Genomic DNA, 72,089 nt, shown 5'->3' with positions numbered 1-72,089 from the left:
ACTGACTGCCCTGTTTCCAGGGTAACTGACTGCCCTGTTTCCGGGGTAACTGACTGCCCTGTTTCCAGGCTAACTGACTGCCCTGTTTCCAGGATAACTGATCACCCAGTTTCCGGGGTAACTGACTGCCCTTTTTCCGGGGTAACTGACCGCCCTGTTTCCAGGATAACTGATCACCCTGTTTCCGGGGTAACTGACCACCCTGTTTCCAGGGTCACTGACCACCCTGATTCCAGGATAACTGACTGCCCTGTTTCCAGGGTAACTGACTGCCCTGTATCCGGGGTAACTGATGTCCCTGTTTCCCGGGTAACTGACCGCCCTGTTTCCAGGGTAACTGACTGCCCTGTTTCCAGGGTAACTGACTGCCCTGTTTCCAGGGTAACTGATCGCCCTGTTTCAAGGATAACTGACTGCCCTGTTTCCAGGGTAACTGACTGCCCTGTTTCCAGGGTAACTGACTGCGCAGTTTCCAGGGTAACTGATCACCCTGATTCCAGGATAACTGACTGCCCTGTTTCCAGGATAACTGAGCGCCCTGTTTCCTGGGTAACTGACTGCCCACTCTCCAGGGTAACTGATCACCCTGGTTCCAGGATAACTGACTGCCCTGTTTCCAGGGCAACTGACTGCCCTGTTTCCAGGGTAATTGACTGCCCTGTTTCCAGGGGAACTGACTGCCCTGTTTCCGGGGTAACTGATCACCCTGTTTCCGGGGTAACTGACTAAACTGTTTCCGGGGTAACTGACTGCCCTGTTTCCAGGGTAAATGACTGTCCAGTTTCCAGGGTAACTGATCGCCCTGTTTCCGGGATAACTGACTGCCCTGTTTCCGGGATAACTGACTGCCCTGTTTCCAGGGTAACTGACTGCCTGTTTCCAGGGTAACTGATCAAACTGTTTCCGGGATAACTGACAGCCCTGTTTCCAGGTTAACTAACCGCCCTGTTTCCAGGGTAACTGACTGTCCTCTTTCCAGGATAACTGACTGCCCTGTTTCCAGGGTAACTGATCACCCTGTTTCAGGGATAACTGACTGCCCTGTTTCAGGGGTAACTGACCGCCCTGCTTCCACGGTAACTGATCACCCTGTCTCCAGGGTAACTGATCCCCCTGTTTCCGGGATAACTGACTGCCCTGTTTACAGGGTAACTGATCACCCCGTTTCCGGGATAAATGACCGCCCTGTTTCCGGGGTAACTGACTGCCCTGTTTCCGGGGTAACTGACCACCCTGTTTCCGGAGTAACTGACTGCCCTGTTTCCGGGGTAACTGATCTCCCTGTTTCCGGGGTAACTGACCGCCCTGTTTCCAAGATAACTGACCTCCCTATTTCCGGGGTAACTGACCGCCCTGTTTCCAGGATAACTGACTGCCCTGTTTCCAGGGCAACTGACTGCCCTGTTTCCAGGTTAACTGACTGCCCTGTTTCCAGGGTAACTGATTGCCCTGTTTCCAGGGGAACTGACTGCCCTGTTTCCGGGGTAACTGATCACCCTGTTTCCGGGGTAATTGACTCACCTGTTTCCAGGGTGACTGACTGCCTGTTTCCAGGGTAACTGACTGCCCAGTTTCCGGGGTAACTGACTGCCCTGTTTCCAGGGTAACTGATTGCCCTGCTTCCAGGGTAACTGATTGCCCTGCTTCCAGGGTAACTGATCACCCTGTTTCCAGGATAACTGACTGCCCTGTTTCCAGGGTAACTGAGCGCCCTGTTTCCAGGGTAACTGATCACCCTGTTTCCTGGGTAACTGACTGCCCACTCTCCAGGGTAACTGATCACCCTGGTTCCGGGATAACTGACTGCCCGGTTTCGGGGATAACTGACTGCCCTGTTTCCAGGATAACTGATCACCCTGTTTCCGGGGTAACTGACTGCCCTTTTTCCGGGGTAACTGACCGCCCTGTTTCCAGGATAACTGATCACCCTGTTTCCGGGGTAACTGACCACCCTGTTTCCAGGGTCACTGACCGCCCTGATTCCAGGATAACTGACTGCCCTGTTTCCAGGGTAACTGACTGCCCTGTATCCGGGGTAACTGATCTCCCTGTTTCCCGGGTAACTGACCGCCCTGTTTCCAGGATAACTGACTGCCCTGTTTCCAGGGTAACTGACTGCCCTGTTTCCAGGGTAACTGATCACCCTGTTTCAAGGATAACTGACTGCCCTGTTTCCAGGGTAACTGACAGCCCTGTTTCCAGGGTAACTGACTGCCCAGTTTCCAGGGTAACTGATCACCCTGTTTCCAGGATAACTGACTGCCCTGTTTCCTGGGTAACTGACTGCCCACTCTCCAGGGTAACTGATCACCCTGGTTCCGGGATAACTGACTGCCCGGTTTCGGGAATAACTGACTGCCCTGTTTCCAGGGTAACTGACTGCCCTGTTTCCGGGGTAACTGACTAAACTGTTTCCGGGGTAACTGACTAAACTGTTTCCGGGGTAACTGACTGCCCTGTTTCCAGGGTAACTGACTGCCCTGTTTCCAGGGTAACTGATCAAACTGTTTCCAGGATAACTGATCACCCTGTTTCCGGGGTAACTGACCACCCTGTTTCCAGGGTCACTGACCACCCTGATTCCAGGATAACTGACTGCCCTGTTTCCAGGGTAACTGACTGCCCTGTATCCGGGGTAACTGATCTCCCTGTTTCCCGGGTAACTGATCACCCTGTTTCAAGGATAGCTGACTGCCCTGTTTCCAGGGTAACTGACTGCCCTGTTTCCAGGGTAACTGACTGCCCAGTTTCCAGGGTAACTGATCACCCTGTTTCCAGGATAACTGACTGCCCTGTTTCCGGGGTAACTGACTAAACTGTTTCCGGGGTAACTGACTGCCCTGTTTCCAGGGTAACTGACTGCCCTGTTTCCAGGGTAACTGATCAAACTGTTTCCGGGATAACTGACTGCCCTGTTTCCAGGATAACTAACCGCCCTGTTTCCAGGGTAACTGACCGCCCTGTTTCCAGGGTAACTGACTGCCCTGTTTCCAGGGTAACTGATCGCCCTGTTTCCGGGATAACTGACTGCCCTGTTTCAGGGGTAACTGACCGCCCTGCTTCCAGGGTAACTGATCACCCTGTCTCCAGGGTAACTGATCCCCCTGTTTCCAGGGTAACTGACTGCCCTGTATCCGGGGTAACTGATCTCCCTGTTTCCCGGGTAACTGACTGCCCTGTTTCCAGGATAACTGACTGCCCTGTTTCCAGGATAACTGAGCGCCCTGTTTCCAGGGTAACTGACTGCCCACTCTCCAGGGTAACTGATCACCCTGGTTCCAGGATAACTGACTGCCCGGTTTCGGGGATAACTGACTGCCCTGTTTCCAGGGTAACTGACTGCCCTGTTTCCAGGGGAACTGACTGCCCTGTTTCCGGGGTAACTGATCACCCTGTTTCCGGGGTAACTGACTAAACTGTTTCCGGGGTAACTGACTGCCCTGTTTCCAGGGTAAATGACTGTCCAGTTTCCAGGGTAACTGATCGCCCTGTTTCCGGGATAACTGACTACCCTGTTTCCGGGATAACTGACTGCCCTGTTTCCAGGGTAACTGACTGCCTGTTTCCAGGGTAACTGATCAAACTGTTTCCGGGATAACTGACTGCCCTGTTTCCAGGTTAACTAACCGCCCTGTTTCCAGGGTAACTGACTGTCCTCTTTCCAGGATAACTGACTGCCCTGTTTCCAGGGTAACTGATCACCCTGTTTCCGGGATAACTGACTGCCCTGTTTCAGGGGTAACTGACCGCCCTGCTTCCACGGTAACTGATCACCCTGTCTCCAGGGTAACTGATCCCCCTGTTTCCGGGATAACTGACTGCCCTGTTTACAGGGTAACTGATCACCCTGTTTCCGGGATAAATGACCGCCCTGTTTCCGGGGTAACTGACTGCCCTGTTTCCGGGGTAACTGACCACCCTGTTTCTGGAGTAACTGACTGCCCTGTTTCCGGGGTAACTGATCTCCCTGTTTCCGGGGTAACTGACCGACCTGTTTCCAAGATAACTGACCTCCCTATTTCCGGGGTAACTGACCGCCCTGTTTCCAGGATAACTGACTGCCCTGTTTCCAGGGCAACTGACTGCCCTGTTTCCAGGTTAACTGACTGCCCTGTTTCCAGGGTAACTGATTGCCCTGTTTCCAGGGGAACTGACTGCCCTGTTTCCGGGGTAACTGATCACCCTGTTTCCGGGGTAATTGACTCACCTGTTTCCAGGGTGACTGACTGCCTGTTTCCAGGGTAACTGACTGCCCAGTTTCCGGGGTAACTGACTGCCCTGTTTCCAGGGTAACTGATTGCCCTGCTTCCAGGGTAACTGATCACCCTGTTTCCAGGGTAACTGAGCGCCCTGTTTCCAGGGTAACTGATCACCCTGTTTCCAGGGTAACTGATCACCCTGTTTCCTGGGTAACTGACTGCCCACTCTCCAGGGTAACTGATCACCCTGGTTCCGGGATAACTGACTGCCCGGTTTCGGGGATAACTGACTGCCCTGTTTCCAGGATAACTGATCACCCTGTTTCCGGGGTAACTGACTGCCCTTTTTCCGGGGTAACTGACCGCCCTGTTTCCAGGATAACTGATCACCCTGTTTCCGGGGTAACTGACCACCCTGTTTCCAGGGTCACTGACCGCCCTGATTCCAGGATAACTGACTGCCCTGTTTCCAGGGTAACTGACTGCCCTGTATCCGGGGTAACTGATCTCCCTGTTTCCCGGGTAACTGACCGCCCTGTTTCCAGGATAACTGACTGCCCTGTTTCCAGGGTAACTGACTGCCCTGTTTCCAGGGTAACTGATCACCCTGTTTCAAGGATAACTGACTGCCCTGTTTCCAGGGTAACTGACAGCCCTGTTTCCAGGGTAACTGACTGCCCAGTTTCCAGGGTAACTGATCACCCTGTTTCCAGGATAACTGACTGCCCTGTTTCCAGGGTAACTGAGCGCCCTGTTTCCTGGGTAACTGACTGCCCACTCTCCAGGGTAACTGATCACCCTGGTTCCGGGATAACTGACTGCCCGGTTTCGGGAATAACTGACTGCCCTGTTTCCAGGGTAACTGACTGCCCTGTTTCCGGGGTAACTGACTAAACTGTTTCCGGGGTAACTGACTGCCCTGTTTCCAGGGTAACTGACTGCCCTGTTTCCAGGGTAACTGATCAAACTGTTTCCGGGATAACTGACCGCCCTGTTTCCAGGATAACTGATCACCCTGTTTCCGGGGTAACTGACCACCCTGTTTCCAGGGTCACTGACCACCCTGATTCCAGGATAACTGACTGCCCTGTTTCCAGGGTAACTGACTGCCCTGTATCCGGGGTAACTGATCTCCCTGTTTCCCGGGTAACTGACCGCCCTGTTTCCAGGATAACTGACTGCCCTGTTTCCAGGGTAACTGACTGCCCTGTTTCCAGGGTAACTGATCACCCTGTTTCAAGGATAACTGACTGCCCTGTTTCCAGGGTAACTGACTGCCCTGTTTCCAGGGTAACTGACTGCCCAGTTTCCAGGGTAACTGATCACCCTGTTTCCAGGATAACTGACTGCCCTGTTTCCAGGGTAACTGACAGCCCTGTTTCCAGGGTAACTGATCACCCTGTTTCAAGGATAACTGACTGCCCTGTTTCCAGGGTAACTGACTGCCCTGTTTCCAGGGTAACTGACTGCCCAGTTTCCAGGGTAACTGATCACCCTGTTTCAAGGATAACTGACTGCCCTGTTTCCAGGGTAACTGACTGCCCTGTTTCCAGGGTAACTGACTGCCCAGTTTCCAGGGTAACTGATCACCCTGGTTCCGGGATAACTGACTGCCCGGTTTCGGGAATAACTGACTGCCCTATTTCCAGGGTAACTAACTGCCCTGTTTCCGGGGTAACTGACTAAACTGTTTCCGGGGTAACTGACTGCCCTGTTTCCAGGGTAACTGACTGCCCTGTTTCCAGGGTAACTGATCAAACTGTTTCCGGGATAACTGACTGCCCTGTTTCCAGGATAACTAACCGCCCTGTTTCCAGGGTAACTGACCGCCCTGTTTCCAGGGTAACTGACTGCCCTGTTTCCAGGGTAACTGATCGCCCTGTTTCCGGGATAACTGACTGCCCTGTTTCAGGGGTAACTGACCGCCCTGCTTCCAGGGTAACTGATCACCCTGTCTCCAGGGTAACTGATCCCCCTGTTTCCAGGGTAACTGACTGCCCTGTATCCGGTGTAACTGATCTCCCTGTTTCCCGGGTAACTGACTGCCCTGTTTCCAGGATAACTGACTGCCCTGTTTCCAGGATAACTGAGCGCCCTGTTTCCAGGGTAACTGACTGCCCACTCTCCAGGGTAACTGATCACCCTGGTTCCAGGATAACTGACTGCCCGGTTTCGGGGATAACTGACTGCCCTGTTTCCAGGGTAACTGACTGCCCTGTTTCCAGGGGAACTGACTGCCCTGTTTCCGGGGTAACTGATCACCCTGTTTCCGGGGTAACTGACTAAACTGTTTCCGGGGTAACTGACTGCCCTGTTTCCAGGGTAAATGACTGTCCAGTTTCCAGGGTAACTGATCGCCCTGTTTCCGGGATAACTGACTGCCCTGTTTCCGGGATAACTGACTGCCCTGTTTCCAGGGTAACTGACTGCCTGTTTCCAGGGTAACTGATCAAACTGTTTCCGGGATAACTGACTGCCCTGTTTCCAGGTTAACTAACCGCCCTGTTTCCAGGGTAACTGACTGTCCTCTTTCCAGGATAACTGACTGCCCTGTTTCCAGGGTAACTGATCACCCTGTTTCCGGGATAACTGACTGCCCTGTTTCAGGGGTAACTGACCGCCCTGCTTCCACGGTAACTGATCACCCTGTCTCCAGGGTAACTGATCCCCCTGTTTCCGGGATAACTGACTGCCCTGTTTACAGGGTAACTGATCACCCTGTTTCCGGGATAAATGACCGCCCTGTTTCCGGGGTAACTGACTGCCCTGTTTCCGGGGTAACTGACCACCCTGTTTCTGGAGTAACTGACTGCCCTGTTTCCGGGGTAACTGATCTCCCTGTTTCCGGGGTAACTGACTGCCCTGTTTCCAAGATAACTGACCTCCCTATTTCCGGGGTAACTGACCGCCCTGTTTCCAGGATAACTGACTGCCCTGTTTCCAGGGCAACTGACTGCCCTGTTTCCAGGTTAACTGACTGCCCTGTTTCCAGGGTAACTGATTGCCCTGTTTCCAGGGGAACTGACTGCCCTGTTTCCGGGGTAACTGATCACCCTGTTTCCGGGGTAATTGACTCACCTGTTTCCAGGGTGACTGACTGCCTGTTTCCAGGGTAACTGACTGCCCAGTTTCCGGGGTAACTGACTGCCCTGTTTCCAGGGTAACTGATTGCCCTGCTTCCAGGGTAACTGATCACCCTGTTTCCAGGATAACTGACTGCCCTGTTTCCAGGGTAACTGAGCGCCCTGTTTCCAGGGTAACTGATCACCCTGTTTCCTGGGTAACTGACTGCCCACTCTCCAGGGTAACTGATCACCCTGGTTCCGGGATAACTGACTGCCCGGTTTCGGGGATAACTGACTGCCCTGTTTCCAGGATAACTGATCACCCTGTTTCCGGGGTAACTGACTGCGCTTTTTCCGGGGTAACTGACCGCCCTGTTTCCAGGATAACTGATCACCCTGTTTCCGGGGTAACTGACCACCCTGTTTCCAGGGTCACTGACCGCCCTGATTCCAGGATAACTGACTGCCCTGTTTCCAGGGTAACTGACTGCCCTGTATCCGGGGTAACTGATCTCCCTGTTTCCCGGGTAACTGACCGCCCTGTTTCCAGGATAACTGACTGCCCTGTTTCCAGGGTAACTGACTGCCCTGTTTCCAGGGTAACTGATCGCCCTGTTTCAAGGATAACTGACTGCCCTGTTTCCAGGGTAACTGACAGCCCTGTTTCCAGGGTAACTGACTGCCCAGTTTCCAGGGTAACTGATCACCCTGTTTCCAGGATAACTGACTGCCCTGTTTCCAGGGTAACTGAGCGCACTGTTTCCTGGGTAACTGACTGCCCACTCTCCAGGGTAACTGATCACCCTGGTTCCGGGATAACTGACTGCCCGGTTTTGGGAATAACTGACTGCCCTGTTTCCAGGGTAACTGACTGCCCTGTTTCCGGGGTAACTGACTAAACTGTTTCCGGGGTAACTGACTGCCCTGTTTCCAGGGTAACTGACTGCCCTGTTTCCAGGGTAACTGATCAAACTGTTTCCGGGATAACTGACCGCCCTGTTTCCAGGATAACTGATCACCCTGTTTCCGGGGTAACTGACCACCCTGTTTCCAGGGTCACTGACCACCCTGATTCCAGGATAACTGACTGCCCTGTTTCCAGGGTAACTGACTGCCCTGTATCCGGGGTAACTGATCTCCCTGTTTCCCGGGTAACTGACCGCCCTGTTTCCAGGATAACTGACTGCCCTGTTTCCAGGGTAACTGACTGCCCTGTTTCCAGGGTAACTGATCACCCTGTTTCAAGGATAACTGACTGCCCTGTTTCCAGGGTAACTGACTGCCCTGTTTCCAGGGTAACTGACTGCCCAGTTTCCAGGGTAACTGACAGCCCTGTTTCCAGGGTAACTGATCACCCTGTTTCAAGGATAACTGACTGCCCTGTTTCCAGGGTAACTGACTGCCCTGTTTCCAGGGTAACTGACTGCCCTGTTTCCAGGGTAACTGACTGCCCAGTTTCCAGGGTAACTGATCACCCTGTTTCCAGGATAACTGACTGCCCTGTTTCCAGGGTAACTGAGCGCCCTGTTTCCTGGGTAACTGACTGCCCACTCTCCAGGGTAACTGATCACCCTGGTTCCGGGATAACTGACTGCCCGGTTTCGGGAATAACTGACTGCCCTATTTCCAGGGTAACTAACTGCCCTGTTTCCGGGGTAACTGACTAAACTGTTTCCGGGGTAACTGACTGCCCTGTTTCCAGGGTAACTGACTGCCCTGTTTCCAGGGTAACTGATCAAACTGTTTCCGGGATAACTGACTGCCCTGTTTCCAGGATAACTTACCGCCCTGTTTCCAGGGTAACTGACCGCCCTGTTTCCAGGGTAACTGACTGCCCTGTTTCCAGGGTAACTGATCGCCCTGTTTCCGGGATAACTGACTGCCCTGTTTCAGGGGTAACTGACCGCCCTGCTTCCAGGGTAACTGATCACCCTGTCTCCAGGGTAACTGATCCCCCTGTTTCCAGGGTAACTGACTGCCCTGTATCCGGGGTAACTGATCTCCCTGTTTCCCGGGTAACTGACTGCCCTGTTTCCAGGATAACTGAGCGCCCTGTTTCCTGGGTAACTGACTGCCCACTCTCCAGGGTAACTGATCACCCTGGTTCCAGGATAACTGACTGCCCGGTTTCGGGGATAACTGACTGCCCTGTTTCCAGGGTAACTGACTGCCCTGTTTCCAGGGGAACTGACTGCCCTGTTTCCGGGGTAACTGATCACCCTGTTTCCGGGGTAACTGATCACCCTGTTTCCGGGGTAACTGACTGCCCTGTTTCCAGGGTAAATGACTGTCCAGTTTCCAGGGTAACTGATCGCCCTGTTTCCGGGATAACTGACTGCCCTGTTTCCGGGATAACTGACTGCCCTGTTTCCAGGGTAACTGACTGCCTGTTTCCAGGGTAACTGATCAAACTGTTTCCGGGATAACTGACTGCCCTGTTTCCAGGTTAACTAACCGCCCTGTTTCCAGGGTAACTGACTGTCCTCTTTCCAGGATAACTGACTGCCCTGTTTCCAGGGTAACTGATCACCCTGTTTCCGGGATAACTGACTGCCCTGTTTCAGGGGTAACTGACCGCCCTGCTTCCACGGTAACTGATCACCCTGTCTCCAGGGTAACTGATCCCCCTGTTTCCGGGATAACTGACTGCCCTGTTTACAGGGTAACTGATCACCCTGTTTCCGGGATAAATGACCGCCCTGTTTCCGGGGTAACTGACTGCCCTGTTTCCGGGGTAACTGACCACCCTGTTTCCGGAGTAACTGACTGCCCTGTTTCCGGGGTAACTGATCTCCCTGTTTCCGGGGTAACTGACCGCCCTGTTTCCAAGATAACTGACCTCCCTATTTCCGGGGTAACTGACCGCCCTGTTTCCAGGATAACTGACTGCCCTGTTTCCAGGGCAACTGACTGCCCTGTTTCCAGGTTAACTGACTGCCCTGTTTCCAGGGTAACTGATTGCCCTGTTTCCAGGGGAACTGACTGCCCTGTTTCCGGGGTAACTGATCACCCTGTTTCCGGGGTAATTGACTCACCTGTTTCCAGGGTGACTGACTGCCTGTTTCCAGGGTAACTGACTGCCCAGTTTCCGGGGTAACTGACTGCCCTGTTTCCAGGGTAACTGATTGCCCTGCTTCCAGGGTAACTGATCACCCTGTTTCCAGGATAACTGACTGCCCTGTTTCCAGGGTAACTGAGCGCCCTGTTTCCAGGGTAACTGATCACCCTGTTTCCTGGGTAACTGACTGCCCACTCTCCAGGGTAACTGATCACCCTGGTTCCGGGATAACTGACTGCCCGGTTTCGGGGATAACTGACTGCCCTGTTTCCAGGATAACTGATCACCCTGTTTCCGGGGTAACTGACTGCCCTTTTTCCGGGGTAACTGACCGCCCTGTTTCCAGGATAACTGATCACCCTGTTTCCGGGGTAACTGACCACCCTGTTTCCAGGGTCACTGACCACCCTGATTCCAGGATAACTGACTGCCCTGTTTCCAGGGTAACTGACTGCCCTGTATCCGGGGAAACTGATCTCCCTGTTTCCCGGGTAACTGACCGCCCTGTTTCCAGGATAACTGACTGCCCTGTTTCCAGGGTAACTGACTGCCCTGTTTCCAGGGTAACTGATCACCCTGTTTCAAGGATAACTGACTGCCCTGTTTACAGGGTAACTGACTGCCCTGTTTCCAGGGTAACTGACTGCCCAGTTTCCAGGGTAACTGATCACCCTGTTTCCAGGATAACTGACTGCCCTGTTTCCAGGGTAACTGAGCGCCCTGTTTCCTGGGTAACTGACTGCCCACTCTCCAGGGTAACTGATCACCCTGGTTCCGGGATAACTGACTGCCCGGTTTCGGGAATAACTGACTGCCCTGTTTCCAGGGTAACTGACTGCCCTGTTTCCGGGGTAACTGAGTAAACTGTTTCCGGGGTAACTGACTGCCCTGTTTCCAGGGTAACTGACTGCCCTGTTTCCAGGGTAACTGATCAAACTGTTTCCGGGATAACTGACTGCCCTGTTTCCAGGTTAACTAACCGCCCTGTTTCCAGGGTAACTGACCGCCCTGTTTCCAGGGTAACTGACCGCCCTGTTTCCAGGGTAACTGACTGCCCTGTTTCCAGGGTAACTGATCACCCTGTTTCCGGGATAACTGACTGCCCTGTTTCAGGGGTAACTGACCGCCCTGCTTCCAGGGTAACTGATCACCCTGTCTCCAGGGTAACTGATCCCCCTGTTTCCGGGATAACTGACTGCCCTGTTTACAGGGTAACTGATCACCCTGTTTCCGGGATAAATGAGCGCCCTGTTTCCGGGGTAACTGACTGCCCTGTTTCCGGGGTAACTGACCACCCTGTTTCCGGGGTAACTGACTGCCCTGTTTCCGGGGTAACTGATCTCCCTGTTTCCGGGGTAACTGACCGCCCTGTTTCCAGGATAACTGACCTCCCTATTTCCGGGGTAACTGACCGCCCTGTTTCCAGGATAACTGACTGCCCTGTTTCCAGGGGAACTGACTGCCCTGTTTCCGGGGTAACTGATCACCCTGTTTCCGGGGTAATTGATTCACCTGTTTCCAGGGTGACTGACTGCCCTGTTTCCAGGGTAACTGACTGCCCTGCTTCCAGGGTAACTGATCACCCTGTTTCCAGGATAACTAACTGCCCTGTTTCCAGGGTAACTGATCACCCTGTTTCCTGGCTAACTGACTGCCCACTCTCCAGGGTAACTGATCACCCTGGTTCCGGGATAACTGACTGCCCGGTTTCGGGGATAACTGACTGCCCTGTTTCCAGGGTAACTGACTGCCCTGTTTCCAGGGGAACTGACTGCCCTGTTTCCGGGGTAAATGATCACCCTGTTTCCGGGGTAACTGACTAAACTGTTTCCAGGGTGACTGACCGCCCTATTTCCAGGGTAACTGACTGCCCAGTTTCCGGGGTCACTGAACGCCCTGCTTCCAGGGAAACTGACTGCCCTGTTTCCGGGGTAACTGACTGCCCTGTTTCCAGGGTAAATGACTGCCCTGTTTCCAGGGTAACTGATCACCCTGTTTCCGGGATTACTGACTGCCCAGTTTCCAGGGTAACTGACTGCCCTGTTTCCAGGGTAACTGATCAAACAGTTTCTGGGATAACTGACTGCCCTGTTTCCAGGTTAACTAACCGCCCTGTTTCCAGGGTAACTGACCGACCTGTTTCCAGGATAACTGACTGCCCTGTTTCCAGGGTAACTGATCGCCCTGTTTCCGGGGTAACTGACTGCCCTGTTTCCAGGGTAACTGATCACCCTGTTTCCGGGATAACTGACTGCCCTGTTTCCGGGGTAACTGACTGCCCTGTTTCTGGGTTAACTGACCACCCTGTTTCCAGGGTAACTGACTGCCCTGTTTCCGGGGTAACTGATCTCCCTGTTTCCGGGGTAACTGACCGCCCTGTTTCCAGGATAACTGACCTCCCTATTTCTGGGGTAACTGACCGCCCTCTTTCCAGGATAACTGTCTGCCCTGTTTCCAGGATAACTGACTGCCCTGTTTGCAGGGTAACTGACTGCCCAGTTTCCAGGGTAACTGACTGCCCAGTTTCCAGGGTAACCGATCACCCTGTTTCCAGGATAACTGACTGCCCTGTTTCCAGGGTAACTGAGCTCCCTGTTTCCTGGGGAACTGACTGCCCACTCTCCAGGGTAACTGATCACCCTGGTTCCGGGATAACTGACTGCCCGGTTTCGGGGATAACTGACTGCCCTGTTTCCAGGGTAACTGACTGCCCTGTTTCCAGGGGAACTGACTGCCCTGTTTCCAGGGGAACTGACTGCCCTGTTTCCGGGGTAACTGATCACCCTGTTTCCGGGGTAACTGACTAAACTGTTTCCAGGGTGACTGACTGCCCTGTTTCCAGGGTAACTGACTGCCCAGTTTCCGGGGTAACTGACCGCCCTGTTTCCAGGGTAACTGACCGCCCTGTTTCCGGGGTAACTGACTGCCCTGTTTCCAGGGTAAATGACTGCCCAGTTTCCAGGGTAACTGATCACCCTGTTTCCGGGATAACTGATTGCCCTGTTTCCGGGATAACTGACTGCCCTGTTTCCAGGGTAACTAATCACCCTGTTTCCAGGGTAACTGACTGCCCTGTTTCCAGGGTAACTGATCAAACTGTTTCCGGGATAACTGACTGCCCTGTTTCCAGGTTAACTAACCGCCCTGTTTCCAGGGAAACTGACTTTCCTCTTTCCAGGATAACTGACTGCCCTGTTTCCAGGGTAACTGATCACCCTGTTTCCGGGATAACTGACTGCCCTGTTTCAGGGGTAACTGACAGCCCTGCTTCCAGGGTAACTGATCACCCTGTCTCCAGGGTAACTGATCACCCTGTTTCCGGGATAACTGACTGCCCTGTTTACAGGGTAACTGATCACCCTGTTTCCGGGATAAATGACCGCCCTGTTTCCGGGGTAACTGACTGCCCTGTTTCCGGGGTAAATGACCACCCTGTTTCCGGGGTAACTGACAGCCCTGTTTCCGGGGTAACTGATCTCCCTGTTTCCGGGGTAACTGACCTCCCTGTTTCCAGGATAACTGACCTCCCTATTTCCGGGGTAACTGACCGCCCTGTTTCCAGGATAACTGACTGCCCTGTTTCCAGGGCAACTGACTGCCCTGTTTCCAGGTTAACTGGCTGCCCTGTTTCCAGGGTAACTGATTGCCCTGTTTCCAGGGGAACTGACTGCCCTGTTTCCGGGGTAACTGATCACCCTGTTTCCGGGGTAATTGACTCACCTTTTTCCAGGATGACTGACTGCCCTGTTTCCAGGGTAACTGACTGCCCAGTTTCCGGGGTAACTGACTGCCCTGTTTCCAGGGTAACTGACTGCCCTGCTTCCAGGGTAACTGATCACCCTGTTTCCAGGATAACTGACTGCCCTGTTTCCTGGGTAACTGACTGCCCACTCTCCAGGGTAACTGATCACCCTGGTTCCGGGATAACTGACTGCCCGGTTTCGGGGATAACTGACTGCCCTGTTTCCAGGGTAACTGACTGCCCTGTTTCCAGGGGAACTGACTGCCCTGTTTCCGGGATAAATGATCGCCCTGTTTCCGGGGTAACTGACTGCCCTGTTTCCGGGGTAACTGACCACCCTGTTTCCAGGGTAACTGACCACCCTGTTTCCAGGGTAACTGATCTCCCTGTTTCCGGGGTAACTGACCGCTCTGTTTCCAGGATAACTGACCTCCCTATTTCCGGGGTAACGGACCGCCCTGTTTCCAGGATAACTGACTGCCCTGTTTCCAGGACAACTGACTGCCCTGTTTCCAGGTTAACTGACTGCCCTGTTTCCAGGGTAACTGACTGCCCTGTTTCCAGGGTAACTGACTGCCCTGTTTCCGGGGTAACTGATCACCCTGTTTCCGGGGTAACTGATCACCCTGTTTCCGGGGTAACCGACTCACCTGTTTCCAGGGTGACTGACTCACCTGTTTCCAGGGTGACTGACTGCCCTGTTTCCAGGTTAACTGACTGCCCTGTTTCCAGGGTAACTGACTGCCCTGTTTCCGGGATAACTGACTGCCCTGTTTCCGGGGTAACTGATCACCCTGTTTCCGGGGTAACTGACTCAGCTGTTTCCAGGGTGACTGACTCACCTGTTTCCAGGGTGACTGACTGCCCTGTTTCCAGGGTAACTGACTGCCCAGTTTCCGGGATAACTGACTGCCCTGTTTCCAGGGTAACTGACTGCCCTGCTTCCGGGGTAACTGACTGCTCTGTTTCCAGGGTAACTGACTGCCCAGTTTCCATGGTAACTGATCACCCTTTTTGCGGGATAACTGACTGCCCTGTTTCCGGGATAACTGTCTGCCCTGTTTCCAGGATAACTGACTGCCCTGTTTCCAGGGTAACTGACTAACCTGTTTCCAGGGTAACTGACTAACCTGTTTCCAGGGTGACTGACTGCCCTGTTTCCAGGGGAACTGACTGCCCTGTTTCCGGGGTAACTGATCACCCTGTTTCCGGGGTAACTGACTAAACTGTTTCCAGGGTGACTGACTGCCCTGTTTCCAGGGTAACTGACTGCCCAGTTTCCGGGGTAACTGACCGCCCTGTTTCCAGGGTAACTGACTGCCCTGTTTCCGGGGTAACTGACTGCCCTGTTTCCAGGGTAAATGACTGCCCAGTTTCCAGGTTAACTGATCACCCTGTTTCCGGGATAACTGACTGCCCTGTTTCCGGGATAACTGACTGCCCTGTTTCCAGGATAACTAATCACCCGGTTTCCAGGGTAACTGACTGCCCTGTTTCCAGGGTAACTCTTCAAACTGTTTCCGGGATAACTGACTGCCCTTTTTCCAGGTTAACTAACCACCCTGTTTCCAGGGTAACTGACTGTCCTCTTTCCAGGATAACTGACTGCCCTGTTTCCAGGGTAACTGATCACCCTGTTTCCGGGATAACTGACTGCCCTGTTTCAGGGGTAACTGACCGCCCTGCTTCCAGAGTAACTGATCACCCTGTCTCCAGAGTAACTGATCACCCTGTTTCCGGGATAACTGACTGCCCTGTTTCCAGGGTAACTGATCACCCTGTTTCCGGGATAACTGACCGCCCTGTTTCCGGGGTAACTGACTGCCCTGTTTCCGGGGTAACTGACCACCCTGTTTCCAGGGTAACTGACTGCCCTGTTTCCGGGGTAACTGATCTCCCTGTTTCCGGGGTAACTGACCGCCCTGTTTCCAGGATAACTGACCTCCCTATTTCCGGGGTAACTGACCGCCCTGTTTCCAGGATAACTGACTGCCCTGTTTCCAGGGCAACTGACTGCCCTGTTTCCAGGTTAACTGACTGCCCTGTTTCCAGGGTAACTGACTGCCCTGTTTCCAGGGGAACTGACTGCCCTGTTTCCGGGGTAACTGATCACCCTGTTTCCGGGGTAACTGACTCACCTGTTTCCAGGGTGACTGACTGCCCTGTTTCCGGTGTAACTGACTGCCCAGTTTCCGGGGTAACTGACTGCCCTGTTTCCAGGGTAACTGACTGCCCTGCTTCCGGGGTAACTGACTGCTCTGTTTCCAGGGTAACTGACTGCCCAGTTTCCAGGGTAACTGATCACCCTTTTTACGGGATAACTGACTGCCCTGTTTCCAGGATAACTGTCTGCCCTGTTTCCGGGATAACTGACTGCCCTGTTTCCAGGGTAACTGTCTAACCTGTTTCCAGGGTGACTGACTGCCCTGTTTCCAGGGTAACTGACTGCCCTGTTTCCAGGGGAACTGACTGCCCTGTTTCCTTGGTAAATGATCACCCTGTTTCCAGGGTGACTGACTAAACTGTTTCCAGGGTGACTGACTGCCCTGTTTCCAGGGTAACTGACTGCCCAGTTTCCGGGGTAACTGACCGCCCTGTTTCCAGGGTAACTGACCGCCCTGTTTCCGGGGTAACTGACCGCCCTGTTTCCAGGGTAAATGACTGCCCAGTTTCCAGGGTAACTGATCACCCTGTTTCCGGGATAACTGACTGCCCTGTTTCCAGGGTAACTGATCAAACTGTTTCCGGGATAACTGACTGTCCTCTTTCCAGCATAACTGACTGCCCTGTTTCCAAAGTAACTGATCACCCTGTTTCCGGGATAACTGACTGCCCTGTTTCAGGGTTAACTGACCGCCCTGCTTCCAGGGTAACTGATCACCCTGTCTCCAGGGTAACTGATCACCCTGTTTCCGGGATAACTGACTGCCCTGTTTCCAGGGTAACTGATCACCCTGTTTCCGGGATAACTGACCGCCCTGTTTCCGGGGTAACTGACTGCCCTGTTTCCGGGGTAACTGACCACCCTGTTTCCAGGGTAACTGACTGCCCTGTTTCCGGGGTAACTGATCTCCCTGTTTCCGGGGTAACTGACCGCCCTGTTTCCAGGATAACTGACCTCCCTATTTCCGGGGTAACTGACCGCCCTCTTTCCAGGATAACTGTCTGCCCTGTTTCCAGGATAACTGACAGCCCAGTTTCCAGGGTAACTGACTGCTCTGTTTCCAGGGTAACTGACTGCCCAGTTTCCAAGGTAACTGATCACCCTGTTTCCAGGATAACTGACTGCCCTGTGTCCTGGGTAACTGAGCGTCCTGTTTCCGGGGTAACTGAGCGCCCTGTTTCCTGGGTAACTGACTGCCCACTCTCCAGGGTAACTGATCACCCTGGTTCCGGGATAACTGACTGCCCGGTTTCGGGGATAGCTGACTGCCCTGTTTCCAGGGTAACTGACTGCCCTGTTTCCAGGGGAACTGACTGCCCTGTTTCCGGGGTAACTGATCACCCTGTTTCCGGGGTAACTGACTAAACTGTTTCCAGGGTGACTGACTGCCCTGTTTCCAGGGTAACTGACTGCCCAGTTTCCGGGGTAACTGACCGCCCTGTTTCCAGGGTAACTGACTGCCCTGTTTCCAGGACAACTGACCGCCCTATTTCCGGGGTAACTGACCCCCCTATTTCCAGGATAACTGTCTGCCCTATTGCCAGGATAACGGACTGCCCTGTTTCCAGAGTAACTGACTGCCTGTTTCCAGGGTAACTGACTGCCCACTTTCCAGGGTAACTGATCACCCTGTTTCCGGGATAACTGACAGCCCTGTTTCCAGATAACTGACTGCCCTGTTTCCTGGATAACTGACCGCCCTGTTTCCATGTTAACTGACTGCCCTGTTTCCAGGGAAAATGAATGCCCTGTTTCCAGGGTAACTGACTGCCCTGTTTCCGGGGTAACTGATCTCCCTGTTTCCGGGGTAACTGACCGCCCTGTTTCCGGGGTAACTGACCGCCCTGTTTCCAGGACAACTGACCGCCCTATTTCCGGGGTAACTGACCCCCGTATTTCCAGGATAACTGTCTGCCCTGTTGCCAGGATAACTGACTGCCCTGTTTCCAGAGTAACTGACTGCCTGTTTCCAGGGTAACTGACTGCCCACTTTCCAGGGTAACAGATCACCCTGTTTCCAGGATAACTGACTGCCCTGTTTCCGGGATAACTGACTGCCCTGTTTCCAGGGGTACTGACTGCCCTGTTTCCAGGGTAACTGACCGCCCAGTTTCCAGGGTAACTGACCGCCCTGTTTCCGGGATAACTGACCGCCCTGTTTCCGGGATAACTGACTGCCCTGTTTCCAGGGGAACTGACTGCCCTGTTTCCAGGGTAACTGACTGCCCTGTTTCCAGGGTAACTGACTGCCCTGCTTGCGGGGTACCTGACTGCCCTGCTTCCGGGGTAACTGACTGCCCTGTTTCCGGGGTAACTGACTGCCCAGTTTCCAGGGTAACTGATCACCCTTTTTCCGGGATAACTGACTGCCCTGTTTCCGGGATAACTGATCACACTGTTTAGGGGTAACTGACTAACCTGTTTCCAGGGTGACTGACTGCCCTGTTTCCAGGGTAACTGACTGCCCTGCTTCCGGGGTAACTGACTGCCCTGTTTCCAGGGTAACTGACTGCCCAGTTTCCAGGGTAACTGATCACCCTTTTTCCGGGATTACTGACTGCCCTGTTTCCGGGATAACTGATCACACTGTTTCCGGGGTAACTGACTAACCTGTTTCCAGGGTGACTGACTGCCCTGTTTCCAGGGTAACTGACTGCCCTGCTTCCGGGGTAACTGACTGCCCTGTTTCCAGGGTAACTGACTGCCCAGTTTCCAGGGTGACTGATCACCCTTTTTCCGGGATAACTGACTGCCCTGTTTCCGGGATAACTGACTGTCCTGTTTACTGGGTAACTGTTCACCCTGTTTCCGGGAGAACTGACTGCCCTGTTTCCAGGGCAACTGACTGCCCAGTTTTCAGGGTAACTGACTGCCCTGTTTCCGGGGTAACTGTCTGCCCTGTTTCCAGGGTAACTGACTGCCCTGTTTCCGGGGTAACTGACTGCCCTGTTTGCAGGGTAACTGATCACCCTGTTTCCGGGATAACTGATTGCCCTGTTTCCGGGGTAACTGACTGCCCTGTTTCCGGCGTAATGACTGCCCTGTTTCCAGGATAACTGACCTCCCTATTTCCGGGGTAACTGACCGCCCTGTTTCCAGGATAACTGACTGCCCTGTTTCCAGGACAACTGACTGCCCTGTTTCCAGGTTAACTGACTGCCCTGTTTCCAGGGGAACTGACTGCCCTGTTTCCAGGGGAACTGACTGCCCTGTTTCCGGGGTAACTGATCACCCTGTTTCCGGGGTAACTGACTCACCTGTTTCCAGGGTGACTGACTGCCCTGTTCCCGGGGTAACTGACTGCCCAGTTTCCGGGGTAACTGACTGCCCTGCTTCCGGGGTAACTGACTGCTTTTTTTCCAGGGTAACTGATCACCCTTTTTACGGGATAACTGACTGCCCTGTTTACGGGATAACTGACTGTCCTGTTTCCAGGGTAACTGATCACACTGTTTCCGGGATAACTGACTGCCCTGTTTCCAGGGTAAAAAACTGCCCAGTTTCCAGGGTAACTGACTGCCCTGTTTCCGGGGTAACTGACTGCCCTGTTTCCAGGGTAACTGACTGCCCAGTTTCCAGGGTAACTGATCACCCAGTTTCCAGGGTAACTGATCACCCTGTTTCCGGGATAACTGACTGCCCTGTTTCCGGGATAACTGACTGCCCTGTTTCCAGGGTAACTGACAGCCCTGTTTCCGGGGTAACAGACAGCCCTGTTTCCGGGGTAACTGACAGCCCTGTTTCCGGGGTATCTGTCCTCCCTATTTCCGGGCTAACTGACTGCCCTGTTTCCAGGAAAGCTGACTTCCCTGTTTGCAGGATAACTGACTGCCCTGTTTCCAGGTTAACTGACTGCCCTGTTTCCAGGGTAACTGTCTGCCCTGTTTCCAGGGGAACTGACTGTCCTGTTTCTGGGGTAACTGATCACCCTGTTTCCGGGGTAACTGACTAACCCGTTTCCAGGGTGACTGACTAATCTGTTTCCAGTGTAACTGACTGCCCAGTTTCCGGGGTAACTGACTGCCCTGTTTCCAGGGTAACTGACTGCCCTGTTTCCAGGGTAACTGACTGCCTGGATTCCGGGGTCACTGACTGCTCTGTTTCCAGGGTAACTGATCACACTGTTTCCGGGATAACTGAATGCCCTGTTTCCAGGGTAACAGACTGGCCAGTTTCCGGGGTAACTGACTGCCCTGTTTCCAGGGTAACTGACTGCCCAGTTTCCAGGGTAGCTGATCACACTGTTTCCGGGATAACTGACTGCCCTGTTTCCGGGATAACTGACTGCCCTGTTTCCAGGGTAACTGACTGCCCTGTTTCCAGGGGAACTGATCACCCTGTTTCCGGGACAACTGACTGACTTGTTTCCGGGATAACTGAGTGACCTGTTTCAGGGATAACTGACTGCCCTGTTTCCGGGATAACTGACTGCCCTGTTTCCAGGCTAACTGACTGCCCTGTTTCCAGGATAACTGATCACCCTGTTTCCGGGGTAACTGACTGCCCTTTTTCCGGGGTAACTGACTGCCCTGTTTCCAGGATAACTGATCACCCTGTTTCCGGGATAACTGACCACCCTGTTTCCAGGGTCACTGACCACCCTGATTCCAGGATAACTGACTGCCCTGTTTCCAGGGTGACTGACTGCCCTGTATCCGGGGTAACTGATCTCCCTGTTTCCCGGGTAACTGACCGCCCTGATTCCAGGATAACTGACTGCCCTGTTTCGAGGGTGACTGACTGCCCTGTATCCGGGGTAACTGATCTCCCTGTTTCCCGTGTAACTGACCGCCCTGTTTCCAGGATAACTGACTGCCCTGTTTCCAGGGTAACTGACTGCCCTGTTTCCAGGGTAACTGTGCCCAGTTTCCAGGGTAACTGATCACCCTGTTTCCAGGATAACTGACTGCCCTGTTTCCAGGGTAACTGACTGCCCAGTTTCCAGGGTAACTGATCACCCTGTTTCCAGGATAACTGACTGCCCTGTTTCCAGGGTAACTGAGCGCCCTGTTTCCTGGGTAACTGACTGCCCACTCTCCAGGGTAACTGATCACCCTGGTTCCGGGATAACTGACTGTCCGGTTTCGGGGATAACTGACTGCCCTGTTTCCAGGGTAACTGACTGCCTTGTTTCCGGGGTAACTGATCACCCTGTTTCCGGGGTAACTGATCACCCTGTTTCCGGGGTAACTGACTAAACTGTTTCCGGGGTAACTGACTGCCCTGTTTCCAGGGTAAATGACTGCCCAGTTTCCAGGGTAAATGATCACCCTGTTTCCGGGATAACTGACTGCCCTGTTTCCGGGATAACTGACTGCCCTGTTTCCAGGGTAACTAATCACCCTGTTTCCGGGATAACTGACTGCCCTGTTTCCAGGGTAACTGACTGCCCTGTTTCCAGGGGAACTGACTGCCCTGTTTCCGGGGTAACTGATCACCCTGTTTCTGGGGTAACTGACTAAACTGTTTCCAGTGAGACTGACTGCCCTGTTTCCAGGGTAACCGACTGCCCAGTTTCCGGGGAAACTGACCGCCCTTTTTCCAGGGTAACTGACTGCCCTGTGTCCGGGGTAACTGACTGCACTGTTTCCAGGGTAAATGACTGCCCAGTTTCCAGGGTAACTTATCACCCTGTTTCCGGGATAACTGACTGCCCTGTTTCCAGGGTAACTGATCACCCTGTTTCCGCGATAACTGACTGCCCTGTTTCCAGGGTAACTGACTGCCCTGTTTCCAGGGTAACTGATCAAACTGTTTCCGGGATAACTGACTGCCCTGTTTCCAGGGTAACTGACCGCCCTGTTTCCAGGTTAACTAACCGCCCTGTTTCCAGGGTAACTGACCGACCTGTTTCCAGGATAACTGACTGCCCTGTTTCCAGGGTAACTGATCACCCTGTTTCCGGGATAACTGACTGCCCTGTTTCCAGGGTAACTGATCACCCTGTTTCCGGGATAACTTACTGCCCTGTTTCAGGGGTAACTGACCGCCCTGTTTCCAGGGTAACTGATCACCCTGTCTCCAGGGTAACTGATCACCCTGTTTCCGGGGTAACTGACTGCCCTCTTTCCAGGGTAACTGATCACCCTGTTTCCGGGATAACTGACCGCCCTGTTTCCGGGGTAAATGACCGCCCTGTTTCCGGGGTAACTGACCGCCCTGTTTCCAGGGTAACTGACTGCCCTGTTTCCGGGGTAACTGATCTCCCTGTTTCCGGGGTAACTGACCGCCCTGTTTCCAGGATAACTGACCTCCCTGTTTCTGGGGTAACTGACCGCCCTGTTTCCAGGATAACTGACTGCCCTGTTTCCAGGACAACTGACTGCCCTGTTTCCAGGGTAACTGACTGCCCTGTTTCCGGGATAACTGACTGCCCTGTTTCCGGGGTAACTGACTGCCCTTTTTCCGGGGTAACTGACTGCCCTTTTTCCGGGGTAACTGACCGCCCTGTTTCCAGGATAACTGATCACCCTGTTTACGGGGTAACTGACCACCCTGTTTCCATGGTCACTGACCACCCTGATTCCAGGATAACTGACTGCCCTTTTTCCAGGGTGACTGACTGCCCTGTATCCGGGGTAACTGATCTCCCTGTTTCCCGGGTAACTGACCGCCCTGATTCCAGGATAACTGACTGCCCTGTTTCCAGGGTGACTGACTGCCCTGTATCCGGGGTAACTGATCTCCCTGTTTCCAGGGTAACTGACCGCCCTGTTTCCAGGTTAACTGACTGCCCTGTTTCCAGGGTAACTGACTGCCCTGTTTCCAGGGTAACTGACTGCCCAGTTTCCAGGGTAACTGATCACCCTGTTTCCAGGATAACTGACTGCCCTGTTTCCAGGGTAACTGACTGCCCTGTTTCCAGGGTAACTGACTGCCCAGTTTCCAGGCTAACTGATCACCCTGTTTCCAGGATAACTGACTGCCCTGTTTCCAGGGTAACTGAGCGCCCTGTTTCCTGGGTAACTGACTGCCCACTCTCCAGGGTAACTGATCACCCTGGTTCCGGGATAACTGACTGCCCGGTTTCGGGGATAACTGACTGCCCTGTTTCCAGGGTAACTGACTGCCCTGTTTCCAGGGGAACTGACTGCCCAGTTTCCAGGGTAACTGATCACCCTGTTTCCGGGATAACTGACCGCCCTGTTTCCGGGATAACTGACTGCCCTGTTTCCAGGGGAACTAATCACCCTGTTTCCGGGATACCTGACTGCCCTGTTTCCAGGGTAACTGACTGCCCTGTTTCCAGGGGAACTGACTGCCCTGTTTCCAGGGGAACTGACTGCCATGTTTCCGGGGTGACTGATCACCCTGTTTCCGGGGTAACTGACTAAACTATTTCCAGGGTGACTGACTGCCCTGTTTCCAGGGTAACCGACTGCCCAGTTTCCGGGGTAACTGACCGCCCTGTTTCCAGGGTAACTGACTGCCCTGTTTCCGGGGTAACTGACTGCCCTGTTTCCAGGGTAAATGACTGCCCAGTTTCCAGGGTAACTGATCACCCTGTTTCCGGGATAACTGACTGCCCAGTTTCCGGGAGAACTGACTGCCCTGTTTCCAGAGTAAATGATCACCCTGTTTCCGGGATAACTGACTGCCCTGTTTCCAGGGTAACTGACTGCCCTGTTTCCAGGGTAACTGATCAAACTGTTTCCGGGATAACTGACTGCCCTGTTTCCAGGGTAACTGACCGCCCTGTTTCCAGGTTAACTAACCGCCCTGTTTCCGGGGTAACTGACCGACATGTTTCCAGGATAACTGACTGCCCTGTTTCCAGGGTAACTGATCACCCTGTTTCCGGGATAACTGACTGCCCTGTTTCCAGGGTAACTGATCACCCTGTTTCCGGGATAACTGACTGCCCTGTTTCAGGGGTAACTGACCGCCCTGTTTCCAGGGTAACTGATCACCCTGTCTCCAGGGTAACTGATCACCCTGTTTCCGGGGTAACTGACTGCCGTGTTTCCAGGGTAACTGATCACCCTGTTTCCGGGATAACTGACCGCCCTGTTTCCGGGGTAACTGACTGCCCTGTTTCCGGTTAACTGACCTCCCTGTTTCCAGGGTAACTGACTGCCCTGTTTCCGGGGTAACTGATCTCCCTGTTTCCGGGGTAACTGACCGCCCTGTTTCCAGGATAACTGACCTTCCTATTTCCGGGGTAACTGACCGCCCTGTTTCCAGGATAACTGACTGCCCTGTTTCCAGGACAACTGACTGCCCTGTTTCCAAGGTAACTGACTGCCCTGTTTCCAGGGGAACTGACTGCCCTGTTTCCGGGGTAACTGATCACCCTGTTTCCGGGGTAACTGACTAACCTGTTTCCAGGGTGACTGACTGCCCTGTTTCCAGGGTAACTGACTGCCCAGTTTCCGGGGTAACTGACTGCCCTGTTTCCAGGGTAACTGACCGCCCAGTTTCCGGGGTAACTGACCGCCCTGTTTCCAGGATAACTGACCGCCCTGTTTCCAGGGTAACTGACCGCCCTGTTTCCAGGATAACTGACTGCCCTGTTTCCAGGACAACTGACTGCCCTGTTTCCAGGTTAACTGACTGCCCTGTTTCCAGGGTAACTGACTGCCCTGTTTCCGGGATAACTGACTGCCCTGTTTCCGGGGTAACTGATCACCCTGTTTCCGGGGTAACTGACGCAGCTGTTTCCAGGGTGACTGACTCACCTGTTTCCAGGGTGACTGACTCACCTGTTTCCAGGGTGACTGACTGCCCTGTTTCCAGGGTAACTGACTGCCCAGTTTCCGGGATAACTGACTGCCCTGTTTCCAGGGTCACTGACCACCCTGATTCCAGGATAACTGACTGCCCTTTTTCCAGGGTGACTGACTGCCCTGTATCCGGGGTAACTGATCTCCCTGTTTCCCGGGTAACTGACCGCCCTGATTCCAGGATAACTGACTGCCCTGTTTCCAGGGTGACTGACTGCCCTGTATCCGGGGTAACTGATCTCCCTGTTTCCAGGGTAACTGACCGCCCTGTTTCCAGGTTAACTGACTGCCCTGTTTCCAGGGTAACTGACTGCCCTGTTTCCAGGGTAACTGACTGCCCAGTTTCCAGGGTAACTGATCACCCTGTTTCCAGGATAACTGACTGCCCTGTTTCCAGGGTAACTGACTGCCCTGTTTCCAGGGTAACTGACTGCCCAGTTTCCAGGCTAACTGATCACCCTGTTTCCAGGATAACTGACTGCCCTGTTTCCAGGGTAACTGAGCGCCCTGTTTCCTGGGTAACTGACTGCCCACTCTCCAGGGTAACTGATCACCCTGGTTCCGGGATAACTGACTGCCCGGTTTCGGGGATAACTGACTGCCCTGTTTCCAGGGTAACTGACTGCCCTGTTTCCAGGGGAACTGACTGCCCAGTTTCCAGGGTAACTGATCACCCTGTTTCCGGGATAACTGACCGCCCTGTTTCCGGGATAACTGACTGCCCTGTTTCCAGGGGAACTAATCACCCTGTTTCCGGGATACCTGACTGCCCTGTTTCCAGGGTAACTGACTGCCCTGTTTCCAGGGGAACTGACTGCCCTGTTTCCAGGGGAACTGACTGCCATGTTTCCGGGGTGACTGATCACCCTGTTTCCGGGGTAACTGACTAAACTATTTCCAGGGTGACTGACTGCCCTGTTTCCAGGGTAACCGACTGCCCAGTTTCCGGGGTAACTGACCGCCCTGTTTCCAGGGTAACTGACTGCCCTGTTTCCGGGGTAACTGACTGCCCTGTTTCCAGGGTAAATGACTGCCCAGTTTCCAGGGTAACTGATCACCCTGTTTCCGGGATAACTGACTGCCCAGTTTCCGGGAGAACTGACTGCCCTGTTTCCAGAGTAAATGATCACCCTGTTTCCGGGATAACTGACTGCCCTGTTTCCAGGGTAACTGACTGCCCTGTTTCCAGGGTAACTGATCAAACTGTTTCCGGGATAACTGACTGCCCTGTTTCCAGGGTAACTGACCGCCCTGTTTCCAGGTTAACTAACCGCCCTGTTTCCGGGGTAACTGACCGACATGTTTCCAGGATAACTGACTGCCCTGTTTCCAGGGTAACTGATCACCCTGTTTCCGGGATAACTGACTGCCCTGTTTCCAGGGTAACTGATCACCCTGTTTCCGGGATAACTGACTGCCCTGTTTCAGGGGTAACTGACCGCCCTGTTTCCAGGGTAACTGATCACCCTGTCTCCAGGGTAACTGATCACCCTGTTTCCGGGGTAACTGACTGCCGTGTTTCCAGGGTAACTGATCACCCTGTTTCCGGGATAACTGACCGCCCTGTTTCCGGGGAAACTGACTGCCCTGTTTCCGGTTAACTGACCTCCCTGTTTCCAGGGTAACTGACTGCCCTGTTTCCGGGGTAACTGATCTCCCTGTTTCCGGGGTAACTGACCGCCCTGTTTCCAGGATAACTGACCTTCCTATTTCCGGGGTAACTGACCGCCCTGTTTCCAGGATAACTGACTGCCCTGTTTCCAGGACAACTGACTGCCCTGTTTCCAAGGTAACTGACTGCCCTGTTTCCAGGGGAACTGACTGCCCTGTTTCCGGGGTAACTGATCACCCTGTTTCCGGGGTAACTGACTAACCTGTTTCCAGGGTGACTGACTGCCCTGTTTCCAGGGTAACTGACTGCCCAGTTTCCGGGGTAACTGACTGCCCTGTTTCCAGGGTAACTGACCGCCCATTTTCCGGGGTAACTGACCGCCCTGTTTCCAGGATAACTGACCGCCCTGTTTCCAGGATAACTGACCGCCCTGTTTCCAGGGTAACTGACCGCCCTGTTTCCAGGACAACTGACTGCCCTGTTTCCAGGACAACTGACTGCCCTGTTTCCAGGTTAACTGACTGCCCTGTTTCCGGGATAACTGACTGCCCTGTTTCCGGGGTAACTGATCACCCTGTTTCCGGGGTAACTGACGCAGCTGTTTCCAGGGTGACTGACTCACCTGTTTCCAGGGTGACTGACTCACCTGTTTCCAGGGTGACTGACTGCCCTGTTTCCAGGGTAACTGACTGCCCAGTTTCCGGGATAACTGACTGCCCTGTTTCCAGGGTAACTGACTGCCCTGCTTCCGGGGTAACTGACTGCTCTGTTTCCAGGGTAACTGACTGCCCAGTTTCCATGGTAACTGATCACCCTTTTTGCGGGATAACTGACTGCCCTGTTTCCGGGATAACTGTCTGCCCTGTTTCCAGGATAACTGACTGCCCTGTTTCCAGGGTAACTGACTGACCTGTTTCCAGGGTAACTGACTAACCTGTTTCCAGGGTAACTGACTAACCTGTTTCCAGGGTGACTGACTAACCTGTTTCCAGGGTGACTGACTGCCCTGTTTCCAGGGGAACTGACTGCCCTGTTTCCGGGGTAACTGATCACCCTGTTTCCGGGGTAACTGACTAAACTGTTTCCAGGGTGACTGACTGCCCTGTTTCCAGGGTAACTGACTGCCCAGTTTCCGGGGTAACTGACCGCCCTGTTTCCAGGGTAACTGACTGCCCTGTTTCCGGGGTAACTGACTGCCCTGTTTCCAGGGTAAATGACTGCCCAGTTTCCAGGTTAACTGATCACCCTGTTTCCGGGATAACTGACTGCCCTGTTTCCGGTTTAACTGACTGCCCTGTTTCCAGGATAACTAATCACCCGGTTTCCAGGGTAACTGACTGCCCTGTTTCCAGGGTAACTGATCAAACTGTTTCCGGGATAACTGACTGCCCTTTTTCCAGGTTAAGTAACCACCCTGTTTCCAGGGTAACTGACTGTCCTCTTTCCAGGATAACTGACTGCCCTGTTTCCAGGGTAACTGATCACCCTGTTTCCGGGATAACTGACTGCCCTGTTTCAGGGGTAACTGACCGCCCTGCTTCCAGTGTAACTGATCACCCTGTCTCCAGAGTAACTGATCACCCTGTTTCCGGGATAACTGACTGCCCTGTTTCCAGGGTAACTGATCACCCTGTTTCCGGGATAACTGACCACCCTGTTTCCGGGGTAACTGACTGCCCTGTTTCCGGGGTAACTGACCACCCTGTTTCCAGGGTAACTGACTGCCCTGTTTCCGGGGTAACTGATCTCCCTGTTTCCGGGGTAACTGACCGCCCTGTTTCCAGGATAACTGACCTCCCTATTTCCGGGGTAACTGACCGCCCTGTTTCCAGGATAACTGACTGCCCTGTTTCCAGGGCAACTGACTGCCCTGTTTCCAGGTTAACTGACTGCCCTGTTTCCAGGGTAACTGACTGCCCTGTTTCCAGGGGAACTGACTGCCCTCTTTCCAGGGGAACTGACTGCCCTGTTTCCGGGGTAACTGATCACCCTGTTTCCGGGGTAACTGACTCACCTGTTTCCAGGGTGACTGACTGCCCTGTTTCCAGGGTAACTGACTGCCCAGTTTCCGGGGTAACTGACTGCCCTGTTACCAGGGTAACTGACTGCCCTGCTTCCGGGGTAACTGACTGCTCTGTTTCCAGGGTAACTGACTGCCCAGTTTCCAGGGTAACTGATCACCCTTTTTACGGGATAACTGACTGCCCTGTTTCCGGGATAACTGTCTGCCCTGTTTCCGGGATAACTGACTGCCCTGTTTCCAGGGTAACTGACTAACCTGTTTCCAGGGTGTCTGACTGCCCTGTTTCCAGGGTAACTGACTGCCCTGTTTCCAGGGGAACTGACTGCCCTGTTTCCTTGGTAAATGATCACCCTGTTTCCAGGGTGACTGACTAAACTGTTTCCAGGGTGACTGACTGCCCTGTTTCCAGGGTAACTGACTGCCCAGTTTCCGGGGTAACTGACCGCCCTGTTTCCAGGGTAACTGACCGCCCTGTTTCCGGGGTAACTGACTGCCCTGTTTCCAGGGTAAATGACTGCCCAGTTTCCAGGGTAACTGATCACCCTGTTTCCGGGATAACTGACTGCCCTGTTTCCGGGATAACTGACTGCCCTGTTTCTAGGGTAACTAATCACCCTGTTTCCAGGGTAACTGACTGCCCTGTTTCCAGTGTAACTGATCAAACTGTTTCCGGGATAACTGACTGTCCTCTTTCCAGCATAACTGACTGCCCTGTTTCCAAAGTAACTGATCACCCTGTTTCCGGGATAAATGACCGCCCTGTTTCCGGGGTAACTGACTGCCCTGTTTCCGGGGTAACTGACCACCCTGTTTCCGGAGTAACTGACTGCCCTGTTTCCGGGGTAACTGATCTCCCTGTTTCCGGGGTAACTGACCGCCCTGTTTCCAAGATAACTGACCTCCCTATTTCCGGGGTAACTGACCGCCCTGTTTCCAGGATAACTGACTGCCCTGTTTCCAGGGCAACTGACTGCCCTGTTTCCAGGTTAACTGACTGCCCTGTTTCCAGGGTAACTGATTGCCCTGTTTCCAGGGGAACTGACTGCCCTGTTTCCGGGGTAACTGATCACCCTGTTTCCGGGGTAATTGACTCACCTGTTTCCAGGGTGACTGACTGCCTGTTTCCAGGGTAACTGACTGCCCAGTTTCCGGGGTAACTGACTGCCCTGTTTCCAGGGTAACTGATTGCCCTGCTTCCAGGGTAACTGATCACCCTGTTTCCAGGATAACTGACTGCCCTGTTTCCAGGGTAACTGAGCGCCCTGTTTCCAGGGTAACTGATCACCCTGTTTCCTGGGTAACTGACTGCCCACTCTCCAGGGTAACTGATCACCCTGGTTCCGGGATAACTGACTGCCCGGTTTCGGGGATAACTGACTGCCCTGTTTCCAGGATAACTGATCACCCTGTTTCCGGGGTAACTGACTGCCCTTTTTCCGGGGTAACTGACCGCCCTGTTTCCAGGATAACTGATCACCCTGTTTCCGGGGTAACTGACCACCCTGTTTCCAGGGTCACTGACCACCCTGATTCCAGGATAACTGACTGCCCTGTTTCCAGGGTAACTGACTGCCCTGTATCCGGGGAAACTGATCTCCCTGTTTCCCGGGTAACTGACCGCCCTGTTTCCAGGATAACTGACTGCCCTGTTTCCAGGGTAACTGACTGCCCTGTTTCCAGGGTAACTGATCACCCTGTTTCAAGGATAACTGACTGCCCTGTTTACAGGGTAACTGACTGCCCTGTTTCCAGGGTAACTGACTGCCCAGTTTCCAGGGTAACTGATCACCCTGTTTCCAGGATAACTGACTGCCCTGTTTCCAGGGTAACTGAGCGCCCTGTTTCCTGGGTAACTGACTGCCCACTCTCCAGGGTAACTGATCACCCTGGTTCCGGGATAACTGACTGCCCGGTTTCGGGAATAACTGACTGCCCTGTTTCCAGGGTAACTGACTGCCCTGTTTCCGGGGTAACTGAGTAAACTGTTTCCGGGGTAACTGACTGCCCTGTTTCCAGGGTAACTGACTGCCCTGTTTCCAGGGTAACTGATCAAACTGTTTCCGGGATAACTGACTGCCCTGTTTCCAGGTTAACTAACCGCCCTGTTTCCAGGGTAACTGACCGCCCTGTTTCCAGGGTAACTGACCGCCCTGTTTCCAGGGTAACTGACTGCCCTGTTTCCAGGGTAACTGATCACCCTGTTTCCGGGATAACTGACTGCCCTGTTTCAGGGGTAACTGACCGCCCTGCTTCCAGGGTAACTGATCACCCTGTCTCCAGGGTAACTGATCCCCCTGTTTCCGGGATAACTGACTGCCCTGTTTACAGGGTAACTGATCACCCTGTTTCCGGGATAAATGAGCGCCCTGTTTCCGGGGTAACTGACTGCCCTGTTTCCGGGGTAACTGACCACCCTGTTTCCGGGGTAACTGACTGCCCTGTTTCCGGGGTAACTGATCTCCCTGTTTCCGGGGTAACTGACCGCCCTGTTTCCAGGATAACTGACCTCCCTATTTCCGGGGTAACTGACCGCCCTGTTTCCAGGATAACTGACTGCCCTGTTTCCAGGGGAACTGACTGCCCTGTTTCCGGGGTAACTGATCACCCTGTTTCCGGGGTAATTGATTCACCTGTTTCCAGGGTGACTGACTGCCCTGTTTCCAGGGTAACTGACTGCCCTGCTTCCAGGGTAACTGATCACCCTGTTTCCAGGATAACTAACTGCCCTGTTTCCAGGGTAACTGATCACCCTGTTTCCTGGCTAACTGACTGCCCACTCTCCAGGGTACCTGATCACCCTGGTTCCGGGATAACTGACTGCCCGGTTTCGGGGATAACTGACTGCCCTGTTTCCAGGGTAACTGACTGCCCTGTTTCCAGGGGAACTGACTGCCCTGTTTCCGGGGTAAATGATCACCCTGTTTCCGGGGTAACTGACTAAACTGTTTCCAGGGTGACTGACCGCCCTATTTCCAGGGTAACTGACTGCCCAGTTTCCGGGGTCACTGAACGCCCTGCTTCCAGGGAAACTGACTGCCCTGTTTCCGGGGTAACTGACTGCCCTGTTTCCAGGGTAAATGACTGCCCTGTTTCCAGGGTAACTGATCACCCTGTTTCCGGGATTACTGACTGCCCAGTTTCCAGGGTAACTGACTGCCCTGTTTCCAGGGTAACTGATCAAACAGTTTCTGGGATAACTGACTGCCCTGTTTCCAGGTTAACTAACCGCCCTGTTTCCAGGGTAACTGACCGACCTGTTTCCAGGATAACTGACTGCCCTGTTTCCAGGGTAACTGATCGCCCTGTTTCCGGGGTAACTGACTGCCCTGTTTCCAGGGTAACTGATCACCCTGTTTCCGGGATAACTGACTGCCCTGTTTCCGGGGTAACTGACTGCCCTGTTTCTGGGTTAACTGACCACCCTGTTTCCAGGGTAACTGACTGCCCTGTTTCCGGGGTAACTGATCTCCCTGTTTCCGGGGTAACTGACCGCCCTGTTTCCAGGATAACTGACCTCCCTATTTCCGGGGTAACTGACCGCCCTCTTTCCAGGATAACTGTCTGCCCTGTTTCCAGGATAACTGACTGCCCTGTTTCCAGGGTAACTGACTGCCCAGTTTCCAGGGTAACTGACTGCCCAGTTTCCAGGGTAACCGATCACCCTGTTTCCAGGATAACTGACTGCCCTGTTTCCAGGGTAACTGAGCTCCCTGTTTCCTGGGGAACTGACTGCCCACTCTCCAGGGTAACTGATCACCCTGGTTCCGGGATAACTGACTGCCCGGTTTCGGGGATAACTGACTGCCCTGTTTCCAGGGTAACTGACTGCCCTGTTTCCAGGGGAACTGACTGCCCTGTTTCCGGGGTAACTGATCACCCTGTTTCCGGGGTAACTGACTAAACTGTTTCCAGGGTGACTGACTGCCCTGTTTCCAGGGTAACTGACTGCCCAGTTTCCGGGGTAACTGACCGCCCTGTTTCCAGGGTAACTGACCGCCCTGTTTCCGGGGTAACTGACTGCCCTGTTTCCAGGGTAAATGACTGCCCAGTTTCCAGGGTAACTGATCACCCTGTTTCCGGGATAACTGATTGCCCTGTTTCCGGGATAACTGACTGCCCTGTTTCCAGGGTAACTAATCACCCTGTTTCCAGGGTAACTGACTGCCCTGTTTCCAGGGTAACTGATCAAACTGTTTCCGGGATAACTGACTGCCCTGTTTCCAGGTTAACTAACCGCCCTGTTTCCAGGGAAACTGACTTTCCTCTTTCCAGGATAACTGACTGCCCTGTTTCCAGGGTAACTGATCACCCTGTTTCCGGGATAACTGACTGCCCTGTTTCAGGGGTAACTGACAGCCCTGCTTCCAGGGTAACTGATCACCCTGTCTCCAGGGTAACTGATCACCCTGTTTCCGGGATAACTGACTGCCCTGTTTACAGGGTAACTGATCACCCTGTTTCCGGGATAAATGACCGCCCTGTTTCCGGGGTAACTGACTGCCCTGTTTCCGGGGTAAATGACCACCCTGTTTCCGGGGTAACTGACAGCCCTGTTTCCGGGGTAACTGATCTCCCTGTTTCCGGGGTAACTGACCTCCCTGTTTCCAGGATAACTGACCTCCCTATTTCCGGGGTAACTGACCGCCCTGTTTCCAGGATAACTGACTGCCCTGTTTCCAGGGCAACTGACTGCCCTGTTTCCAGGTTAACTGGCTGCCCTGTTTCCAGGGTAACTGATTGCCCTGTTTCCAGGGGAACTGACTGCCCTGTTTCCGGGGTAACTGATCACCCTGTTTCCGGGGTAATTGACTCACCTTTTTCCAGGATGACTGACTGCCCTGTTTCCAGGGTAACTGACTGCCCAGTTTCCGGGGTAACTGACTGCCCTGTTTCCAGGGTAACTGACTGCCCTGCTTCCAGGGTAACTGATCACCCTGTTTCCAGGATAACTGACTGCCCTGTTTCCTGGGTAACTGACTGCCCACTCTCCAGGGTAACTGATCACCCTGGTTCCGGGATAACTGACTGCCCGGTTTCGGGGATAACTGACTGCCCTGTTTCCAGGGTAACTGACTGCCCTGTTTCCAGGGGAACTGACTGCCCTGTTTCCGGGATAAATGATCGCCCTGTTTCCGGGGTAACTGACTGCCCTGTTTCCGGGGTAACTGACCACCCTGTTTCCAGGGTAACTGACCACCCTGTTTCCAGGGTAACTGATCTCCCTGTTTCCGGGGTAACTGACCGCTCTGTTTCCAGGATAACTGACCTCCCTATTTCCGGGGTAACGGACCGCCCTGTTTCCAGGATAACTGACTGCCCTGTTTCCAGGACAACTGACTGCCCTGTTTCCAGGTTAACTGACTGCCCTGTTTCCAGGGTAACTGACTGCCCTGTTTCCAGGGTAACTGACTGCCCTGTTTCCGGGGTAACTGATCACCCTGTTTCCGGGGTAACTGATCACCCTGTTTCCGGGGTAACCGACTCACCTGTTTCCAGGGTGACTGACTCACCTGTTTCCAGGGTGACTGACTGCCCTGTTTCCAGGTTAACTGACTGCCCTGTTTCCAGGGTAACTGACTGCCCTGTTTCCGGGATAACTGACTGCCCTGTTTCCGGGGTAACTGATCACCCTGTTTCCGGGGTAACTGACTCAGCTGTTTCCAGGGTGACTGACTGCCCTGTTTCCAGGGTAACTGACTGCCCAGTTTCCGGGATAACTGACTGCCCTGTTTCCAGGGTAACTGACTGCCCTGCTTCCGGGGTAACTGACTGCTCTGTTTCCAGGGTAACTGACTGCCCAGTTTCCATGGTAACTGATCACCCTTTTTGCGGGATAACTGACTGCCCTGTTTCCGGGATAACTGTCTGCCCTGTTTCCAGGATAACTGACTGCCCTGTTTCCAGGGTAACTGACTAACCTGTTTCCAGGGTAACTGACTAACCTGTTTCCAGGGTGACTGACTGCCCTGTTTCCAGGGGAACTGACTGCCCTGTTTCCGGGGTAACTGATCACCCTGTTTCCGGGGTAACTGACTAAACTGTTTCCAGGGTGACTGACTGCCCTGTTTCCAGGGTAACTGACTGCCCAGTTTCCGGGGTAACTGACCGCCCTGTTTCCAGGGTAACTGACTGCCCTGTTTCCGGGGTAACTGACTGCCCTGTTTCCAGGGTAAATGACTGCCCAGTTTCCAGGGTAACTGATCTCCCTGTTTCCGGGGTAACTGACCGCTCTGTTTCCAGGATAACTGACCTCCCTATTTCCGGGGTAACGGACCGCCCTGTTTCCAGGATAACTGACTGCCCTGTTTCCAGGACAACTGACTGCCCTGTTTCCAGGTTAACTGACTGCCCTGTTTCCAGGGTAACTGACTGCCCTGTTTCCAGGGTAACTGACTGCCCTGTTTCCGGGGTAACTGATCACCCTGTTTCCGGGGTAACTGATCACCCTGTTTCCGGGGTAACCGACTCACCTGTTTCCAGGGTGACTGACTCACCTGTTTCCAGGGTGACTGACTGCCCTGTTTCCAGGTTAACTGACTGCCCTGTTTCCAGGGTAACTGACTGCCCTGTTTCCGGGATAACTGACTGCCCTGTTTCCGGGGTAACTGATCACCCTGTTTCCGGGGTAACTGACTCAGCTGTTTCCAGGGTGACTGACTGCCCTGTTTCCAGGGTAACTGACTGCCCAGTTTCCGGGATAACTGACTGCCCTGTTTCCAGGGTAACTGACTGCCCTGCTTCCGGGGTAACTGACTGCTCTGTTTCCAGGGTAACTGACTGCCCAGTTTCCATGGTAACTGATCACCCTTTTTGCGGGATAACTGACTGCCCTGTTTCCGGGATAACTGTCTGCCCTGTTTCCAGGATAACTGACTGCCCTGTTTCCAGGGTAACTGACTAACCTGTTTCCAGGGTAACTGACTAACCTGTTTCCAGGGTGACTGACTGCCCTGTTTCCAGGGGAACTGACTGCCCTGTTTCCGGGGTAACTGATCACCCTGTTTCCGGGGTAACTGACTAAACTGTTTCCAGGGTGACTGACTGCCCTGTTTCCAGGGTAACTGACTGCCCAGTTTCCGGGGTAACTGACCGCCCTGTTTCCAGGGTAACTGACTGCCCTGTTTCCGGGGTAACTGACTGCCCTGTTTCCAGGGTAAATGACTGCCCAGTTTCCAGGTTAACTGATCACCCTGTTTCCGGGATAACTGACTGCCCTGTTTCCGGGATAACTGACTGCCCTGTTTCCAGGATAACTAATCACCCGGTTTCCAGGGTAACTGACTGCCCTGTTTCCAGGGTAACTCTTCAAACTGTTTCCGGGATAACTGACTGCCCTTTTTCCAGGTTAACTAACCACCCTGTTTCCAGGGTAACTGACTGTCCTCTTTCCAGGATAACTGACTGCCCTGTTTCCAGGGTAACTGATCACCCTGTTTCCGGGATAACTGACTGCCCTGTTTCAGGGGTAACTGACCGCCCTGCTTCCAGAGTAACTGATCACCCTGTCTCCAGAGTAACTGATCACCCTGTTTCCGGGATAACTGACTGCCCTGTTTCCAGGGTAACTGATCACCCTGTTTCCGGGATAACTGACCGCCCTGTTTCCGGGGTAACTGACTGCCCTGTTTCCGGGGTAACTGACCACCCTGTTTCCAGGGTAACTGACTGCCCTGTTTCCGGGGTAACTGATCTCCCTGTTTCCGGGGTAACTGACCGCCCTGTTTCCAGGATAACTGACCTCCCTATTTCCGGGGTAACTGACCGCCCTGTTTCCAGGATAACTGACTGCCCTGTTTCCAGGGCAACTGACTGCCCTGTTTCCAGGTTAACTGACTGCCCTGTTTCCAGGGTAACTGACTGCCCTGTTTCCAGGGGAACTGACTGCCCTGTTTCCGGGGTAACTGATCACCCTGTTTCCGGGGTAACTGACTCACCTGTTTCCAGGGTGACTGACTGCCCTGTTTCCAGTGTAACTGACTGCCCAGTTTCCGGGGTAACTGACTGCCCTGTTTCCAGGGTAACTGACTGCCCTGCTTCCGGGGTAACTGACTGCTCTGTTTCCAGGGTAACTGACTGCCCAGTTTCCAGGGTAACTGATCACCCTTTTTACGGGATAACTGACTGCCCTGTTTCCAGGATAACTGTCTGCCCTGTTTCCGGGATAACTGACTGCCCTGTTTCCAGGGTAACTGTCTAACCTGTTTCCAGGGTGACTGACTGCCCTGTTTCCAGGGTAACTGACTGCCCTGTTTCCAGGGGAACTGACTGCCCTGTTTCCTTGGTAAATGATCACCCTGTTTCCAGGGTGACTGACTAAACTGTTTCCAGGGTGACTGACTGCCCTGTTTCCAGGGTAACTGACTGCCCAGTTTCCGGGGTAACTGACCGCCCTGTTTCCAGGGTAACTGACCGCCCTGTTTCCGGGGTAACTGACCGCCCTGTTTCCAGGGTAAATGACTGCCCAGTTTCCAGGGTAACTGATCACCCTGTTTCCGGGATAACTGACTGCCCTGTTTCCAGGGTAACTGATCAAACTGTTTCCGGGATAACTGACTGTCCTCTTTCCAGCATAACTGACTGCCCTGTTTCCAAAGTAACTGATCACCCTGTTTCCGGGATAACTGACTGCCCTGTTTCAGGGTTAACTGACCGCCCTGCTTCCAGGGTAACTGATCACCCTGTCTCCAGGGTAACTGATCACCCTGTTTCCGGGATAACTGACTGCCCTGTTTCCAGGGTAACTGATCACCCTGTTTCCGGGATAACTGACCGCCCTGTTTCCGGGGTAACTGACTGCCCTGTTTCCGGGGTAACTGACCACCCTGTTTCCAGGGTAACTGACTGCCCTGTTTCCGGGGTAACTGATCTCCCTGTTTCCGGGGTAACTGACCGCCCTGTTTCCAGGATAACTGACCTCCCTATTTCCGGGGTAACTGACCGCCCTCTTTCCAGGATAACTGTCTGCCCTGTTTCCAGGATAACTGACAGCCCAGTTTCCAGGGTAACTGACTGCTCTGTTTCCAGGGTAACTGACTGCCCAGTTTCCAAGGTAACTGATCACCCTGTTTCCAGGATAACTGACTGCCCTGTGTCCTGGGTAACTGAGCGCCCTGTTTCCGGGGTAACTGAGCGCCCTGTTTCCTGGGTAACTGACTGCCCACTCTCCAGGGTAACTGATCACCCTGGTTCCGGGATAACTGACTGCCCGGTTTCGGGGATAGCTGACTGCCCTGTTTCCAGGGTAACTGACTGCCCTGTTTCCAGGGGAACTGACTGCCCTGTTTCCGGGGTAACTGATCACCCTGTTTCCGGGGTAACTGACTAAACTGTTTCCAGGGTGACTGACTGCCCTGTTTCCAGGGTAACTGACTGCCCAGTTTCCGGGGTAACTGACCGCCCTGTTTCCAGGGTAACTGACTGCCCTGTTTCCAGGACAACTGACCGCCCTATTTCCGGGGTAACTGACCCCCCTATTTCCAGGATAACTGTCTGCCCTATTGCCAGGATAACGGACTGCCCTGTTTCCAGAGTAACTGACTGCCTGTTTCCAGGGTAACTGACTGCCCACTTTCCAGGGTAACTGATCACCCTGTTTCCGGGATAACTGACAGCCCTGTTTCCAGATAACTGACTGCCCTGTTTCCTGGATAACTGACCGCCCTGTTTCCATGTTAACTGACTGCCCTGTTTCCAGGGAAAATGAATGCCCTGTTTCCAGGGTAACTGACTGCCCTGTTTCCGGGGTAACTGATCTCCCTGTTTCCGGGGTAACTGACCGCCCTGTTTCCGGGGTAACTGACCGCCCTGTTTCCAGGACAACTGACCGCCCTATTTCCGGGGTAACTGACCCCCGTATTTCCAGGATAACTGTCTGCCCTGTTGCCAGGATAACTGACTGCCCTGTTTCCAGAGTAACTGACTGCCTGTTTCCAGGGTAACTGACTGCCCACTTTCCAGGGTAACAGATCACCCTGTTTCCAGGATAACTGACTGCCCTGTTTCCGGGATAACTGACTGCCCTGTTTCCAGGGGTACTGACTGCCCTGTTTCCAGGGTAACTGACCGCCCAGTTTCCAGGGTAACTGACCGCCCTGTTTCCGGGATAACTGACCGCCCTGTTTCCGGGATAACTGACTGCCCTGTTTCCAGGGGAACTGACTGCCCTGTTTCCAGGGTAACTGACTGCCCTGCTTGCGGGGTACCTGACTGCCCTGCTTCCGGGGTAACTGACTGCCCTGTTTCCGGGGTAACTGACTGCCCAGTTTCCAGGGTAACTGATCACCCTTTTTCCGGGATAACTGACTGCCCTGTTTCCGGGATAACTGATCACACTGTTTAGGGGTAACTGACTAACCTGTTTCCAGGGTGACTGACTGCCCTGTTTCCAGGGTAACTGACTGCCCTGCTTCCGGGGTAACTGACTGCCCTGTTTCCAGGGTAACTGACTGCCCAGTTTCCAGGGTAACTGATCACCCTTTTTCCGGGATTACTGACTGCCCTGTTTCCGGGATAACTGATCACACTGTTTCCGGGGTAACTGACTAACCTGTTTCCAGGGTGACTGACTGCCCTGTTTCCAGGGTAACTGACTGCCCTGCTTCCGGGGTAACTGACTGCCCTGTTTCCAGGGTAACTGACTGCCCAGTTTCCAGGGTGACTGATCACCCTTTTTCCGGGATAACTGACTGCCCTGTTTCCGGGATAACTGACTGTCCTGTTTACTGGGTAACTGTTCACCCTGTTTCCGGGAGAACTGACTGCCCTGTTTCCAGGGCAACTGACTGCCCAGTTTTCAGGGTAACTGACTGCCCTGTTTCCGGGGTAACTGTCTGCCCTGTTTCCAGGGTAACTGACTGCCCTGTTTCCGGGGTAACTGACTGCCCTGTTTGCAGGGTAACTGATCACCCTGTTTCCGGGATAACTGATTGCCCTGTTTCCGGGGTAACTGACTGCCCTGTTTCCGGCGTAATGACTGCCCTGTTTCCAGGATAACTGACCTCCCTATTTCCGGGGTAACTGACCGCCCTGTTTCCAGGATAACTGACTGCCCTGTTTCCAGGACAACTGACTGCCCTGTTTCCAGGTTAACTGACTGCCCTGTTTCCAGGGGAACTGACTGCCCTGTTTCCAGGGGAACTGACTGCCCTGTTTCCGGGGTAACTGATCACCCTGTTTCCGGGGTAACTGACTCACCTGTTTCCAGGGTGACTGACTGCCCTGTTCCCGGGGTAACTGACTGCCCAGTTTCCGGGGTAACTGACTGCCCTGCTTCCGGGGTAACTGACTGCTTTTTTTCCAGGGTAACTGATCACCCTTTTTACGGGATAACTGACTGCCCTGTTTACGGGATAACTGACTGTCCTGTTTCCAGGGTAACTGATCACACTGTTTCCGGGATAACTGACTGCCCTGTTTCCAGGGTAAAAAACTGCCCAGTTTCCAGGGTAACTGACTGCCCTGTTTCCGGGGTAACTGACTGCCCTGTTTCCAGGGTAACTGACTGCCCAGTTTCCAGGGTAACTGATCACCCAGTTTCCAGGGTAACTGATCACCCTGTTTCCGGGATAACTGACTGCCCTGTTTCCGGGATAACTGACTGCCCTGTTTCCAGGGTAACTGACAGCCCTGTTTCCGGGGTAACAGACAGCCCTGTTTCCGGGGTAACTGACAGCCCTGTTTCCGGGGTATCTGTCCTCCCTATTTCCGGGCTAACTGACTGCCCTGTTTCCAGGAAAGCTGACTTCCCTGTTTGCAGGATAACTGACTGCCCTGTTTCCAGGTTAACTGACTGCCCTGTTTCCAGGGTAACTGTCTGCCCTGTTTCCAGGGGAACTGACTGTCCTGTTTCTGGGGTAACTGATCACCCTGTTTCCGGGGTAACTGACTAACCCGTTTCCAGGGTGACTGACTAATCTGTTTCCAGTGTAACTGACTGCCCAGTTTCCGGGGTAACTGACTGCCCTGTTTCCAGGGTAACTGACTGCCCTGTTTCCAGGGTAACTGACTGCCTGGATTCCGGGGTCACTGACTGCTCTGTTTCCAGGGTAACTGATCACACTGTTTCCGGGATAACTGAATGCCCTGTTTCCAGGGTAACAGACTGGCCAGTTTCCGGGGTAACTGACTGCCCTGTTTCCAGGGTAACTGACTGCCCAGTTTCCAGGGTAGCTGATCACACTGTTTCCGGGATAACTGACTGCCCTGTTTCCGGGATAACTGACTGCCCTGTTTCCAGGGTAACTGACTGCCCTGTTTCCAGGGGAACTGATCACCCTGTTTCCGGGACAACTGACTGACCTGTTTCCGGGATAACTGAGTGACCTGTTTCAGGGATAACTGACTGCCCTGTTTCCGGGATAACTGACTGCCCTGTTTCCAGGCGAACTGACTGCCCTGTTTCCAGGATAACTGATCACCCTGTTTCCGGGGTAACTGACTGCCCTTTTTCCGGGGTAACTGACTGCCCTGTTTCCAGGATAACTGATCACCCTGTTTCCGGGATAACTGACCACCCTGTTTCCAGGGTCACTGACCACCCTGATTCCAGGATAACTGACTGCCCTGTTTCCAGGGTGACTGACTGCCCTGTATCCGGGGTAACTGATCTCCCTGTTTCCCGGGTAACTGACCGCCCTGATTCCAGGATAACTGACTGCCCTGTTTCGAGGGTGACTGACTGCCCTGTATCCGGGGTAACTGATCTCCCTGTTTCCCGTGTAACTGACGGCCCTGTTTCCAGGATAACTGACTGCCCTGTTTCCAGGGTAACTGACTGCCCTGTTTCCAGGGTAACTGTGCCCAGTTTCCAGGGTAACTGATCACCCTGTTTCCAGGATAACTGACTGCCCTGTTTCCAGGGTAACTGACTGCCCAGTTTCCAGGGTAACTGATCACCCTGTTTCCAGGATAACTGACTGCCCTGTTTCCAGGGTAACTGAGCGCCCTGTTTCCTGGGTAACTGACTGCCCACTCTCCAGGGTAACTGATCACCCTGGTTCCGGGATAACTGACTGTCCGGTTTCGGGGATAACTGACTGCCCTGTTTCCAGGGTAACTGACTGCCTTGTTTCCGGGGTAACTGATCACCCTGTTTCCGGGGTAACTGATCACCCTGTTTCCGGGGTAACTGACTAAACTGTTTCCGGGGTAACTGACTGCCCTGTTTCCAGGGTAAATGACTGCCCAGTTTCCAGGGTAAATGATCACCCTGTTTCCGGGATAACTGACTGCCCTGTTTCCGGGATAACTGACTGCCCTGTTTCCAGGGTAACTAATCACCCTGTTTCCGGGATAACTGACTGCCCTGTTTCCAGGGTAACTGACTGCCCTGTTTCCAGGGGAACTGACTGCCCTGTTTCCGGGGTAACTGATCACCCTGTTTCTGGGGTAACTGACTAAACTGTTTCCAGTGAGACTGACTGCCCTGTTTCCAGGGTAACCGACTGCCCAGTTTCCGGGGAAACTGACCGCCCTTTTTCCAGGGTAACTGACTGCCCTGTGTCCGGGGTAACTGACTGCACTGTTTCCAGGGTAAATGACTGCCCAGTTTCCAGGGTAACTTATCACCCTGTTTCCGGGATAACTGACTGCCCTGTTTCCAGGGTAACTGATCACCCTGTTTCCGCGATAACTGACTGCCCTGTTTCCAGGGTAACTGACTGCCCTGTTTCCAGGGTAACTGATCAAACTGTTTCCGGGATAACTGACTGCCCTGTTTCCAGGGTAACTGACCGCCCTGTTTCCAGGTTAACTAACCGCCCTGTTTCCAGGGTAACTGACCGACCTGTTTCCAGGATAACTGACTGCCCTGTTTCCAGGGTAACTGATCACCCTGTTTCCGGGATAACTGACTGCCCTGTTTCCAGGGTAACTGATCACCCTGTTTCCGGGATAACTGACTGCCCTGTTTCAGGGGTAACTGACCGCCCTGTTTCCAGGGTAACTGATCACCCTGTCTCCAGGGTAACTGATCACCCTGTTTCCGGGGTAACTGACTGCCCTCTTTCCAGGGTAACTGATCACCCTGTTTCCGGGATAACTGACCGCCCTGTTTCCGGGGTAAATGACCGCCCTGTTTCCGGGGTAACTGACCGCCCTGTTTCCAGGGTAACTGACTGCCCTGTTTCCGGGGTAACTGATCTCCCTGTTTCCGGGGTAACTGACCGCCCTGTTTCCAGGATAACTGACCTCCCTGTTTCTGGGGTAACTGACCGCCCTGTTTCCAGGATAACTGACTGCCCTGTTTCCAGGACAACTGACTGCCCTGTTTCCAGGGTAACTGACTGCCCTGTTTCCGGGATAACTGACTGCCCTGTTTCCGGGGTAACTGACTGCCCTTTTTCCGGGGTAACTGACTGCCCTTTTTCCGGGGTAACTGACCGCCCTGTTTCCAGGATAACTGATCACCCTGTTTACGGGGTAACTGACCACCCTGTTTCCATGGTCACTGACCACCCTGATTCCAGGATAACTGACTGCCCTTTTTCCAGGGTGACTGACTGCCCTGTATCCGGGGTAACTGATCTCCCTGTTTCCCGGGTAACTGACCGCCCTGATTCCAGGATAACTGACTGCCCTGTTTCCAGGGTGACTGACTGCCCTGTATCCGGGGTAACTGATCTCCCTGTTTCCAGGGTAACTGACCGCCCTGTTTCCAGGTTAACTGACTGCCCTGTTTCCAGGGTAACTGACTGCCCTGTTTCCAGGGTAACTGACTGCCCAGTTTCCAGGGTAACTGATCACCCTGTTTCCAGGATAACTGACTGCCCTGTTTCCAGGGTAACTGACTGCCCTGTTTCCAGGGTAACTGACTGCCCAGTTTCCAGGCTAACTGATCACCCTGTTTCCAGGATAACTGACTGCCCTGTTTCCAGGGTAACTGAGCGCCCTGTTTCCTGGGTAACTGACTGCCCACTCTCCAGGGTAACTGATCACCCTGGTTCCGGGATAACTGACTGCCCGGTTTCGGGGATAACTGACTGCCCTGTTTCCAGGGTAACTGACTGCCCTGTTTCCAGGGGAACTGACTGCCCAGTTTCCAGGGTAACTGATCACCCTGTTTCCGGGATAACTGACCGCCCTGTTTCCGGGATAACTGACTGCCCTGTTTCCAGGGGAACTAATCACCCTGTTTCCGGGATACCTGACTGCCCTGTTTCCAGGGTAACTGACTGCCCTGTTTCCAGGGGAACTGACTGCCCTGTTTCCAGGGGAACTGACTGCCATGTTTCCGGGGTGACTGATCACCCTGTTTCCGGGGTAACTGACTAAACTATTTCCAGGGTGACTGACTGCCCTGTTTCCAGGGTAACCGACTGCCCAGTTTCCGGGGTAACTGACCGCCCTGTTTCCAGGGTAACTGACTGCCCTGTTTCCGGGGTAACTGACTGCCCTGTTTCCAGGGTAAATGACTGCCCAGTTTCCAGGGTAACTGATCACCCTGTTTCCGGGATAACTGACTGCCCAGTTTCCGGGAGAACTGACTGCCCTGTTTCCAGAGTAAATGATCACCCTGTTTCCGGGATAACTGACTGCCCTGTTTCCAGGGTAACTGACTGCCCTGTTTCCAGGGTAACTGATCAAACTGTTTCCGGGATAACTGACTGCCCTGTTTCCAGGGTAACTGACCGCCCTGTTTCCAGGTTAACTAACCGCCCTGTTTCCGGGGTAACTGACCGACATGTTTCCAGGATAACTGACTGCCCTGTTTCCAGGGTAACTGATCACCCTGTTTCCGGGATAACTGACTGCCCTGTTTCCAGGGTAACTGATCACCCTGTTTCCGGGATAACTGACTGCCCTGTTTCAGGGGTAACTGACCGCCCTGTTTCCAGGGTAACTGATCACCCTGTCTCCAGGGTAACTGATCACCCTGTTTCCGGGGTAACTGACTGCCGTGTTTCCAGGGTAACTGATCACCCTGTTTCCGGGATAACTGACCGCCCTGTTTCCGGGGTAACTGACTGCCCTGTTTCCGGTTAACTGACCTCCCTGTTTCCAGGGTAACTGACTGCCCTGTTTCCGGGGTAACTGATCTCCCTGTTTCCGGGGTAACTGACTGCCCTGTTTCCAGGATAACTGACCTTCCTATTTCCGGGGTAACTGACCGCCCTGTTTCCAGGATAACTGACTGCCCTGTTTCCAGGACAACTGACTGCCCTGTTTCCAAGGTAACTGACTGCCCTGTTTCCAGGGGAACTGACTGCCCTGTTTCCGGGGTAACTGATCACCCTGTTTCCGGGGTAACTGACTAACCTGTTTCCAGGGTGACTGACTGCCCTGTTTCCAGGGTAACTGACTGCCCAGTTTCCGGGGTAACTGACTGCCCTGTTTCCAGGGTAACTGACCGCCCAGTTTCCGGGGTAACTGACCGCCCTGTTTCCAGGATAACTGACCGCCCTGTTTCCAGGGTAACTGACCGCCCTGTTTCCAGGATAACTGACTGCCCTGTTTCCAGGACAACTGACTGCCCTGTTTCCAGGTTAACTGACTGCCCTGTTTCCAGGGTAACTGACTGCCCTGTTTCCGGGATAACTGACTGCCCTGTTTCCGGGGTAACTGATCACCCTGTTTCCGGGGTAACTGACGCAGCTGTTTCCAGGGTGACTGACTCACCTGTTTCCAGGGTGACTGACTCACCTGTTTCCAGGGTGACTGACTGCCCTGTTTCCAGGGTAACTGACTGCCCAGTTTCCGGGATAACTGACTGCCCTGTTTCCAGGGTCACTGACCACCCTGATTCCAGGATAACTGACTGCCCTTTTTCCAGGGTGACTGACTGCCCTGTATCCGGGGTAACTGATCTCCCTGTTTCCCGGGTAACTGACCGCCCTGATTCCAGGATAACTGACTGCCCTGTTTCCAGGGTGACTGACTGCCCTGTATCCGGGGTAACTGATCTCCCTGTTTCCAGGGTAACTGACCGCCCTGTTTCCAGGTTAACTGACTGCCCTGTTTCCAGGGTAACTGACTGCCCTGTTTCCAGGGTAACTGACTGCCCAGTTTCCAGGGTAACTGATCACCCTGTTTCCAGGATAACTGACTGCCCTGTTTCCAGGGTAACTGACTGCCCTGTTTCCAGGGTAACTGACTGCCCAGTTTCCAGGCTAACTGATCACCCTGTTTCCAGGATAACTGACTGCCCTGTTTCCAGGGTAACTGAGCGCCCTGTTTCCTGGGTAACTGACTGCCCACTCTCCAGGGTAACTGATCACCCTGGTTCCGGGATAACTGACTGCCCGGTTTCGGGGATAACTGACTGCCCTGTTTCCAGGGTAACTGACTGCCCTGTTTCCAGGGGAACTGACTGCCCAGTTTCCAGGGTAACTGATCACCCTGTTTCCGGGATAACTGACCGCCCTGTTTCCGGGATAACTGACTGCCCTGTTTCCAGGGGAACTAATCACCCTGTTTCCGGGATACCTGACTGCCCTGTTTCCAGGGTAACTGACTGCCCTGTTTCCAGGGGAACTGACTGCCCTGTTTCCAGGGGAACTGACTGCCATGTTTCCGGGGTGACTGATCACCCTGTTTCCGGGGTAACTGACTAAACTATTTCCAGGGTGACTGACTGCCCTGTTTCCAGGGTAACCGACTGCCCAGTTTCCGGGGTAACTGACCGCCCTGTTTCCAGGGTAACTGACTGCCCTGTTTCCGGGGTAACTGACTGCCCTGTTTCCAGGGTAAATGACTGCCCAGTTTCCAGGGTAACTGATCACCCTGTTTCCGGGATAACTGACTGCCCAGTTTCCGGGAGAACTGACTGCCCTGTTTCCAGAGTAAATGATCACCCTGTTTCCGGGATAACTGACTGCCCTGTTTCCAGGGTAACTGACTGCCCTGTTTCCAGGGTAACTGATCAAACTGTTTCCGGGATAACTGACTGCCCTGTTTCCAGGGTAACTGACCGCCCTGTTTCCAGGTTAACTAACCGCCCTGTTTCCGGGGTAACTGACCGACATGTTTCCAGGATAACTGACTGCCCTGTTTCCAGGGTAACTGATCACCCTGTTTCCGGGATAACTGACTGCCCTGTTTCCAGGGTAACTGATCACCCTGTTTCCGGGATAACTGACTGCCCTGTTTCAGGGGTAACTGACCGCCCTGTTTCCAGGGTAACTGATCACCCTGTCTCCAGGGTAACTGATCACCCTGTTTCCGGGGTAACTGACTGCCGTGTTTCCAGGGTAACTGATCACCCTGTTTCCGGGATAACTGACCGCCCTGTTTCCGGGGTAACTGACTGCCCTGTTTCCGGTTAACTGACCTCCCTGTTTCCAGGGTAACTGACTGCCCTGTTTCCGGGGTAACTGATCTCCCTGTTTCCGGGGTAACTGACCGCCCTGTTTCCAGGATAACTGACCTTCCTATTTCCGGGGTAACTGACCGCCCTGTTTCCAGGATAACTGACTGCCCTGTTTCCAGGACAACTGACTGCCCTGTTTCCAAGGTAACTGACTGCCCTGTTTCCAGGGGAACTGACTGCCCTGTTTCCGGGGTAACTGATCACCCTGTTTCCGGGGTAACTGACTAACCTGTTTCCAGGGTGACTGACTGCCCTGTTTCCAGGGTAACTGACTGCCCAGTTTCCGGGGTAACTGACTGCCCTGTTTCCAGGGTAACTGACCGCCCAGTTTCCGGGGTAACTGACCGCCCTGTTTCCAGGATAACTGACCGCCCTGTTTCCAGGATAACTGACCGCCCTGTTTCCAGGGTAACTGACCGCCCTGTTTCCAGGACAACTGACTGCCCTGTTTCCAGGACAACTGACTGCCCTGTTTCCAGGTTAACTGACTGCCCTGTTTCCGGGATAACTGACTGCCCTGTTTCCGGGGTAACTGATCACCCTGTTTCCGGGGTAACTGACGCAGCTGTTTCCAGGGTGACTGACTCACCTGTTTCCAGGGTGACTGACTCACCTGTTTCCAGGGTGACTGACTGCCCTGTTTCCAGGGTAACTGACTGCCCAGTTTCCGGGATAACTGACTGCCCTGTTTCCAGGGTAACTGACTGCCCTGCTTCCGGGGTAACTGACTGCTCTGTTTCCAGGGTAACTGACTGCCCAGTTTCCATGGTAACTGATCACCCTTTTTGCGGGATAACTGACTGCCCTGTTTCCGGGATAACTGTCTGCCCTGTTTCCAGGATAACTGACTGCCCTGTTTCCAGGGTAACTGACTGACCTGTTTCCAGGGTAACTGACTAACCTGTTTCCAGGGTAACTGACTAACCTGTTTCCAGGGTGACTGACTAACCTGTTTCCAGGGTGACTGACTGCCCTGTTTCCAGGGGAACTGACTGCCCTGTTTCCGGGGTAACTGATCACCCTGTTTCCGGGGTAACTGACTAAACTGTTTCCAGGGTGACTGACTGCCCTGTTTCCAGGGTAACTGACTGCCCAGTTTCCGGGGTAACTGACCGCCCTGTTTCCAGGGTAACTGACTGCCCTGTTTCCGGGGTAACTGACTGCCCTGTTTCCAGGGTAAATGACTGCCCAGTTTCCAGGTTAACTGATCACCCTGTTTCCGGGATAACTGACTGCCCTGTTTCCGGTTTAACTGACTGCCCTGTTTCCAGGATAACTAATCACCCGGTTTCCAGGGTAACTGACTGCCCTGTTTCCAGGGTAACTGATCAAACTGTTTCCGGGATAACTGACTGCCCTTTTTCCAGGTTAACTAACCACCCTGTTTCCAGGGTAACTGACTGTCCTCTTTCCAGGATAACTGACTGCCCTGTTTCCAGGGTAACTGATCACCCTGTTTCCGGGATAACTGACTGCCCTGTTTCAGGGGTAACTGACCGCCCTGCTTCCAGTGTAACTGATCACCCTGTCTCCAGAGTAACTGATCACCCTGTTTCCGGGATAACTGACTGCCCTGTTTCCAGGGTAACTGATCACCCTGTTTCCGGGATAACTGACCACCCTGTTTCCGGGGTAACTGACTGCCCTGTTTCCGGGGTAACTGACCACCCTGTTTCCAGGGTAACTGACTGCCCTGTTTCCGGGGTAACTGATCTCCCTGTTTCCGGGGTAACTGACCGCCCTGTTTCCAGGATAACTGACCTCCCTATTTCCGGGGTAACTGACCGCCCTGTTTCCAGGATAACTGACTGCCCTGTTTCCAGGGCAACTGACTGCCCTGTTTCCAGGTTAACTGACTGCCCTGTTTCCAGGGTAACTGACTGCCCTGTTTCCAGGGGAACTGACTGCCCTCTTTCCAGGGGAACTGACTGCCCTGTTTCCGGGGTAACTGATCACCCTGTTTCCGGGGTAACTGACTCACCTGTTTCCAGGGTAACTGACTGCCCAGTTTCCGGGGTAACTGACTGCCCTGTTACCAGGGTAACTGACTGCCCTGCTTCCGGGGTAACTGACTGCTCTGTTTCCAGGGTAACTGACTGCCCAGTTTCCAGGGTAACTGATCACCCTTTTTACGGGATAACTGACTGCCCTGTTTCCGGGATAACTGTCTGCCCTGTTTCCGGGATAACTGACTGCCCTGTTTCCAGGGTAACTGACTAACCTGTTTCCAGGGTGTCTGACTGCCCTGTTTCCAGGGTAACTGACTGCCCTGTTTCCAGGGGAACTGACTGCCCTGTTTCCTTGGTAAATGATCACCCTGTTTCCAGGGTGACTGACTAAACTGTTTCCAGGGTGACTGACTGCCCTGTTTCCAGGGTAACTGACTGCCCAGTTTCCGGGGTAACTGACCGCCCTGTTTCCAGGGTAACTGACCGCCCTGTTTCCGGGGTAACTGACTGCCCTGTTTCCAGGGTAAATGACTGCCCAGTTTCCAGGGTAACTGATCACCCTGTTTCCGGGATAACTGACTGCCCTGTTTCCGGGATAACTGACTGCCCTGTTTCTAGGGTAACTAATCACCCTGTTTCCAGGGTAACTGACTGCCCTGTTTCCAGTGTAACTGATCAAACTGTTTCCGGGATAACTGACTGTCCTCTTTCCAGCATAACTGACTGCCCTGTTTCCAAAGTAACTGATCACCCTGTTTCCGGGATAACTGACTGCCCTGTTTCAGGGTTAACTGACCGCCCTGCTTCCAGGGTAACTGATCACCCTGTCTCCAGGGTAACTGATCACCCTGTCTCCAGGGTAACTGATCACCCTGTTTCCGGGATAACTAACTGCCCTGTTTCCAGGGTAACTGATCACCCTGTTTCCGGGATAACTGACCGCCCTGTTTCCGGGGTAACTGACTGCCCTGTTTCCGGGGTAACTGACCACCCTGTTTCCAGGGTAACTGACTGCCCTGTTTCCGGGGTAACTGATCTCCCTGTTTCCGGGGTAACTGACCGCCCTGTTTCCAGGATAACTGACCTCCCTATTTCCGGGGTAACTGACCGCCCTCTTTCCAGGATAACTGTCTGCCCTGTTTCCAGGATAACTGACAGCCCAGTTTCCAGGGTAACTGACTGCTCTGTTTCCAGGGTAACTGACTGCCCAGTTTCCAAGGTAACTGATCACCCTGTTTCCAGGATAACTGACTGCCCTGTGTCCTGGGTAACTGAGCGCCCTGTTTCCGGGGTAACTGAGCGCCCTGTTTCCTGGGTAACTGACTGCCCACTCTCCAGGGTAACTGATCACCCTGGTTCCGGGAATACTGACTGCCCGGTTTCGGGGATAGCTGACTGCCCTGTTTCCAGGGTAACTGACTGCCCTGTTTCCAGGGGAACTGACTGCCCTGTTTCCGGGGTAACTGATCACCCTGTTTCCGGGGTAACTGACTAAACTGTTTCCAGGGTGACTGACTGCCCTGTTTCCAGGGTAACTGACTGCCCAGTTTCCGGGGTAACTGACCGCCCTGTTTCCAGGGTAACTGACTGCCCTGTTTCCAGGGTAACTGACTGCCCTGTTTCCAGGACAACTGACCGCCCTATTTCCGGGGTAACTGACCCCCCTATTTCCAGGATAACTGTCTGCCCTATTGCCAGGATAACGGACTGCCCTGTTTCCAGAGTAACTGACTGCCTGTTTCCAGGGTAACTGACTGCCCACTTTCCAGGGTAACTGATCACCCTGTTTCCGGGATAACTGACAGCCCTGTTTCCAGATAACTGACTGCCCTGTTTCCTGGATAACTGACCGCCCTGTTTCCAGGTTAACTGACTGCCCTGTTTCCAGGGAAAATGAATGCCCTGTTTCCAGGGTAACTGACCGCCCTGTTTCCGGGGTAACTGATCTCCCTGTTTCCGGGGTAACTGACCGCCCTGTTTCCGGGGTAACTGACCGCCCTGTTTCCAGGACAACTGACCGCCCTATTTCCGGGGTAACTGACCCCCGTATTTCCAGGATAACTGTCTGCCCTGTTGCCAGGATAACTGACTGCCCTGTTTCCAGAGTAACTGACTGCCTGTTTCCAGGGTAACTGACTGCCCACTTTCCAGGGTAACAGATCACCCTGTTTCCAGGATAACTGACTGCCCTGTTTCCGGGATAACTGACTGCCCTGTTTCCAGGGGAACTGACTGCCCTGTTTCCAGGGTAACTGACCGCCCAGTTTCCAGGGTAACTGACCGCCCAGTTTCCGGGATAACTGACTGCCCTGTTTCCGGGATAACTGACTGCCCTGTTTCCAGGGGAACTGACTGCCCTGTTTCCAGGGTAACTGACTGCCCTGCTTGCGGGGTACCTGACTGCCCTGCTTCCGGGGTAACTGACTGCCCTGTTTCCAGGGTAACTGACTGCCCAGTTTCCAGGGTAACTGATCACCCTTTTTCCGGGATAACTGACTGCCCTGTTTCCGGGATAACTGATCACACTGTTTAGGGGTAACTGACTAACCTGTTTCCAGGGTGACTGACTGCCCTGTTTCCGGGGTAACTGACTGCCCTGCTTCCGGGGTAACTGACTGCCCTGCTTCCGGGGTAACTGACTGCCCTGTTTCCAGGGTAACTGACTGCCCAGTTTCCAGGGTAACTGATCACCCTTTTTCCGGGATTACTGACTGCCCTGTTTCCGGGATAACTGATCACACTGTTTCCGGGGTAACTGACTAACCTGTTTCCAGGGTGACTGACTGCCCTGTTTCCAGGGTAACTGACTGCCCTGCTTCCGGGGTAACTGACTGCCCTGTTTCCAGGGTAACTGACTGCCCAGTTTCCAGGGTGACTGATCACCCTTTTTCCGGGATAACTGACTGCCCTGTTTCCGGGATAACTGACTGCCCTGTTTACTGGGTAACTGTTCACCCTGTTTCCGGGAGAACTGACTGCCCTGTTTCCAGGGCAACTGACTGCCCAGTTTTCAGGGTAACTGACTGCCCTGTTTCCGGGGTAACTGTCTGCCCTGTTTCCAGGGTAACTGACTGCCCTGTTTCCGGGGTAACTGACTGCCCTGTTTGCAGGGTAACTGATCACCCTGTTTCCGGGATAACTGATTGCCCTGTTTCCGGGGTAACTGACTGCCCTGTTTCCGGCGTAATGACTGCCCTGTTTCCAGGATAACTGACCTCCCTATTTCCGGGGTAACTGACCGCCCTGTTTCCAGGATAACTGACTGCCCTGTTTCCAGGACAACTGACTGCCCTGTTTCCAGGTTAACTGACTGCCCTGTTTCCAGGGGAACTGACTGCCCTGTTTCCAGGGGAACTGACTGCCCTGTTTCCGGGGTAACTGATCACCCTGTTTCCGGGGTAACTGACTCACCTGTTTCCAGGGTGACTGACTGCCCTGTTCCCGGGGTAACTGACTGCCCAGTTTCCGGGGTAACTGACTGCCCTGCTTCCGGGGTAACTGACTGCTTTTTTTCCAGGGTAACTGATCACCCTTTTTACGGGATAACTGACTGCCCTTTTTACGGGATAACTTACTGTCCTGTTTCCAGGGTAACTGATCACACTGTTTCCGGGATAACTGACTGCCCTGTTTCCAGGGTAAAAAACTGCCCAGTTTCCAGGGTAACTGACTGCCCTGTTTCCGGGGTAACTGACTGCCCTGTTTCCAGGGTAACTGACTGCCCTGTTTCCAGGGTAACTGACTGCCCAGTTTCCAGGGTAACTGATCACCCTGTTTCCGGGATAACTGACTGCCCTGTTTCCGGGATAACTGACTGCCCTGTTTCCAGGGTAACTGACAGCCCTGTTTCCGGGGTAACTGACAGCCCTGTTTCCGGGGTAACTGACAGCCCTGTTTCCGGGGTATCTGTCCTCCCTATTTCCGGGCTAACTGACTGCCCTGTTTCCAGGAAAGCTGACTTCCCTGTTTGCAGGATAACTGACTGCCCTGTTTCCAGGTTAACTGACTGCCCTGTTTCCAGGGTAACTGTCTGCCCTGTTTCCAGGGGAACTGACTGTCCTGTTTCTGGGGTAACTGATCACCCTGTTTCCGGGGTAACTGACTAACCCGTTTCCAGGGTGACTGACTAATCTGTTTCCAGTGTAACTGACTGCCCAGTTTCCGGGGTAACTGACTGCCCTGTTTCCAGGGTAACTGACTGCCCTGTTTCCAGGGGAACTGACTGCCTGGATTCCGGGGTCACTGACTGCTCTGTTTCCAGGGTAACTGATCACACTGTTTCCGGGATAACTGAATGCCCTGTTTCCAGGGTAACAGACAGGCCAGTTTCCAGGGTAACTGACTGCCCTGTTTCCAGGGTAACTGACTGCCCAGTTTCCAGGGTAGCTGATCACACTGTTTCCGGGATAACTGACTGCCCTGTTTCCGGGATAACTGACTGCCCTGTTTCCAGGGTAACTGACTGCCCTGTTTCCAGGGTAACTGATCACCCTGTTTCCGGGATAACTGACTGACCTGTTTCCGGGATAACTGAGTGACCTGTTTCCGGGATAACTGACTGCCCTGTTTCCGGGATAACTGACTGCCCTGTTTCCAGGCTAACTGACTGCCCTGTTTCCAGGATAACTGATCACCCTGTTTCTGGGGTAACTGACTGCCCTTTTTCCGGGGTAACTGACTGCCCTGTTTCCAGGATAACTGATCACCCTGTTTCCGGGATAACTGACCACCCTGTTTCCAGGGTCACTGACCACCCTGATTCCAGGATAACTGACTGCCCTGTTTCCAGGGTGACTGACTGCCCTGTATCCGGGGTAACTGATCTCCCTGTTTCCCGGGTAACTGACCGCCCTGATTCCAGGATAACTGACTGCCCTGTTTCGAGGGTGACTGACTGCCCTGTATCCGGGGTAACTGATCTCCCTGTTTCCCGTGTAACTGACCGCCCTGTTTCCAGGATAACTGACTGCCCTGTTTCCAGGGTAACTGACTGCCCTGTTTCCAGGGTAACTGTGCCCAGTTTCCAGGGTAACTGATCACCCTGTTTCCAGGATAACTGACTGCCCTGTTTCCAGGGTAACTGACTGCCCAGTTTCCAGGGTAACTGATCACCCTGTTTCCAGGATAACTGACTGCCCTGTTTCCAGGGTAACTGAGCGCCCTGTTTCCTGGGTAACTGACTGCCCACTCTCCAGGGTAACTGATCACCCTGGTTCCGGGATAACTGACTGCCCGGTTTCGGGGATAACTGACTGCCCTGTTTCCAGGGTAACTGACTGCCTTGTTTCCGGGGTAACTGATCACCCTGTTTCCGGGGTAACTGATCACCCTGTTTCCGGGGTAACTGACTAAACTGTTTCCGGGGTAACTGACTGCCCTGTTTCCAGGGTAAATGACTGCCCAGTTTCCAGGGTAAATGATCACCCTGTTTCCGGGATAACTGACTGCCCTGTTTCCGGGATAACTGACTGCCCTGTTTCCAGGGTAACTAATCACCCTGTTTCCGGGATAACTGACTGCCCTGTTTCCAGGGTAACTGACTGCCCTGTTTCCAGGGGAACTGACTGCCCTGTTTCCGGGGTAACTGATCACCCTGTTTCTGGGGTAACTGACTAAACTGTTTCCAGGGAGACTGACTGCCCTGTTTCCAGGGTAACCGACTGCCCAGTTTCCGGGGAAACTGACCGCCCTGTTTCCAGGGTAACTGACTGCCCTGTGTCCGGTGTAACTGACTGCCCTGTTTCCAGGGTAAATGACTGCCCAGTTTCCAGGGTAACTTATCACCCTGTTTCCGGGATAACTGACTGCCCTGTTTCCAGGGTAACTGATCACCCTGTTTCCGCGATAACTGACTGCCCTGTTTCCAGGGTAACTGACTGCCCTGTTTCCAGGGTAACTGATCAAACTGTTTCCGGGATAACTGACTGCCCTGTTTCCAGGGTAACTGACCGCCCTGTTTCCAGGTTAACTAACCGCCCTGTTTCCAGGGTAACTGACCGACCTGTTTCCAGGATAACTGACTGCCCTGTTTCCAGGGTAACTGATCACCCTGTTTCCGGGATAACTGACTGCCCTGTTTCCAGGGTAACTGATCACCCTGTTTCCGGGATAACTGACTGCCCTGTTTCAGGGGTAACTGACCGCCCTGTTTCCAGGGTAACTGATCACCCAGTCTCCAGGGTAACTGATCACCCTGTTTCCGGGGTAACTGACTGCCCTCTTTCCAGGGTAACTGATCACCCTGTTTCCGGGATAACTGACCGCCCTGTTTCCGGGGTAAATGACCGCCCTGTTTCCGGGGTAAATGACCGCCCTGTTTCCAGGGTAACTGACTGCCCTGTTTCCGGGGTAACTGATCTCCCTGTTTCCGGGGTAACTGACCGCCCTGTTTCCAGGATAACTGACCTCCCTATTTCTGGGGTAACTGACCGCCCTGTTTCCAGGATAACTGACTGCCCTGTTTCCAGGACAACTGACTGCCCTGTTTCCAGGGTAACTGACTGCCCTGTTTCCGGGATAACTGACTGCCCTGTTTCCGGGGTAACTGACTGCCCTGTTTCCGGGGTAACTGACTGCCCTTTTTCCGGGGTAACTGACTGCCCTTTTTCCGGGGTAACTGACTGCCCTTTTTCCGGGGTAACTGACCGCCCTGTTTCCAGGATAACTGATCACCCTGTTTCCGGGGTAACTGACCACCCTGTTTCCATGGTCACTGACCACCCTGATTCCAGGATAACTGACTGCCCTGTTTCCAGGGTGACTGACTGCCCTGTATCCGGGGTAACTGATCTCCCTGTTTCCCGGGTAACTGACCGCCCTGATTCCAGGATAACTGACTGCCCTGTTTCCAGGGTGACTGACTGCCCTGTATCCGGGGTAACTGATCTCCCTGTTTCCAGGGTAACTGACCGCCCTGTTTCCAGGATAACTGACTGCCCTGTTTCCAGGGTAACTGACTGCCCTGTTTCCAGGGTAACTGACTGCCCAGTTTCCAGGGTAACTGATCACCCTGTTTCCAGGATAACTGACTGCCCTGTTTCCAGGGTAACTGACTGCCCTGTTTCCAGGGTAACTGACTGCCCAGTTTCCAGGCTAACTGATCACCCTGTTTCCAGGATAACTGACTGCCCTGTTTCCAGGGTAACTGAGCGCCCTGTTTCCTGGGTAACTGACTGCCCACTCTCCAGGGTAACTGATCACCCTGGTTCCGGGATAACTGACTGCCCGGTTTCGGGGATAACTGACTGCCCTGTTTCCAGGGTAACTGACTGCCCTGTTTCCAGGGGAACTGACTGCCCTGTTTCCGGGGTAACTGATCACCCTGTTTCCGGGGTAACAGACTAAACTGTTTCCGGGGTAACTGACTGCCCTGTTTCCAGGGTAAATGACTGCCCAGTTTCCAGGGTAACTGATCACCCTGTTTCCGGGATAACTGACCGCCCTGTTTCCGGGATAACTGACTGCCCTGTTTCCAGGGGAACTAATCACCCTGTTTCCGGGGTAACTGACTGCCCTGTTTCCAGGGTAACTGACTGCCCTGTTTCCAGGGGAACTGACTGCCCTGTTTCCAGGGGAACTGACTGCCATGTTTCCGGGGTGACTGATCACCCTGTTTCCGGGGTAACTGACTAAACTATTTCCAGGGTGACTGACTGCCCTGTTTCCAGGGTAACCGACTGCCCAGTTTCCGGGGTAACTGACCGCCCTGTTTCCAGGGTAAATGACTGCCCAGTTTCCAGGGTAACTGATCACCCTGTTTCCGGGAGAACTGACTGCCCTGTTTCCAGAGTAAATGATCACCCTGTTTCCGGGATAACTGACTGCCCTGTTTCCAGGGTAACTGACTGCCCTGTTTCCAGGGTAACTGATCAAACTGTTTCCGGGGTAACTGACAGCCCTGTTTCCGGGGTATCTGTCCTCCCTATTTCCAAGCTAAGTGACTGCCCTGTTTCCAGGAAAGCTGACTTCGCTGTTTGCAGGATAACTGACTGCCCTGTTTCCAGGTTAACTGACTGCCCTGTTTCCAGGGTAACTGTCTGCCCTGTTTCCAGGGGAACTGACTGTCCTGTTTCTGGGGTAACTGATCACCCTGTTTCCGGGGTAACTGACTAACCCGTTTCCAGGGTGACTGACTAATCTGTTTCCAGTGTAACTGACTGCCCAGTTTCCGGGGTAACTGACTGCCCTGTTTCCAGGGTAACTGACTGCCCTGTTTCCAGGGTAACTGACTGCCTGGATTCCGGGGTCACTGACTGCTCTGTTTCCAGGGTAACTGATCACACTGTTTCCGGGATAACTGAATGCCCTGTTTCCAGGGTAACAGACTGGCCAGTTTCCAGGGTAACTGATTGCCCTGTTTCCAGGGTAACTGACTGCCCTGTTTCCAGGGTAACTGACTGCCCAGTTTCCAGGGTAGCTGATCACACTGTTTCCGGGATAACTGACTGCCCTGTTTCCGGGATAACTGACTGCCCTGTTTCCAGGGTAACTGACTGCCCTGTTTCCAGGGTAACTGATCACCCAGTTTCCGGGACAACTGACTGACCTGTTTCCGGGATAACTGAGTGACCTGTTTCCGGGATAACTGACTGCCCTGTTTCCGGGATAACTGACTGCCCTGTTTCCAGGCTAACTGACTGCCCTGTTTCCAGGATAACTGATCACCCTGTTTCCGGGGTAACTGACTGCCCTTTTTCCGGGGTAACTGACTGCCCTGTTTCCAGGATAACTGACTGCCCTGTTTCCAGGGTGACTGACTGCCCTGTATCCGGGGTAACTGATCTCCCTGTTTCCCGGGTAACTGATCACCCTGTTTCCGGGATAACTGACCACCCTGTTTCCAGGGTCACTGACCACCCTGATTCCAGGGTGACTGACTGCCCTGTTTCCAGGGTGACTGACTGCCCTGTATCCGGGGTAACTGATCTCCCTGTTTCCCGGGTAACTGACCGCCCTGATTCCAGGATAACTGACTGCCCTGTTTCGAGGGTGACTGACTGCCCTGTATCCGGGGTAACTGATCTCCCTGTTTCCCGTGTAACTGACCGCCCTGTTTCCAGGATAACTGACTGCCCTGTTTCCAGGGTAACTGACTGCCCTGTTTCCAGGGTAACTGTGCCCAGTTTCCAGGGTAACTGATCACCCTGTTTCCAGGATAACTGACTGCCCTGTTTCCAGGGTAACTGACTGCCCAGTTTCCAGGGTAACTGATCACCCTGTTTCCAGGATAACTGACTGCCCTGTTTCCAGGGTAACTGAGCGCCCTGTTTCCTGGGTAACTGACTGCCCACTCTCCAGGGTAACTGATCACCCTGGTTCCGGGATAACTGACTGCCCGGTTTCGGGGATAACTGACTGCCCTGTTTCCAGGGTAACTGACTGCCTTGTTTCCGGGGTAACTGATCACCCTGTTTCCGGGGTAACTGATCACCCTGTTTCTGGGGTAACTGACTAAACTGTTTCCGGGGTAACTGACTGCCCTGTTTCCAGGGTAAATGACTGCCCAGTTTCCAGGGTAAATGATCACCCTGTTTCCGGGATAACTGACTGCCCTGTTTCCGGGATAACTGACTGCCCTGTTTCCAGGGGAACTAATCACCCTGTTTCCGGGATAACTGACTGCCCTGTTTCCAGGGTAACTGACTGCCCTGTTTCCAGGGGCACTGACTGCCCTGTTTCCGGGGTAACTGATCACCCTGTTTCTGGGGTAACTGACTAAACTGTTTCCAGGGAGACTGACTGCCCTGTTTCCAGGGTAACCGACTGCCCAGTTTCCGGGGAAACTGACCGCCCTGTTTCCAGGGTAACTGACTGCCCTGTGTCCGGGGTAACTGACTGCCCTGTTTCCAGGGTAAATGACTGCCCAGTTTCCAGGGTAACTTATCACCCTGTTTCCGGGATAACTGACTGCCCTGTTTCCAGGGTAACTGATCACCCTGTTTCCGCGATAACTGACTGCCCTGTTTCCAGGGTAACTGACTGCCCTGTTTCCAGGGTAACTGATCAAACTGTTTCCGGGATAACTGACTGCCCTGTTTCCAGGGTAACTGACCGCCCTGTTTCCAGGTTAACTAACCGCCCTGTTTCCAGGGTAACTGACCGACCTGTTTCCAGGATAACTGACTGCCCTGTTTCCAGGGTAACTGATCACCCTGTTTCCGGGATAACTGACTGCCCTGTTTCCAGGGTAACTGATCACCCTGTTTCCGGGATAACTGACTGCCCTGTTTCAGGGGTAACTGACCGCCCTGTTTCCAGGGTAACTGATCACCCTGTCTCCAGGGTAACTGATCACCCTGTTTCCGGGGTAACTGACTGCCCTCTTTCCAGGGTAACTGATCACCCTGTTTCCGGGATAACTGACCGCCCTGTTTCCGGGGTAAATGACCGCCCTGTTTCCGGGGTAACTGACCGCCCTGTTTCCAGGGTAACTGACTGCCCTGTTTCCGGGGTAACTGATCTCCCTGTTTCCGGGGTAACTGACCGCCCTGTTTCCAGGATAACTGACCTCCCTGTTTCCAGGGTAACTGATCACCCTGTTTCCAGGATAACTGACTGCCCTGTTTCCAGGACAACTGACTGCCCTGTTTCCAGGGTAACTGACTGCCCTGTTTCCGGGATAACTGACTGCCCTGTTTCCGGGGTAACTGACTGCCCTTTTTCCGGGGTAACTGACTGCCCTTTTTCCGGGGTAACTGACCGCCCTGTTTCCAGGATAACTGATCACCCTGTTTCCGGGGTAACTGACCACCCTGTTTCCATGGTCACTGACCACACTGATTCCAGGATAACTGACTGCCCTGTTTCCAGGGTGACTGACTGCCCTGTATCCGGGGTAACTGATCTCCCTGTTTCCCGGGTAACTGACCGCCCTGATTCCAGGATAACTGACTGCCCTGTTTCCAGGGTGACTGACTGCCCTGTATCCGGGGTAACTGATCTCCCTGTTTCCAGGGTAACTGACCGCCCTGTTTCCAGGATAACTGACTGCCCTGTTTCCAGGGTAACTGACTGCCCTGTTTCCAGGGTAACTGACTGCCCAGTTTCCAGGGTAACTGATCACCCTGTTTCCAGGATAACTGACTGCCCTGTTTCCAGGGTAACTGACTGCCCTGTTTCCAGGGTAACTGACTGCCCAGTTTCCAGGCTAACTGATCACCCTGTTTCCAGGATAACTGACTGCCCTGTTTCCGGGGTAACTGATCACCCTGTTTCCGGGGTAACAGACTAAACTGTTTCCGGGGTAACTGACTGCCCTGTTTCCAGGGTAAATGACTGCCCAGTTTCCAGGGTAACTGATCACCCTGTTTCCGGGATAACTGACCGCCCTGTTTCCGGGATAACTGACTGCCCTGTTTCCAGGGGAACTAATCACCCTGTTTCCGGGGTAACTGACTGCCCTGTTTCCAGGGTAACTGACTGCCCTGTTTCCAGGGGAACTGACTGCCATGTTTCCGGGGTGACTGATCACCCTGTTTCCGGGGTAACTGACTAAACTATTTCCAGGGTGACTGACTGCCCTGTTTCCAGGGTAACCGACTGCCCAGTTTCCGTTGTAACTGACCGCCCTGTTTCCAGGGTAACTGACTGCCCTGTTTCCGGGGTAACTGACTGCCCTGTTTCCAGGGTAAATGACTGCCCAGTTTCCAGGGTAACTGATCACCCTGTTTCCGGGATAACTGACTGCCCAGTTTCCGGGAGAACTGACTGCCCTGTTTCCAGAGTAAATGATCACCCTGTTTCCGGGATAACTGACTGCCCTGTTTCCAGGGTAACTGACTGCCCTGTTTCCAGGGTAACTGATCAAACTGTTTCCGGGATAACTGACTGCCCTGTTTCCAGGGTAACTGACCGCCCTGTTTCCAGGTTAACTAACCGCCCTGTTTCCGGGGTAACTGACCGATCTGTTTCCAGGATAACTGACTGCCCTGTTTCCAGGGTAACTGATCACCCTGTTTCCGGGATAACTGACTGCCCTGTTTCCAGGGTAACTGATCACCCTGTTTCCGGGATAACTGACTGCCCTGTTTCAGGGGTAACTGACCGCCCTGTTTCCAGGGTAACTGATCACCCTGTCTCCAGGGTAACTGATCACCCTGTTTCCGGGGTAACTGACTGCCGTGTTTCCAGGGTAACTGATCACCCTGTTTCCGGGATAACTGACCGCCCTGTTTCCGGGGTAACTGACTGCCCTGTTTCCGGTTAACTGACCTCCCTGTTTCCAGGGTAACTGACTGCCCTGTTTCCGGGATAACTGACTGCCCTGTTTCCAGGGTAACTGATCACCCTGTTTCCGGGATAACTGACTGCCCTGTTTCCAGGGTAACTGATCACCCTGTTTCCGGGATAACTGACTGCCCTGTTTCAGGGGTAACTGACCGCCCTGTTTCCAGGGTAACTGATCACCCTGTTTCCAGGGTAACTGACCGACCTGTTTCCAGGATAACTGACTGCCCTGTTTCCAGGGTAACTGATCACCCTGTTTCCGGGATAACTGACTGCCCTGTTTCCAGGGTAACTGATCACCCTGTTTCCGGGATAACTGACTGCCCTGTTTCAGGGGTAACTGACCGCCCTGTTTCCAGGGTAACTGATCACCCAGTCTCCAGGGTAACTGATCACCCTGTTTCCGGGGTAACTGACTGCCCTCTTTCCAGGGTAACTGATCACCCTGTTTCCGGGATAACTGACCGCCCTGTTTCCGGGGTAAATGACCGCCCTGTTTCCGGGGTAAATGACCGCCCTGTTTCCAGGGTAACTGACTGCCCTGTTTCCGGGGTAACTGATCTCCCTGTTTCCGGGGTAACTGACCGCCCTGTTTCCAGGATAACTGACCTCCCTATTTCTGGGGTAACTGACCGCCCTGTTTCCAGGATAACTGACTGCCCTGTTTCCAGGACAACTGACTGCCCTGTTTCCAGGGTAACTGACTGCCCTGTTTCCGGGATAACTGACTGCCCTGTTTCCGGGGTAACTGACTGCCCTGTTTCCGGGGTAACTGACTGCCCTTTTTCCGGGGTAACTGACTGCCCATTTTCCGGGGTAACTGACTGCCCTTTTTCCGGGGTAACTGACCGCCCTGTTTCCAGGATAACTGATCACCTTGTTTCCGGGGTAACTGACCACCCTGTTTCCATGGTCACTGACCACCCTGATTCCAGGATAACTGACTGCCCTGTTTCCAGGGTGACTGACTGCCCTGTATCCGGGGTAACTGATCTCCCTGTTTCCCGGGTAACTGACCGCCCTGATTCCAGGATAACTGACTGCCCTGTTTCCAGGGTGACTGACTGCCCTGTATCCGGGGTAACTGATCTCCCTGTTTCCAGGGTAACTGTCCGCCCTGTTTCCAGGATAACTGACTGCCCTGTTTCCAGGGTAACTGACTGCCCTGTTTCCAGGGTAACTGACTGCCCAGTTTCCAGGGTAACTGATCACCCTGTTTCCAGGATAACTGACTGCCCTGTTTCCAGGGTAACTGACTGCCCTGTTTCCAGGGTAACTGACTGCCCAGTTTCCAGGCTAACTGATCACCCTGTTTCCAGGATAACTGACTGCCCTGTTTCCAGGGTAACTGAGCGCCCTGTTTCCTGGGTAACTGACTGCCCACTCTCCAGGGTAACTGATCACCCTGGTTCCGGGATAACTGACTGCCCGGTTTCGGGGATAACTGACTGCCCTGTTTCCAGGGTAACTGACTGCCCTGTTTCCAGGGGAACTGACTGCCCTGTTTCCGGGGTAACTGATCACCCTGTTTCCGGGGTAACAGACTAAACTGTTTCCGGGGTAACTGACTGCCCTGTTTCCAGGGTAAATGACTGCCCAGTTTCCAGGGTAACTGATCACCCTGTTTCCGGGATAACTGACCGCCCTGTTTCCGGGATAACTGACTGCCCTGTTTCCAGGGGAACTAATCACCCTGTTTCCGGGGTAACTGACTGCCCTGTTTCCAGGGTAACTGACTGCCCTGTTTCCAGGGGAACTGACTGCCCTGTTTCCAGGGGAACTGACTGCCATGTTTCCGGGGTGACTGACCACCCTGTTTCCAGGGTAACTGACTAAACTATTTCCAGGGTGACTGACTGCCCTGTTTCCAGGGTAACCGACTGCCCAGTTTCCGGGGTAACTGACCGCCCTGTTTCCAGGGTAACTGACTGCCCTGTTTCCGGGGTAACTGACTGCCCTGTTTCCAGGGTAAATGACTGCCCAGTTTCCAGGGTAACTGATCACCCTGTTTCCGGGATAACTGACTGCCCAGTTTCCGGGAGAACTGACTGCCCTGTTTCCAGAGTAAATGATCACCCTGTTTCCGGGATAACTGACTGCCCTGTTTCCAGGGTAACTGACTGCCCTGTTTCCAGGGTAACTGATCAAACTGTTTCCGGGGTAACTGACAGCCCTGTTTCCGGGGTATCTGTCCTCCCTATTTCCGGGCTAACTGACTGCCCTGTTTCCAGGAAAGCTGACTTCCCTGTTTGCAGGATAACTGACTGCCCTGTTTCCAGGTTAACTGACTGCCCTGTTTCCAGGGTAACTGTCTGCCCTGTTTCCAGGGGAACTGACTGTCCTGTTTCTGGGGTAACTGATCACCCTGTTTCCGGGGTAACTGACTAACCCGTTTCCAGGGTGACTGACTAATCTGTTTCCAGTGTAACTGACTGCCCAGTTTCCGGGGTAACTGACTGCCCTGTTTCCAGGGTAACTGACTGCCCTGTTTCCAGGGTAACTGACTGCCCAGTTTCCAGGGTAGCTGATCACACTGTTTCCGGGATAACTGACTGCCCTGTTTCCGGGATAACTGACTGCCCTGTTTCCAGGGTAACTGACTGCCCTGTTTCCAGGGTAACTGATCACCCTGTTTCCGGGACAACTGACTGACCTGTTTCCGGGATAACTGAGTGACCTGTTTCCGGGATAACTGACTGCCCTGTTTCCGGGATAACTGACTGCGCTGTTTCCAGGCTAACTGACTGCCCTGTTTCCAGGATAACTGATCACCCTGTTTCCGGGGTAACTGACTGCCCTTTTTCCGGGGTAACTGACTGCCCTGTTTCCAGGATAACTGACTGCCCTGTTTCCAGGGTGACTGACTGCCCTGTATCCGGGGTAACTGATCTCCCTGTTTCCCGGGTAACTGATCACCCTGTTTCCGGGATAACTGACCACCCTGTTTCCAGGGTCACTGACCACCCTGATTCCAGGATAACTGACTGCCCTGTTTCCAGGGTGACTGACTGCCCTGTATCCGGGGTAACTGATCTCCCTGTTTCCCGGGTAACTGACCGCCCTGATTCCAGGATAACTGACTGCCCTGTTTCGAGGGTGACTGACTGCCCTGTATCCGGGGTAACTGATCTCCCTGTTTCCCGTGTAACTGACCGCCCTGTTTCCAGGATAACTGACTGCCCTGTTTCCAGGGTAACTGACTGCCCTGTTTCCAGGGTAACTGTGCCCAGTTTCCAGGGTAACTGATCACCCTGTTTCCAGGATAACTGACTGCCCTGTTTCCAGGGTAACTGACTGCCCAGTTTCCAGGGTAACTGATCACCCTGTTTCCAGGATAACTGACTGCCCTGTTTCCAGGGTAACTGAGCGCCCTGTTTCCTGGGTAACTGACTGCCCACTCTCCAGGGTAACTGATCACCCTGGTTCCGGGATAACTGACTGCCCGGTTTCGGGGATAACTGACTGCCCTGTTTCCAGGGTAACTGACTGCCTTGTTTCCGGGGTAACTGATCACCCTGTTTCCGGGGTAACTGATCACCCTGTTTCTGGGGTAACTGACTAAACTGTTTCCGGGGTAACTGACTGCCCTGTTTCCAGGGTAAATGACTGCCCAGTTTCCAGGGTAAATGATCACCCTGTTTCCGGGATAACTGACTGCCCTGTTTCCGGGATAACTGACTGCCCTGTTTCCAGGGTAACTAATCACCCTGTTTCCGGGATAACTGACTGCCCTGTTTCCAGGGTAACTGACTGCCCTGTTTCCAGGACAACTGACTGCCCTGTTTCCAGGGTAACTGACTGCCCTGTTTCCGGGATAACTGACTGCCCTGTTTCCGGGGTAACTGACTGCCCTTTTTCCGGGGTAACTGACTGCCCTTTTTCCGGGGTAACTGACCGCCCTGTTTCCAGGATAACTGATCACCCTGTTTCCGGGGTAACTGACCACCCTGTTTCCATGGTCACTGACCACACTGATTCCAGGATAACTGACTGCCCTGTTTCCAGGGTGACTGACTGCCCTGTATCCGGGGTAACTGATCTCCCTGTTTCCCGGGTAACTGACCGCCCTGATTCCAGGATAACTGACTGCCCTGTTTCCAGGGTGACTGACTGCCCTGTATCCGGGGTAACTGATCTCCCTGTTTCCAGGGTAACTGACCGCCCTGTTTCCAGGATAACTGACTGCCCTGTTTCCAGGGTAACTGACTGCCCTGTTTCCAGGGTAACTGACTGCCCAGTTTCCAGGGTAACTGATCACCCTGTTTCCAGGATAACTGACTGCCCTGTTTCCAGGGTAACTGACTGCCCTGTTTCCAGGGTAACTGACTGCCCAGTTTCCAGGCTAACTGATCACCCTGTTTCCAGGATAACTGACTGCCCTGTTTCCAGGGTAACTGAGCGCCCTGTTTCCTGGGTAACTGACTGCCCACTCTCCAGGGTAACTGATCACCCTGGTTCTGGGATAACTGACTGCCCGGTTTCGGGGATAACTGACTGCCCTGTTTCCAGGGTAACTGACTGCCCTGTTTCCAGGGGAACTGACTGCCCTGTTTCCGGGGTAACTGATCACCCTGTTTCCGGGGTAACAGACTAAACTGTTTCCGGGGTAACTGACTGCCCTGTTTCCAGGGTAAATGACTGCCCAGTTTCCAGGGTAACTGATCACCCTATTTCCGGGATAACTGACCGCCCTGTTTCCGGGATAACTGACTGCCCTGTTTCCAGGGGAACTAATCACCCTGTTTCCGGGGTAACTGACTGCCCTGTTTCCAGGGTAACTGACTGCCCTGTTTCCAGGGGAACTGACTGCCCTGTTTCCAGGGGAACTGACTGCCATGTTTCCGGGGTGACTGATCACCCTGTTTCCGGGGTAACTGACTAAACTATTTCCAGGGTGACTGACTGCCCTGTTTCCAGGGTAACCGACTGCCCAGTTTCCGGGGTAACTGACCGCCCTGTTTCCAGGGTAACTGACTGCCCTGTTTCCGGGGTAACTGACTGCCCTGTTTCCAGGGTAAATGACTGCCCAGTTTCCAGGGTAACTGATCACCCTGTTTCCGGGATAACTGACTGCCCAGTTTCCGGGAGAACTGACTGCCCTGTTTCCAGAGTAAATGATCACCCTGTTTCCGGGATAACTGACTGCCCTGTTTCCAGGGTAACTGACTGCCCTGTTTCCAGGGTAACTGATCAAACTGTTTCCGGGATAACTGACTGCCCTGTTTCCAGGGTAACTGACCGCCCTGTTTCCAGGTTAACTAACCGCCCTGTTTCCGGGGTAACTGACCGACCTGTTTCCAGGATAACTGACTGCCCTGTTTCCAGGGTAACTGATCACCCTGTTTCCGGGATAACTGACTGCCCTGTTTCCAGGGTAACTGATCACCCTGTTTCCGGGATAACTGACTGCCCTGTTTCAGGGGTAACTGACCGCCCTGTTTCCAGGGTAACTGATCACCCTGTCTCCAGGGTAACTGATCACCCTGTTTCCGGGGTAACTGACTGCCGTGTTTCCAGGGTAACTGATCACCCTGTTTCCGGGATAACTGACCGCCCTGTTTCCGGGGTAACTGACTGCCCTGTTTCCGGTTAACTGACCTCCCTGTTTCCAGGGTAACTGACTGCCCTGTTTCCGGGGTAACTGATCTCCCTGTTTCCGGGGTAACTGTCCGCCCTGTTTCCAGGATAACTGACCTTCCTATTTCCGGTGTAACTGACCGCCCTGTTTCCAGGATAACTGACTGCCCTGTTTCCAGGACAACTGACTGCCCTGTTTCCAGGGTAACTGACTGCCCTGTTTCCAGGGGAACTGACTGCCCTGTTTCCGGGGTAACTGATCACCCTGTTTCCGGGGTAACTGACTAACCTGTTTCCAGGGTGACTGACTGCCCTGTTTCCAGGGTAACTGACTGCCCAGTTTCCGGGGTAACTGACTGCCCAGTTTCCAGGGTAACTGACTGCCCTGCTTCCGGGATAACTGACTGTCCTGTTTCCAGTGTAACTGATCACCCTGTTTCCGGGATAACTGACTGCCCTATTTCCAGGGTAAAAAACTGCCCAGTTTCCAGGGTAACTGACTGCCCTGTTTCCAGGGTAACTGACTGCCCAGTTTCCAGGGTAACTGATCACCCTTTTTAGGGGTAACTGACTACCCTGTTTCCAGGGTAACTGATCACCCTGTTTCCGGGATAACTGACTGCCCTGTTTCCGGGATAACTGACTGCCCTGTTTCCAGGGTAACTGACAGCCCTGTTTCCGGGGTAACTGACTGCCCTGTTTCCAGGTTAACTGACTGCCCTGTTTCCAGGTTAACTGACTGCCCTGTTTCCAGGATATCTGTCCTCCCTATTTCCGGGGTAACTGACTGCCCTGTTTCCAGGGTAACTGATCATCCTGTTTCCGGGATAACTGACTGCCCTGTTTCCAGGGGAACTAATCACCCTGTTTCCGGGATAACTGACTGCCCTGTTTCCAGGGTAACTGACTGCCCAGTTTCCAGGCTAACTGATCACCCTGTTTCCAGGATAACTGACTGCCCTGTTTCCAGGGTAACTGAGCGCCCTGTTTCCTGGGTAACTGACTGCCCACTCTCCAGGGTAACTGATCACCCTGGTTCTGGGATAACTGACTGCCCGGTTTCGGGGATAACTGACTGCCCTGTTTCCAGGGTAACTGACTGCCCTGTTTCCAGGGGAACTGACTGCCCTGTTTCCGGGGTAACTGATCACCCTGTTTCCGGGGTAACAGACTAAACTGTTTCCGGGGTAACTGACTGCCCTGTTTCCAGGGTAAATGACTGCCCAGTTTCCAGGGTAACTGATCACCCTGTTTCCGGGATAACTGACCGCCCTGTTTCCGGGATAACTGACTGCCCTGTTTCCAGGGGAACTAATCACCCTGTTTCCGGGGTAACTGACTGCCCTGTTTCCAGGGTAACTGACTGCCCTGTTTCCAGGGGAACTGACTGCCCTGTTTCCAGGGGAACTGACTGCCATGTTTCCGGGGTGACTGATCACCCTGTTTCCGGGGTAACTGACTAAACTATTTCCAGGGTGACTGACTGCCCTGTTTCCAGGGTAACCGACTGCCCAGTTTCCGGGGTAACTGACCGCCCTGTTTCCAGGGTAACTGACTGCCCTGTTTCCGGGGTAACTGACTGCCCTGTTTCCAGGGTAAATGACTGCCCAGTTTCCAGGGTAACTGATCACCCTGTTTCCGGGATAACTGACTGCCCAGTTTCCGGGAGAACTGACTGCCCTGTTTCCAGAGTAAATGATCACCCTGTTTCCGGGATAACTGACTGCCCTGTTTCCAGGGTAACTGACTGCCCTGTTTCCAGGGTAACTGATCAAACTGTTTCCGGGATAACTGACTGCCCTGTTTCCAGGGTAACTGACCGCCCTGTTTCCAGGTTAACTAACCGCCCTGTTTCCGGGGTAACTGACCGACCTGTTTCCAGGATAACTGACCGACCTGTTTCCAGGGTAACTGATCACCCTGTTTCCGGGATAACTGACTGCCCTGTTTCCAGGGTAACTGATCACCCTGTTTCCGGGATAACTGACTGCCCTGTTTCAGGGGTAACTGACCGCCCTGTTTCCAGGGTAACTGATCACCCTGTCTCCAGGGTAACTGATCACCCTGTTTCCGGGGTAACTGACTGCCGTGTTTCCAGGGTAACTGATCACCCTGTTTCCGGGATAACTGACCGCCCTGTTTCCGGGGTAACTGACTGCCCTGTTTCCGGTTAACTGACCTCCCTGTTTCCAGGGTAACTGACTGCCCTGTTTCCGGGGTAACTGATCTCCCTGTTTCCGGGGTAACTGTCCGCCCTGTTTCCAGGATAACTGACCTTCCTATTTCCGGTGTAACTGACCGCCCTGTTTCCAGGATAACTGACTGCCCTGTTTCCAGGACAACTGACTGCCCTGTTTCCAGGGTAACTGACTGCCCTGTTTCCAGGGGAACTGACTGCCCTGTTTCCGGGGTAACTGATCACCCTGTTTCCGGGGTAACTGACTAACCTGTTTCCAGGGTGACTGACTGCCCTGTTTCCAGGGTAACTGACTGCCCAGTTTCCGGGGTAACTGACTGCCCAGTTTCCAGGGTAACTGACTGCCCTGCTTCCGGGATAACTGACTGTCCTGTTTCCAGTGTAACTGATCACCCTGTTTCCGGGATAACTGACTGCCCTATTTCCAGGGTAAAAAACTGCCCAGTTTCCAGGGTAACTGACTGCCCTGTTTCCAGGGTAACTGACTGCCCAGTTTCCAGGGTAACTGATCACCCTTTTTAGGGGTAACTGACTACCCTGTTTCCAGGGTAACTGATCACCCTGTTTCCGGGATAACTGACTGCCCTGTTTCCGGGATAACTGACTGCCCTGTTTCCAGGGTAACTGACAGCCCTGTTTCTGGGGTAACTGACTGCCCTGTTTCCAGGTTAACTGACTGCCCTGTTTCCAGGTTAACTGACTGCCCTGTTTCCAGGATATCTGTCCTCCCTATTTCCGGGGTAACTGACTACCCTGTTTCCAGGGTAACTGATCATCCTGTTTCCGGGATAACTGACTGCCCTGTTTCCAGGGGAACTAATCACCCTGTTTCCGGGATAACTGACTGCCCTGTTTCCAGGGTAACTGACTGCCCTGTTTCCAGGGGAACTGACTGCCCTGTTTCCAGGGGAACTGACTGCCATGTTTCCGGGGTGACTGATCACCCTGTTTCCGGGGTAACTGACTAAACTATTTCCAGGGTGACTGACTGCCCTGTTTCCAGGGTAACCGACTGCCCAGTTTCCGGGGTAACTGACCGCCCTGTTTCCAGGGTAACTGACTGCCCTGTTTCCGGGGTAACTGACTGCCCTGTTTCCAGGGTAAATGACTGCCCAGTTTCCAGGGTAACTGATCACCCTGTTTCCGGGATAACTGACTGCCCAGTTTCCGGGAGAACTGACTGCCCTGTTTCCAGAGTAAATGATCACCCTGTTTCCGGGATAACTGACTGCCCTGTTTCCAGGGTAACTGACTGCCCTGTTTCCAGGGTAACTGATCAAACTGTTTCCGGGATAACTGACTGCCCTGTTTCCAGGGTAACTGACCGCCCTGTTTCCAGGTTAACTAACCGCCCTGTTTCCGGGGTAACTGACCGACCTGTTTCCAGGATAACTGACTGCCCTGTTTCCAGGGTAACTGATCACCCTGTTTCCGGGATAACTGACTGCCCTGTTTCCAGGGTAACTGATCACCCTGTTTCCGGGATAACTGACTGCCCTGTTTCAGGGGTAACTGACCGCCCTGTTTCCAGGGTAACTGATCACCCTGTCTCCAGGGTAACTGATCACCCTGTTTCCGGGGTAACTGACTGCCCTGTTTCCAGGGTAACTGATCACCCTGTTTCCGGGATAACTGACCGCCCTGTTTCCGGGGTAACTGACTGCCCTGTTTCCGGTTAACTGACCTCCCTGTTTCCAGGGTAACTGACTGCCCTGTTTCCGGGGTAACTGATCTCCCTGTTTCCGGGGTAACTGACCGCCCTGTTTCCAGGATAACTGACCTTCCTATTTCCGGGGTAACTGACCGCCCTGTTTCCAGGATAACTGACTGCCCTGTTTACAGGACAACTGACTGCCCTGTTTCCAGGGTAACTGACTGCCCTGTTTCCAGGGGAACTGACTGCCCTGTTTCCGGGGTAACTGATCACCCTGTTTCCGGGGTAGCTGACTAACCTGTTTCCAGGGTGACTGACTGCCCTGTTTCCAGGGTAACTGACTGCCCAGTTTCCGGGGTAACTGACTGCCCAGTTTCCAGGGTAACTGACTGCCCTGCTTCCGGGATAACTGACTGTCCTGTTTCCAGTGTAACTGATCACCCTGTTTCCGGGATAACTGACTGCCCTATTTCCAGGGTAAAAAACTGCCCAGTTTCCAGGGTAACTGACTGCCCTGTTTCCAGGGTAACTGACTGCCCAGTTTCCAGGGTAACTGATCACCCTTTTTACGGGGTAACTGACTACCCTGTTTCCAGGGTAACTGATCACCCTGTTTCCGGGATAACTGACTGCCCTGTTTCCGGGATAACTGACTGCCCTGTTTCCAGGGTAACTGACAGCCCTGTTTCCGGGGTAACTGACTGCCCTGTTTCCAGGTTAACTGACTGCCCTGTTTCCAGGATATCTGTCCTCCCTATTTCCGGGGTAACTGACTGCCCTGTTTCCAGGGTAACTGATCATCCTGTTTCCGGGATAACTGACTGCCCTGTTTCCAGGGTAACTGATCACCCTGTTTCCTGGATAACTGACTGCCCTGTTTCAGGGGTAACTGACCGCCCTGTTTCCAGGGTACCTGATCACCCTGTCTCCAGGGTAACTGATCACCCGGTTTCCGGGGTAACTGACTGCCCTGTTTCCAGGGTAACTGATCACCCTGTTTCAGGGATAACTGGCCGCCCTGTTTCCGGGGTAACTGAATGCCCTGTTTCCAGGGTAACTGATCACCCTGTTTCCGGGATAACTGAGTGCCCTGTTTCCAGGGTAACTGATCACCCTGTTTCCAGGATAACTGACTGCCCTGTTTCAGGGGTAACTGACCGCCCTGTTTACAGGGTAACTGATCACCCTGTCTCCAGGGTAACTGATCACCCTGTTTCCGGGGTAACTGACTGCCCTGTTTCCAGGGTAACTGATCACCCTGTTTCCGGGATAACTGACTGCCCTGTTTCCGGGGTAACTGACCACCCTGTTTCCAGGGTAACTGACTGCCATGTTTCCGGGGTAACTGATCTCCCTGTTTCCGGGGTAACTGACCGCCCTGTTTCCAGGATAACTGACCTCCCTATTTCCGGGGTAACTGACCGCCCTGTTTCCAGGATAACTGACTGCCCTGTTACCAGGACACCTGACTGCCCAGTTTCCAGGGTAACTGATCACCCTGTTTCCGGGATAACTGACTGCCCTGTTTCCGGGATAACTGACTGCCCTGTTTCCAGGGTAACTGATCAAACTGTTTCCGGGAAAACTGACTGCCCTG

Source organism: Heterodontus francisci, chromosome 36 (assembly GCF_036365525.1).
Source record: "Heterodontus francisci isolate sHetFra1 chromosome 36, sHetFra1.hap1, whole genome shotgun sequence".
In the NCBI taxonomy this organism is placed as follows: domain Eukaryota; kingdom Metazoa; phylum Chordata; class Chondrichthyes; order Heterodontiformes; family Heterodontidae; genus Heterodontus; species Heterodontus francisci.
This window is presented reverse-complemented; position numbering follows the sequence as displayed.